General features: G+C 44.7%; 4 protein-coding genes and 1 pseudogene across 5 annotated transcripts in view; 2 read left to right on the top strand and 3 right to left on the bottom strand.

Annotated features, from left to right (window-relative positions):
* The window catches only part of esco2 (establishment of sister chromatid cohesion N-acetyltransferase 2), a 4,934-nt gene extending 2,368 nt beyond the window's left edge, over positions 1–2,566 (bottom strand). The window contains exons 1-4 of the mRNA XM_084699961.1: positions 2,424–2,566; positions 1,865–1,940; positions 782–1,775; positions 177–298 (exon numbers count right to left, since the gene is read on the bottom strand). Of these exons, the coding sequence (XP_084556087.1) occupies positions 177–298; positions 782–1,775; positions 1,865–1,920 (1,172 nt within the window). The 5' untranslated portion in view covers positions 1,921–1,940; positions 2,424–2,566. The remainder of the gene's footprint in view (positions 1–176; positions 299–781; positions 1,776–1,864; positions 1,941–2,423) is intronic.
* A 38-nt stretch (positions 2,567–2,604) lies between these two features.
* Positions 2,605–5,617, top strand: ccdc25 (coiled-coil domain containing 25). Its single transcript, XM_084699966.1, has 9 exons — positions 2,605–2,776; positions 3,133–3,180; positions 3,291–3,330; positions 3,543–3,594; positions 3,694–3,769; positions 4,159–4,262; positions 4,362–4,564; positions 4,767–4,812; positions 4,947–5,617. The coding sequence occupies exons 1-9, from the start codon at positions 2,752–2,754 to the stop codon at positions 4,974–4,976; spliced, it is 624 nt and encodes a 207-aa protein (XP_084556092.1). The 5' UTR covers positions 2,605–2,751; the 3' UTR covers positions 4,977–5,617.
* A 29,502-nt stretch (positions 5,618–35,119) lies between these two features.
* On the bottom strand, positions 35,120–35,925 carry LOC146286656 (uncharacterized; annotated as a pseudogene).
* A 15,831-nt stretch (positions 35,926–51,756) lies between these two features.
* scara3 (scavenger receptor class A, member 3) lies at positions 51,757–66,711 on the bottom strand. The gene is made up of 11 exons (XM_084700731.1): positions 66,471–66,711; positions 66,263–66,348; positions 61,253–61,288; positions 60,933–60,977; positions 59,039–59,158; positions 56,962–57,042; positions 55,997–56,115; positions 55,171–55,415; positions 54,761–55,069; positions 53,999–54,369; positions 51,757–53,686 (listed from the first exon to the last, which is right to left on the bottom strand). Exons 2-11 carry the CDS (start codon positions 66,267–66,269, stop codon positions 53,238–53,240), a joined length of 1,782 nt encoding a protein of 593 aa, XP_084556857.1. The 5' UTR covers positions 66,270–66,348; positions 66,471–66,711; the 3' UTR covers positions 51,757–53,237.
* Positions 66,712–70,454: 3,743 nt separating this feature from the next.
* Positions 70,455–71,778, top strand: part of clu (clusterin) — a 5,491-nt gene continuing 4,167 nt past the window's right edge. For both annotated transcript variants that reach the window (XM_084699702.1, XM_084699703.1), the window contains exon 1: positions 70,455–70,607. The gene's annotated coding sequence lies outside the window, so the exon portion shown is untranslated. The remainder of the gene's footprint in view (positions 70,608–71,778) is intronic.

Here is a 71,778-nt window from a genome sequence, read left to right as displayed (position 1 = left end):
AACCGTTTGGGCTCTTCCTCTGAAAACATCCCAACCCGCCAATGTGTGTATTCTTTAGGTTTGAGCAGACGCTTTTTATCCAAAGCGACGCGCAGTACAGCCTGCGACCTCTTGCAGTTAAATGCTGTGACCCCACGAGCAGAGCTTGCAGTGTGTGACCCGGAGAAGGCTCCCACCTCTTGGATGCCGAGCCAAAGATGGGGTAGACGGCAGAGAGAGACGAGGCTGGGCTGGCGGGGGAGCCGACGTCGCCCAGGTCGAACACTGCGTCGGAGCCAGCCTCTGTTAGGAAGTCCTCCTGGAAGGGAAACGCACCAATCAAGCACATTTATATGTATTACGCTTTTATCCTAAGTGACTTCCAAGAGAGCTTTACAAAGGGTGCATAGGTCAATGATCATAAGCAACGAGATAGCCCCAAAACATTGCGGGTAGCCAAAGCATGAGCATACATTGTGATAAGCAAATAAGTGCCAATGGGAAGAAATATAAGAGCACGTAGTTCAACTAATTGCAAGTGAAACAACAAGAACCTCAAAAGGGCAAGAGTGTACCTGTAGGAAAGCAAGCAACAATAATATACTTTACTACAAGTAGTTAACTCAGTTACAACTAACCAACAAGTAGCTGTTCATCAGGTCATTCCACCCATACTCATCCCAGACACAATCGGCCTAATCATCAATGCTCTCCCACATCAACCCCCATAACTGTACTCTACTTATGCTCGCTTTCTATCAACACAACCACTCTGTCTATCCCCCCACACACCGACTCCCACCTGTGTGTTGATGTCTGCGGCAGGGCTGAGGCTGGAGGGGGTCGGGGAGCGTTCCAGCAGGATCTTCACCTCCCTGGTCAGGCCGTAGCTCTTCGCCAGCCGGCTGGGGGACGGGGTGCCTGGGCAGGGCAGGCTCTGCTGCCGGGGACTGGAGCTCATATCCTCCTGGGGCTTGGGGCTGGAGGACACAGCCTCGCTGGAGCCCAGGTCTTCTCCCACTAGGTCTTCCAGGTGTGTGTGTGGCGCCGGAGGCTGTGGAACAACAGGCTCGTCCGGGGTCTTGTCCGAGACGCTGTGTCCAGCTGAGAAGCTCTTCTGGGTCTGGATCGTCTCTTGTTTTTTTCCGGGTGGAACGACAGAAGATTTGCTTTTCGCTGTTTTGGAGGCAGGCTCCTTGGTGGATCTGGGGGTTGATTTCTTGTACATGGAGGTGGGTTTCTTGCCCGTGCTGAAGAACGCGGCGCCTACGTAGATCTTTGGCTTCAGTTTGGACGTCAGGCTGCCGGTGAAGTTGAAAGTCGTGCCTTTCTTGGGCTGCTCCTGTTTGGTGCCGCTGGCTGCTTTTGTGTTGGAGGCAAACTGCTTTACGCCAGTCTTACCACCATGGAAGGCAGCCACCTTCCTGGCTTTGCCTCCCCCCCTTCCCTTCCTCTTCCTATCCGCAACCTTTGGCAGTTCGTAAGGGTCCGGAGTGACCTTAGATACAAGTTGCGGAGGTGGCTTGGTCTCCTTCAGCATCTTCCTCTCCAGGGGGGTTAGGTACAAGGCCTTCTTCTTGCCATAAAAGCAGCCTGTCACCACCGCTGGGTTGAACGGCGAGGCTACCTTCGGTACCTTCTGAGGGGACGGGGCTGGGGAGTCTCTGGGCCAGAGAGTGGAGGAGCGCTGTGGGGAAGTGTAGTTCTTCATCTGCCCCTTCTTTAATGGGGTCTGGGGCAGTTTGAGGGACGTCTTGAGGGGAGAGCCCTGGTCGACAGGTCTCTTGGCAGGAAGACTGGAACACAGGGGAAATACTCATATGCTATAACGGTTCAGCAAAAGGTGTTTTGTTCAGTTAAAGTGCCTGTGCCGGCTGGTTCTCACCTCTCAGAGTCCAGACATGAGCGCTTCCTCTTCACAGCCGTTAATTTGGGCAACATAATTTACCAAGTCTTCTGACCTGAGAAGTGGACAACATTTAGACGTCACGTAATTTTAGATCATTTGAATGCCAATTAAACGATTACTTTACGGTAGTCAATTTAGTCACTTAACTTTGTACAAAATACTAGGTAACCACTGTAAAGCTAGATCATGTTACTTGTTGTACGGATAATACTATTATTGGCGGGAGGGATTTCCCGGGAGTTCGCCTACATCGGGCGCTAAATACCTAGCAAATGGCTTGCACTTCCTAGTAATAAACACAAATTCTGGTTTGCATTGTGTGGCAATGTGGCAACATTACTGTGCTTTAGCGTTAAATGCTTTATGCGATTGTTTTAGAAAAGTTTACCAGAGTAACTAGAGCTAGCTATTTTGCTGTAACTAAGCGGAGTGTACACAGTAGAAGGATTAATCTAGGTAACAAACTAACTAGGCTCTTTAATTCAATGCTCCGCTGAATGAAATCGCTGTCCATTCATGCTAAACTATTACATACCGAATCTGCGATTATATTGTCCAAGTTTTCGAAGTTGAGCTTTATGTGACTGTCTTCTCTCGTGATGTGATCAGAATGTTTAGAACAAGATTTTGAACCGCGCGCGCCTCTCTGAAAAAAAGCGCGCTACGTCATGTAAGTGGTATGACCCGGAAGCAGTTAGACCACAATCAACAACTTCCTCCGTGAATAGTACACGCCGAAGTGCTTTATTTCTCTTTATCAGGCAATAACTAGGTTAGATATAGATTTAGACACTCTTGTAACATTCTCTGTGATTTAAATGTTGTTTTAGGATAGCTTCTTTTGTTACTCACATATATGCAGGATGGTGTTTTATTTTACGAGCGCTGGTAAGTTTAGTCTTGTCTCTTAAACCACTAGCTAGCTGGCCAACGTTGCTATCTTGCTATACTTGTAATAAAACAATGACGTCTTATTGTTCTAAACCATTTAGCTAGTTGTCAGTCATGTGCAGTACTAGCCAAATACAGTCCATGCCCTGATGGCCCATGATAGGAGCCAGCTTGTTTGCCTATATCATTAGGCAAATCGGTCTGAACCGACATCGGACTGACATCGTTACAATTCCATTGACAATAGTAGCCACACGTAATTGAGTGTCTTCAGACGTGTGTGTATATCTATTGCGTTGACCTGTCTACCAGTGTTCATGTTGACCAATGACAGTCTTTCTTTGTCATTTCAGTTGTGTCTCCGCCATACACAATCTACATGGGGAAGGATAAATACGAAAGTGCGTAGCTGGTCACTCATATCACTACATAAGAGTGCATAGTGGTATAGTAGAACAACATTTACACACAGATTGACAGGTGGACTTCAAACTGCTTTTTCTTTCCGCAGATGAAGACCTAATCAAGTACGGCTGGCCTGAAGACATCTGGTAAGATGCCATGTAGCTCATATTATAGAATGAGCACCGTGTTGTCTATAATTACTGAGTTGTCATGTACATTTCATTATCATACATCCACGGCGGGTGTACACATTGATCTGGCAGACACACCAAGCAGTATTGAGTTCATCCACAAGGTGGCACTAAACTCAAGCAGCACACCCACCTGTTGATGCTCAGACTGTTATGCACCCCCGCAGGTTTCACGTGGACAAACTGTCTTCGGCCCATGTCTACCTGAGAATGCCCACGGTAGGGAGATGTCATCGCTGCTGTCAGTGCTTTGATTTGGTGTGCAGCTGTATGTCTGGATTCCCACTGCTACTTTTATCCTCCATTTCTCCACTGAAGGGACTGACGATAGATGACATTCCCAAGGAAGTGCTGATTGACTGTGCTCAGCTAGTGAAGAACAACAGCATCCAGGGTAATGAACAAATCCATATTTATTATAGCATTATTATTATTGGGTGTCAGATGGCTAAGCGGTGAGGGAGTCGGGCTAGTATTCAGAAGGTAGCCGGATTGATTCCCCGCCGAGCCAAAATGATGTTGTGTCCTTGGGCAAGGCACTTCACCCTACTTGCCTTGGGGGGGAATGTCCCTGTACTACCTGTAAGTCGCTCTGGATAAGAGCGTCTGCTAAATGACTAAATGTATGAACATGTGACAGCAGTAATACATACCAAGACAAAGGGACACAGTAGCTTTATGAGTTGCACAATGCTGCATGTCACGCTCCTGTGCAACCAGATACTTGTTTTGAGTTTGAACGGAGGAATACCCCTAGTTCATTCAGAGGTGTGTTTTTCGCAGGCTGCAAGATGAACAACATCAACGTTGTGTACACGCCCTGGGCCAACCTGAAAAAGACAGGAGAAATGGACGTCGGACAGATAGGCTTCCACAGGCACAAGGAGGTCGGTGTTCTCACCCATGAGTCGAGAAACTTCTTTCCAACGAATAACGGCGTTGTGTTTGATGCGTCGGCGGCGTTCTGTAACCACTTTGTGCCCCAGGTGAAACTTGTGGCCGTGGAGAAGAAGGTGAATGAGATCGTCAACAGGCTGGAGAAGACCAAAGACGAGAGGTTCCCCGATCTGGCTGCAGACAAGGAGTCCCGAGACCGCGAGGAGAGGAACGAGAAGAAGGCCCAGATACAAGACCTGAAGAAGAAGGAGAAGGACGAGATGAAGAGGCGAAAAGAGATGGACGAGCTCAAGTGAGTCTGGGAAGTCGGCAGACGTGTCGCGGATCTCTGACGCCGCAGTCGGCTCTAGGGGTCTCTCTCAACTTGTCGAATCTTTCTCGCGAACACGATTAAACTAAAGTGGACTAAGTTAGATGCCGTCTTTCTCATTCAATGTCTACGCAGTAGGGGAGCATATAAGCTTGTTGTCATTTTGGATCCTGTCTTTCCCCAGGAGTTACTCCTCCCTCATGAACAGCGACAACATGACAACCAACGAGGTGAGTTTGAATAGCACTCAAACACGCCCATTCAGCAGTGGCTGAACGGCAGAGCGGTTCACTTCGTCAAGGGGTCAGGGACGAATGTCTATTCGTGTGATTCTGACAGCGTCTTTTCTTCTTTCTTTTTTTAGGATGGCAATGACTCGGATGACTTCATGTGAGAGGGGGGGGGTCATGTGTCATCCTAGAGACAGACGGCTTCATCCACTCACCGACGTTGCTGGGTACTCTTCCTGTTCTCTCAGACAGTGCGGCACTGACATTGTACATAGATGGATACACACTCTCCCCGCTATACACAGTAAATACACAGCAGCACTTGTGCCGACAGCAACTCGGGATGTGTGTGTGCGTGCGTGCGTGCGTGCTGCTTAACTCCCTATCAAACTTTCCTGAGCCTACCGCCAGGACATACAGTGATACGGTGAAGAAATCCAGGTCAAAGATTCCCTGCCCACAACAACGGGAAGCAAACGGTTCGGCTATGATCCTAGGAGTTAGACTGAGACCTATGCTACATATTCATCGCTCCACTCTTCAAGTCAACATGGTTGCGTGCCCGTTTATGAAACGCTACGAATGAATGTATATGATGGCCCTATGACCAGTATGTTCATCTATGGTCCCTACGTATGTACAGGAACACCCGTTGTTGTTGGTTTGTTATTGTTTGCCTGAGCGACGCTGCTGCCCTCTACCCCAGATCCCGGCTGCGTCTTGAAGCCCTGGAGTCGGGTTCACCCTCACCGTTTGATTTGATGTGATCATGTTCAAATTCCGAATAAAACGTTCCCTTGTTTAACATGTGGTTGTCTTTGACTCTGTATAGCTGTTTATGGAGACATGACATTATGATGGATGAAAGGGAACAGGCAAAGGGAATCCTGTCTTTCTTTCAGTGGTCTTCGGAGGGTCTTCCGCTGTCTGCCTTGACAGCCAAAAGTGTTAAGTGTGACATCTTGGTGCAAATACCGTAGGTTCAATCTTTGGTTGAACCATAATCGGGATGGCTTTGGCTCAGCGGGCCAAAGCAGTGTTGTGTCCTGCAAGAGGCTATTGGGGGCCTGTAAGTAAGTTACACGAGGAATGTGTTATATAGGAGGAGTTAGTGAGGGCATGCTTCTCTGACATCTGTATAAACATGGCTGCCATCAAGAGCCAAAACACAAAGGAGAGGCCTTTGCTTCCTCTGCATGAAATCTGCAACAAATAAAGCTGTTCTTCTCAGACTAGAGAAATCCTGTGATGTATTCGGTCGATGTAAACTGTTAAATATTCATTGTTTCTCTCATCCAAATATTTCAGTGAAGCGTGCAGAGAATGTGTGCAGAGAACCATAAATCCTTTCATGGTTTGGGCATTGAAATAAGATTTGCCATTGTATACCTAAAGTTAAAGTTTACAGTCAGGCTTACTCTTATGGATAATTGATTACGGCAAAATCAAGTTGGCAGCATAAACATTTAGCAGCATTTTATTTATTTGAACTTAGTTGAACTGAGATAGTGACACATTAGTTTGTTGTCTGTAAGACCCAATCTAACATTCTGCAGTTATGTAACATTCTCCCACATACAATCCCATGTAATTGGGTGTTAAAAGTTTAGCCAGACATGAATGCACACTTAATCATTATTTCTGGTGTTGACATGAGGAATTACTTTGTTATAATGAGATTTAGCTGTTAGCTAACACCAACTCAGCCAGTATTGCTGGAGACAGGCCGAGGAAAGGCAATTCAATTCCACAGTGTAAACTTTTGTTATACTGCAGGTACATTTACTCTTGCAAGGCATATTTCCTACATATGGTTCTTCTTTATTATGGCTGGTCTGTTAACCATAACCAGTTTCTCTGTGGTTCCAGGAATGATAATCACCTCCTTGCTTTCCTGTAATGGAGTAGACACAAGCTCTTGTTGATGGTGGTCCTTTGCTACAGCACAACAATCAAAAAGTGAGACTCTGGACTTCTATTGTGAACATTCAATGCAGGTCCCACTTTGACATATTAAACAAACAAAAAAGCTCAAGTGCCCATGTTCCCTCTGCACCACTAGATGGCGTCTTCTTATCTAGAATATGTGGTCTTTGTCGGGAGAAATGAATGAGATGACATTCACATTTTCTTTCACTCCGTCTCCATTCTTCTCCCAATCTGCTTTGACATCTCCGTCACATACATAAACAAACCCACTTTTGTTAGCTCCGAAAGTAACTCTGACATACACAATACATTCTACACACATTTCATGAAGGCTTGACAAGACCACATTGTTTTCCATTTTGCATTGAAGACGAATTGTTGTTTGTCTTAAATGTTCATTGAGTATGCTTGTATATGAAATGGGAAAATGAAAGCTAATGGGCGCCTGGTTTTCTCATTCTGACGCGTTTCCTTCTGTCTTGTTTTGGACTAAATAACGATGAACTCCACGCTGGCCAATTAGCAGCTGACTGGAGCCTGTATGTCACGGAAATGTTTTAGTGGAAGAAATTTAATTTGCGGGAAGGCTAAAGGTTACAGAGTACCCAGAATATGAGTCTGGCAGCGAGGCTGGGAGAGCTGAGACTCGTCAGGCTACAGCAGTCAGACGAGCTCGCCAGCCCTGTCATGACCAATTATCTTCATATTTACCAGAAGAAACCAGGCAAGGATATGTGTTCCTTTGTGATGGGTTAGAGGCCAGTCGAGAGGGCATAGCTCAGTAGCTAGAGCACTTGACTGTAATCAACAGGTTGCTGGTTCAAATCTACCCATGTACTAGACTTCTATTTGTATAACAGTGGCTATTTAGTTAATTAAACCAAAGTTGTGATTGGACTGGTGGCAACCATGTCTGTGCAGACTACACAAGGTTAAAACATGAAAGAGTGTGAGGAAAAAATACTTTATTCAGCCAAGGAGGGCGTTGGCCTCATTGGCAGGACATGCACACCCACTCACACAGGTGGAAATAATGACCCATGTCCGCCTAAGACAGTCCCCTGCTCTTTCCCTCCTCCTCGACTCCCCCACTCCCTCTTTCTGTTCTCCCTCTCTCCAAATCTGTTTCTCTTCTTCTCTTCTCCTCTATCCCTACCCGTACAGTTTGCTTTGGTGTTGTTTGGAAACATGCACTCTTGCCTCAGCCCCAGTCAGAGACTCAGCCCCAGCCAGGGACCAAGCCCCAACCTGGGACCGGGCCCCAGGCAAGGACCCACTCAGTCAGAGACAAGGCCTCATTCTGGGATACAGCCTGTGACCCATCCAGGGTTCCAACCATTCCAACCGTAGACCCAGGCCCGACCATACACCCACACACACACACATAGAGGGAAGTTCCCCAGCCATGCAGGGGAGTCTGTGGTAGCTCGTGTCAGCAGCTCTGCAGCTTGTTTGACATTCCTGACTCCAGTCACAATAACATTTCCCACCCATGGGGCGGTATGGTGGTCACACATCTGCCCCTGTGGTAGTCACGGAAACAACTGCCCCCTTGGTGATCGTGGTAACAACCGCCCCCGTGGTGGTCATGGTAACAACCAGTCCCTTAGTGGTCAAACTAACAACTGCTGGTGGTTGGAATGACAGAGGAAGAGGACCACACACACACACACACAGCCTCTGCGACAGTATCCTGAGGCTGAGTGAAGCTCCCCAACAACTCCTCAATTTCTTCCTCTCTTCCTCCTTCTTTCTCTCCCCCCCACCATCATCATCCCCTCATTAACATCGGAGATGTGCTGCTTCACTGTGGTCCCAACGTCAGGCCAGCTGGACTCTCCAACCAAAGCAAACAGGGCTGTTAAACGCAGCTGTGTGTGTATCCTATGTGTGTGTGTGTGTGTGTGTATGTGGGTGTGTGTAGCTCTCAGATGGTTCTATTCTCCAAGGGGCAGATATGTAGGCCAGGAGAGGAGATGGGGGGGGTTAGGGGGCGCTCTATTGCACACACGCACACACTCACACACAATGACACCTGTATGTTGACATCTCTTCCCCGGCTCTGGGACTCTTTCTGGCTGCTAGTGTTTGCAGTAGAGGAACAGGAAGGGGGGGGGGAGATGGAAACTTTCAGTGTCAGGTGAGAAGGGAAGGCAGTTGGTATTGGGTACCAGGTTGTCTCGTCTTCCTGTGTGTGTGGTTGTCTAAAGGGCAGTTTCATTCTACACAAAAAGCACAATTGAATACACTACCTAACATTTATTTTTATAAAGAAATCTATAAAGCTGTGTAATCTTACCTGAATATACAAAGAGTTAACACTATCAGACTTATACTTCGAAAGTCTGTGAGGTTTGCATTGACTGCAAACCTCTTCCTGGGCCTTGAGGTCTGGGAGTGAGGGGAGCGGATCTGCCAGGAGTCTCCACCGCCATGTCCTCCACAGGGTCTAGGTTCTCAGGGGCAGAGCAGGGACTCAGAATCTCTATGGTGTTTGAATGGAGACCCACATCTAGGTCTCCATACACAGCATGTTGCAGATGGTACTGCTGAGTGAAGCTGCTGAACTGGTTAAGTGAGGGATTGGACCAAGATTGGGGCTGATTGGAAATCAAGGGCCAGGCTTGTCTCTGATTGGATGTCATGGGACAGGCATGGCTCTGATTGGACAACATGGGCCATACTTGGTTCTGATTGGATGTCACGGGCGGCTTGTCTCTGATTGGATGTCATGGACCAGGCTTGAGTATGATTGGACATCATGGGCCAGTCTTGTCTCTGATTGGACGTCATGGGCCAGTCTTGGCTCTGATTGGATGTCATGGGCCACGCTAGGGTCGGATTGGATGTCATGGGCCAGGCTTGGGTCTGATTGGACGTCATGGCCCAGACTTGGGTCTTATTGGTCATCATGGGCCAGGCTTGGCTTTGATTGGCCCATTGGCTTGATTGCCATGCATTGTCATGATAGGCCGCCTAACAAGGATTATGAAAACGGACCACGGTCGTAAATGCTGTGTTCCAGGCGGTACAGGGAAGGCTAACACTCAGTCTTCCCAAGGAGCCAAACATTCGACAGTCATGGCTGCTGTTTGTCTATTAGAAGATCCGGGCGAAGTTCGACACTCAATCATTAATTTGATTGAACAGTATATCCCGATTTGTTCCAACTGTGTATGATTTATTGACACATGCCAGCCACATCAGTGCCTTGTGAGAGAGTGTTTTCAAAGGCTGGTGAGATTGTTAGTAAAAAAAGAAGTTGTTTGAGTTCCAGCACTGTGGAAAAATACTTTTCTTGAATAAAAATCTTTGAACCATCCCCAATTGACCAGTTCTGTAATCAACACCTTGCATTGTTTACACAAGCACATAGGCTACATCTAGTTTTTCCAGCCTTCAAATGTGTCCATCCCATTCCAAGTTGCAAAAGCATGTTCCCAAACCTGAGCCACTAGTCTAAATGATCAAATAATCATTTATTCATTTAGAATATACTTCCTCTAAGATGAGGTCACCAGGATTTGAACTCGCAAGACTTATCTGGCAGGCAGAGCTCTTACCACAAGGCTATACTGACAGTAACTGCATAGGTGAATATTGCTATAAGAACCAAAACTGAAATATTATTAATATAATATAGCAAAGACGTTACGTTGTTTATTTTACAACAAAATATATGATGACATATTTGTCACATAACCTTTATTTTCAAAGTTGTCAAAGACAATTGTGAGACTGACGTCTCGAGGACTTGACGTCACTTGATTCCATCCATTGCTCGATGCAGTCGTCATATCATAATTTGACCAGCAGATGTCCCAAGGAGAAAATGTATTGAATGCTTTGAAAAAGTATTGTGTCAAATAGCAAATTTTTTCGGAAAGCTTTGTTTCCCCCATCACTAATGGAAGTACAAGAGCAGTGCGCACCTAAACTAGTGTCTAACCAGAGGGCGGGTATGTACATTTTGGGGTGTGACAAAGTTGATGCTGCACGTTACAACTTGCATTGACCTCACAACTTGCACGGTTTCAAAAGCTAGCGTTTGCAAGTTGCAGTTTCAAAAACTGAAATTTTGATAGGAAAGAGGTTTCAATGGACTTTGAGGTTCACTGTAAGTCTATTTTACACACCAAACCATTGTGGTAAAATGGGTTTAGCAATCAATCGCCCCTTTAACAACTGACTATTAACCTTTAGAGGAGTGAGTTCTAAATATTACCACGCTGCCACCAGAGTGATTTATTTTTTCAAAACGAAAGCTAGCTAGCTTTAGTTCGCTTCTGTTACCTAGCAACCTAGCATAATACTCGTAGCACTACCTGCTACGAGTACTACCTGCTAGTGTTACTTGTTAGCCTCCTAATTGTTAATTTTGAAGCCATACTATAGCGTTTGTCATCTAGTTTTTGTCCATCGGAAAATAGTCGGTTGGAATGTTCAGAATCACATGTGTGACGGTACTCTGTTGGGCCCGCTTTCGAACGATCACATATACGTGATGCTACTAATTAACGGGTTAAATAAAAAACGTACAATTCAATTAGAATTGTTAATTAACCCGTTAATTAGTAGCGTCACGTATATGTGATCGTTCGAAAGCGGGCCCCACAGAGTACCGTCACACATATGTGATTCTGAACATTCCAACCGACTATTTTCCGATAGACAAAAAATATGACAAACACTATAGTATGGCTTCAAAATTTACAATTAGGAGGCTAACAAGTAACACTAGCAGGTAGTATCATTGCTACGAGTATTATGCTAGGTTGCTAGGTAACGGAAGCTAACTAAAAGCTAGCTAGCTTTCGTTTTGAAAAAATAATTTAGAACTCACTCCTCTAAAGGTTAAATAATATTTAAACAATGATTATTGTCAGTTTTCATATTGAACTTATTATTTGATCATTCAAATTCATTTAATTTGAATATTGAATTATAAATAATAAGTACTCAAGTACATGTTCTCATTTCAAGCTGTATTTAAAACAAAATAGGCCTACATAGAGATTTTGATTTTTTTAAATGTGCATCTTAAAATAAAGTGCTTACTTTTGGAAAATGCTTGTTTCCCATTTTCTATTTTGTTAACTCCATTTTACATTTTAAAAATCACGCTGAAAGAATATTTAGCTCTAAACTGGTCAATATACACATTTGGCCAAGGACCACCTTTGCCTTTAAACATTGATTCTGACTGTCAGAGACCTTTAAATAGCCTGACCGAGTGGGGTCATTTTGTCAGGCAAATGACGAATGAAACAGGCTCGCTTTGAGAAATCAGAGACCCTCGCTATCTTCAGCTAGCGTGGCTCTGCCCTCCTACCATTCAGTACGTAAGTCAGATTTTGCAGGTTGATTTGTAACCGGCCAATCAGCGAACAGAGAGAATGGCTGAGAACGATGATGTTGATGTCGTGAGCAAATTTCTGTTGTAGTTCCGTAATGGTGGCAGAGAAAGATGCAAGCAAAGCCATTCAGTTCGTTGTGGCAACGCTGCCAAATATCCAACAGCTAAAGCCAGAGCAAGAACAAGTTTTGCTGGTGGCCATGATATTGTGGCCCCCCTCCCCTCAATAATTGTAGTCACATAAATACTGTGGGGACCCCCGTGCCTAATGTTGCATGATGGCACTGCTGGAGGACGCCAATGGAAGAATCAGGAGAGAAAGAATATTCAGGGACCATAATGATTTACTGGCCCATGATGATGAGTGGCTAATAAGCCGATTTAGATTCTGTAGAGCTTTGCTCTTGGATCTATGTACTGAATTGGGTCCAGTACTAGAGAGGGCAACACGCCCAAACCATGCCATCCCAGTCCAAACCCAAGTCCTCACCACTCTGGGGTTCCTGGCAACTGGCTGTTTCCAGCGGGAATTGGCAGACAGGTAAGTGTTTCATATAATCCTCAACTCAATCACTAAGGCTTGTCTGGATATCGTCTAATTGTTAAATATCATCCTATAGGTCTGGTATATCGCAATTGCGCTACAACAAGGCGCACTCTCAGGTGCGCTCAGTTATTGAACGTGCTATCGGTCTCCTGAAATGCCGATAGCGCGCTTTGGATGCCTCAGGTGGCAGACTGCTGTACCACCCGGCAAAGGTGTGCACCATAATCAGGGCGTGTTGTGTTCTGCACAATGTGGCACTGAGGAACAGTATACCTCTCCCTCCTGACTTCCCTCCCCCCTAGCATTGTGACCTCGAACCACAGCCCCTGCCCGACAAGACGCACATCGGCATGGGGCAAGAATACGTGAGGTTGTCATGCGGCGTTTGTAAGAAAGACAATTATCAAGTTACATTTTACAACAACATCTTTTAATACTTGAGCAATATCTTCCATTACTTAACTCATCTGCTGTAGCTCATTTGACACGTTATTGATGGCGTTTATCGTGTCTTGCTGCAGCTGAAGGATGGCGTCAGTGAGCTCCCGACCACTTCCATGTGCATGAGATGCACCGCTGACTGGTGCCGAACGTTGGTCTTTTTTTCAATAACTGGCTCACTGGCCCCCTCATCCACACTTCACAAGGTCTACCCCATCATCATCGCCGCCCTCCTCTGGGGCCATGAATGGTCACGCCAATCCCCATCCACTCTGACAACACCGCTGTCGTCTCCTGGATCAACAAAGGCCGATCAGATTCCATCACCGCCATGCCCTTCATCCGCCGCCTCACCTGGCTTTCAGTCACCCATCAGTTCATCATCAGAGCTGCTCACATCCCCATTGCTGACTCTCTCTCGTCTCTCCCTGCAGAAATTCAAGTTCTTGGCCCCAGAGGCGGACCCCCTTACCACTCCGGTTCCTCCGTATTCCTCTACAACCTTCCCGTGAAGGTGACCCTTCCCGGGTGGTATTTTTCACTCGTAATCCAAGCTCCAATTTGCGAGCTAGAAAGTCTATCACGTTGTATCCATGCGTCGTTGCTAATGTGTGGTGACGTAGCTAGCACAGGTTACCCTTCGTCGACAAAAGGCACTTTGTCCCCACAAAAACGTTGTAACCTGCTAAAACTGTGCAACGGAACGTAAATCGAATACGAAATCAAGACCAAGACGAACATTTTGACACAGGCGTTGTCTATGTAGTCCAAATATTGACTGAGCCTTAGGGGGGGCAAAAATAAAAATAATAATAAATACATATATATGTGAGATAACAATGGTTTGTGCTGGCAAGCACACCCCAATGAGGAAGCTAACAAGTATCTCTAGCAGGTAGTAGCATTGCTACAAGTATCATGCTAGGTTGTTAGGTAACGGAAGTTAACTAAAGCTGGCTTGCTTCTGTTTCGGAAAAATAACTCACTTTGGTGAGAGTATCTGAAATATTTAGTACTCACGCATATAAGGGTTAAATTATGTTTAACCATACACCTTGCTGCAGGAAATAACAAGAACATTGGCAAGGAACGAAGTAGGTAAGTATAAATATTGCTATTGACGACATAAACAGCTACTCTGACAATTTTCTTTTCACAGGATGTCCGGTCAATATACAATAAAATACAATAAAACTCGACATGGAGTACAAAAGATCAAAAATTAATAAGTTGGAGTTACTAGTTTGGAGATATTGTCATTAAAATGTTTTAATGAATGTCTGAGGCAGACAACCACATGCTTTCCTTGTCCAGCCCACTCGTGATGGAAGCTGCTTTTTCTCATTGTGGCCAAAATGTTTGTGGAATGCTGAATGTGTTTCTCACACGCTAAGTGCTATATAAAAATAAAAAAAATGCAAAATGAGAAATGACAGAGCTCAAGTTGGCGTCGCCATGATAAGACCTGGAGGGTAGTGTTTACAGGGACAACTGGAAGGAGGTAGACCGGACTGACATCCAAGCGAACATGGGTCTCTTGATTTTGTCTTGTGTGTACAGATCTCGAAACACATCTACCTCCAGTTTATGGGATGCAGAGTCTGGTCGTGCCACTATGTCACTCCAGACATTCCACGTATTGTCACGGGTGATCTATTTGATGACAAGCCACGACTTCTCACCTTGCATTGAGGCAGGCTGTTCCTCTCGAGGACTGGCCTGTTCCTCGCCTTCTGGACGGGTTTTATGAGAAGGGCTGCACACCTTCGGTCGGGCTGTCTCACGAGGAGCTGTATCTCCATTTTTAGGACGTGCGTGAGGAGGAGCCGGCAGCTCCGGTTCCTCTCAAGACTCCAGGGAAGAGCAAGCAGGGTTCGGCCGCAGAAGCTGGTTTGGTTTCTCGGCAGGGGTCCTCGGCCTGCCCAGTCGTCTTGCAGCCGGATCCCATGCTGGCGGCTCTGGTCGACCTGTGGGAAATGCTGGCTTCGATGGATGCCCGCCTGCATCACCTCGAGGGAACCAGGCCTGAATCTCTTGAGATTCGTGTCTCTTGGAAGTGTGGTGACGTGGCCATGTTTCTGAGGGATCCTAGGCTAACCAAAATCCTGATGTTGGCTGAATTTGTGGTCCCATTTGGGGTATTCCGTGACGTCATGTGTGAGGGGTTCCCCGAGAGGTGCGTGGAACTGGATATGTATCTGACCATCATTGCTGACCTCACGCTGTCGTACAGGGGAGGCCTGTTCTACGAATATCACCGGGGCTTTTCTGCAAAAGTCGCCATGTACGTTCAGCGTTTCAACCAACGCCTGGACTGGTCCGTGCTGGAGTTGGTCAGCTGCACGTTCACTGGGCTTCGTTCTCTGTGTTGTTCTGTGTGCAGGTCCTTCAACCATTCTACCGGGCTTTGCCCTCACACGGTGGCTTCCAAGGTGGGTGGTAACGCGCCCGTTGTGCAAAATGGGTCTGGTGTTGTGGGGCGGCGTTCGCTCCTGTGTGTATGTATTTCAATGAGGGGTCATGGTCGTATCCTAATTGTAAATTTCTCCATGCTTGCAGTCAGTGCTCGGACAACCATCCGAGGTCAACCTGCCCTCGCCGGTTCCGGCCGGCGGGGACGGCCCAAAATGATTAAACACCCATCTACCCCCCGTTGACATTGGTCGTCTTTCCGGAGCCCTGAGTGGACACCCTGATCGCTGTTTTGTTAAATATCTCCTCACTTGGTTGCGGGAAGGTTTTATGGCTGGGGTTGGATGTTTGCCCACTGTCACATGTGTGAGTAGCAATTGTTGACACTTTGCTAACTAAAGAAACCGGTAAGGGTTATTTGTTGGGGCCGTTTGACGAGTCGCCTTTTCCCGCATATCGCATTAGTCCCATCGGCATGGCTACCCGCAAATATTCCTGTAAAAAGCGTCTGATCGTTGACCTGTCCACCCTGCATCATATCCATCAGTTCGGTGGTTGTTCAATTGACTGCGGAAGGAGCGACCACAAAGCAAGGATGGGCGACTCCCCAATGCCCTTCCTATATTGCACCACATAAGCACAGCTAGTTCAGGCAGGGCAATATGGCAGCGCGTGTCAGTCATCTGGGACGTAAGGCGTCTTACTCCACCTTCCTGTCCTCCGCCCACTACCATACCCATGTGAGCAGTGCATATCCATTGGGCCACTTCCAATAAGGCATCTTTAAAAGACGCGCAGACAAGCACACACTCCGGTTGTTGTATGATCAGTGCTGCTGCCGCCCTCCACCATCCCCTTCTCCCCCATGCTGTCTGTATGTTCTATCCACCAGGGGGATTATATCTCTATTGCTTCCTGCCTCATATGTCATGGATGTATGTGTTGCATCGAGGAGGCAGGGAGTGCTTCCCTTAGATCATCCACTCCGCCAAAGTAAATCTACATGTCCATGTCAAGTAACAATGAATGCTCAAATCTAATACGTGATTGTCTTGACTGAACTAGTGTAAACCTTGCAGGCAGGTTGCTTTAATGCACCCACAGATGTCATGTGGAAAGCTGTGTGTCTCATGGCTTATTATGGGTTTCTGCAGTGCGATGAATTCAAGTGTCGGATGAGCAAATATAGACTCGCGCATTCACACAGTGGTCCTCAAACAGTGTGTCAAAAGTGGTATTGGTACTCCTGGGGGGAATTAGTCGTAGCTCGCTAATCGGTTTAGCAAGCACATTTTCAGGCTAAGATAAAAAAAACGCCCCTCTTTTTAGTTCGTTGAAGCAACTTTCGATAAATCACCATAGTAACATCAATTAGCACTAACCTGCTCCAGAGCAGGCTAACGTAAGTGTAGCTGGATAACCTTACCACACTCCCGGAAAATGACATGGCAGCTCAGTTGACCAAGGAGCTATATTCTAGTTTGATTAGCTTTCCATAGCAATAGGGTTCTTTGCGATCGCCAAGATCCTTTATTTCACATGGATAAGTTATTGTTTAAGCGATATCGATTCAGCCGACAAGGACTCATTTTTTGCAAGACCTTCTCGGGCGTACATTGCAAATATCACACGCCGTAGCAAGCTTTATGCTTTATTATGAGCTTATGCTGCTGTATGTGGATATGTAACACTATGTTTTAGGAAATGTCTTACCTGTTGTGCCTGTGCTTTTTATGTTTCACTGTGGGAGAGTGGGAAACGCCATATTGATTCCTTTTTATGTCTTGACATGTGAAGAAATTGACAATAAAGCTAATTGAAACTTAAACTGTGCTTTAGACTCTCGGCATAGACTTGAGGTTTTTTGAGTCGGGTACATTATTATACAATGCAGGTGATGCAGAAAACATTGGCAAAGCCGCAGCATGCATTGCTGCTAACCAGCTGATTAATCAATTCATCATATTCCCTGGGAAAATGTGATCTGATTGATTGGGGTAATGTGGCACTTAAGATGAGCCTATACATTTAGCTTATTGGCAATTTATTGCCAAGCTGCCTGTCTTGCTCTGGCAGCGGTGGCGGTGTTTGACTTAGCCATGGTAATATGCATATAGTCTTCATAGAGACTCATTATAATAATTTGCTCGGATGGCGAGAATATCACCGCTCTCTCTTTTGTCTTTTCCGCTATCATACCGTTAGAAAATCACAGTTTTGGCGATCAACCTTTCCTGCCTTTTGAAGTGGGACGTGCACGTGCAATTTCCTAATAAGTTTAGCCTGATTCAAATTAACCACATGATTTGATGCGGATCAGCTGTTAACTGATATTTGCTGTTCTCAATCAACTCAATAATGTTAACGGGCTAAAGGGACAATTGATTAACTTAGCCTCAACCCATACGACAAACGGGGCCCTGTTGTGATGAGGACATTGATATTCGCCGCAGGGTGAGTCAAGGACATGCCTCAGTTGGGATATCGAGGCAGTGCCTCTGTGGTAATTGAAAAAGTTGATGAGCACTCTGCACAGAGATGCTGCTGTGATTGCCAGGGAGGACAAGAAGCCCAATGTTGTCCTGGATTACAACAAACCTTGATTAGGTATGTTACTTTTGATCTTTCAACTCTCATTTACTTTTATTTCTATTACCAGAACATTATAACTTGTATGTCATTAATATTGTATTTACTGATTGTGGCACTTTTGCAGGTTACAGGCATATACTCCTGCAAGAGGAGTTGGCCCTTGGTGGTATTCTTTAATAGCCTGGCTCTGCCCTCCTATGCACTTCCGCTAAATTTGGATTTTGCTTCTGTACTTGGTCTGGCCATTCGGTACGCAAGTCAGATTTTTCAGGTTGCTTTTTCAGGCTTCTAATCCTAAGGCTATGATAAGACCATGGAAATAATATTAATAATAAAACTGAATTTAGATTATAATATTTTGTAACTCTTATCTTTTCTCCTCAGCTGACCAAAGTCAGACCTGCGCCCACCACCGGCCGAGCCCCTTCCTGGAGCAACCCCTTGCTCGCCAACCTGCACCTGCCATCGACCTGCTCAAACCAATTCTTTGGTGCGAGCAGGTCTGGTCTCGGCAAAGTGGGGAGACATTTTAATGCCCCCAGTGATGGCAAACCACCAAGACCAGTGGCTACCAGTGGTGAGGAGGAAGCCACCACTTGGTGCTTGGGTCGTCACCAGCGACAAGTACCATGAGTTGCTGGTCCGACAGGAGGAAGAAGAGAAGAAGGAAGCTCGGCTTCGGTGGCAAGCAGAGGCAGAGGGAGGAAAAGGGCAGAGAAGGAGAGGCAGATGGTAGCAGTGGAGGAGCTTGGCTGACACTGAGCTGTCTGGCGTAGACTATCCCCTACCTAAGGTGAGGAGGATGCCATCCACAAGTGGGTCCAGTGCGAACTTTGTGAGCTCTGGTTCCACCTCACTTGTCTGGGGATTGCCAGTGTGCCAGCAGGGGACTGGTACTACCAGCGATCAATACAGCACGGTGCTCCGTTCTGCTGACCCCAGCTTGGCAAGGGACCTGTCAATTGGGGAGTTCCTAGTAGCTTTCGGGATCTTCCGGGATGTGGTGTGCTCCGTGTTTCCCCATAGACTGTAGGAACTAGACGTGTACATGGCTCTCATTGGGGACCTGAATCTGCGCTACAGGAAAAACCTGTTTTACCAGTACCACAAGGAGTTTTCGAGCAAGGCAGCTCGCTACGTTTCCCGTTTGAACGTGTTGCTGGACTGGTCCATGCTGGATACCGAGCTGCTGGTTATGCTGGTCGGGGGGTCCCAGGCCGTGTCTTGCGGCACGTGCGGAGGCCTGGGGCATTCTGCTCTTCTCTGTCCGCTGGTGCCGTTTCTCCCGGGGGAGCCCTGGCCCCAGCCTCGCGCTCGCCGGCTTCATGCTTCCAGTGGAAAGGCCAACGTGGACGTTCGTGGCCGCAAGGTACACGTTGCTTATAGGAGGGTTATCTATAACAATTTCAATGAGAGTGTGTGCTCCTATGGCAATTTTAATTTCCTTCAAGTTTGCAGCGGCTGTCAGGAAGCCCATCTGTGGTTGGTGTACCCACGTCGGGGGTTTCGTGGTGGTCCGAACTAACGGTCGAGCATCCATCATCTCCAATAAATGTTTCTGCACTGGCCTTCGAACTCTCGTTCCATCCCAATTCCGTGTTCGTCAATCATCTGCTCACTGGGTTGACTCAAGGGTTCAGGGTGGGGGTTTTATGTCCATTCTCATCTTCGCTGGTTTTAGGAAATCTCCGGTCAGCGCTGCCATTCAGAATAGGCGCTGCTACTTCCGCTGCCTTGCAAGGGGTGTCCACTGCGTCTCTGCAGCAGCTGGGCCGCTGGTCTTCATCAGCGTACTCGTCATACATTCGTCTTGATTCTGCTGCCATCATCATCGAGGCCCAAAGATTGCTACGGCCCTCGGTGAGTACTTGCAAACTGTTGGCGGTGTTTACAGGCTCGATGCAAACGTTTCCAGCGGATACAGCAACTCGGTTTGTTCGGTTAGTCACAAGGGCGTCGGTCCTCAACCAACAAAGGCTCAATTGCACCCCATTCGACAAAAGCTGCTCACACACTCAAGGGCTTCAGCCCGCTAGCCTACATAGGGTCATCCGTACGCAGAGACGATGGTCCCCCAGCCGGCATCACATAGACTTAAAGGCGTCAGCCCTATGGCACATCTAGACACGGGGACGCCGGTCCCCCAGCCAGTGCACAGGCTGTCACAGACTCAAGGGCAGCGACCCTCTAGCCTACATAGGTCATGTACGCAGGGACGTCGGTCCTCCAGCCCGCACAGGCTGTCAAAGACTCAAGGGCAGCGACCCTCTAGCCAACCGAAGCCGGCAAAGACTCACCGGCATACCTGAGGGCATCGGGCCTCAGCGAGCCTAGGCAAACACCGACAGCACGTGGGGACGTGGGGTTCGGCCCTCGAGCACATAACTCATTCATGCACTAGGGCATCGGTCTCTGGCCTGGAGGCTACATACACAATCATTGCTTCTCTTTCCCTTGGCATCGCTGTATAGAAACAGGTCTATGGATCTGTCCATGCCTTACCATCTCCTCATGTATGCTTTTAGCCTAGGTCTTTCTGTATAGCTATTCTCTTATCGCGGTCGTTCTGAATGGTGCTACCACCCATGTCGGTCGCTCTTCGTGTTGTGTTGCTTATTCCCCAGCGGTGTCATGGTTCTTTCTTATTGGTGAGTATGTTTTTGTTTGGTCTCTACCTTCCAAAATTTTTATTTTCGGGGATTCTTCTTGGGGGGTTGGGCAGGCGCCCGTTGAGTTATATATCTCAACGGGCGCCTGCCCAACCCCCCAAGAAGAATCCCCGAAAAAAAAAATGTAGGAAGGTAGAGACCAAACAAAAAACATACACGATTTAGCACACATTTTTATGGAGTGTACAGAAGCGCTCCACCTGTACGATCCAAGCAGCGCATCCGGCTTTTCAAGACCCCAAATGTTCGCTCAATCACCCCCCTCATCTGAATGTGTGGCCGGTTGTAATCTTTCTGAGCTGCTGTTGTTTTGTTGTGTAATGGGGTCCTTAGCCATGGTTGTTGGGCGTATGTCACGTGCATCAAAGTATATATTGAAGATAAATTAACGTGCGGTAGAAATGCATGGGCTGTTTGATAATAAGGCAATGCATGCAGATACTGTAGATGGCTAGATAAATAGATTTGATATCCAAGGAAAATGTTAGGTTTACTGCATGTGAAACGATAGCTTAGCTCTGCCCTCACATACTACCGCTCATTTTGATTTTGCTTCTGTACTGCATCTGGGCTTGAGGTACGCAAGTCAGATGTCTCCGGTTAACTTTCTACCTGTCCAATCAGCGAACACAGGGAGTGGCTGAGAACGATGACACTGATGTTGTGCGCTAGTTTGTGTTGTAGTCCCGTAATGGTGGCGGGGAAAGATTCAGGTGAAGCTATTTGGTCAATTGGGGCACCGCCGCCGAATATCCAGAAGTTAAAGCCAGAGCAAGAACAATCTTTGATGGGAGGAGTTGGCTAAGGCGAACGCTAGCGATTGGTTATGGCAGATCCAGAGTGGTTCTGGGCAGATCCAATTGTTTTAAACTTCAACAGAGTACCCGCCTTCAAGGAAGTTAACGCTTGTCAATGGAGCGAGACCAGACTCTCTGTACAAATGAAATGTACGAGAGTCTGGTTGGGACCAGGCTAATGAAACGTCCCCATACCAACAAATAAAATAAACAATACTTACCAAGTAGCCACATCTCTCCAACAGCCCAGTTGCACAGTTTTTGGTAGATGGCACTGTTGCGGAATATGAAGCTGTCATGGACAGAATTTGGCCACGTTTGTGATCATCATGTTTGCGTCACATACAACTTGCACGTTCATGAAATATACAGTGGTGGCCAAAATTACTAGAACACCTGAGCACAACAAATAACAGAGAATGTACAATGTCCAGTTTATTTTCCAACTCGCCCCAAATTTGCTCGATGGGGTTGAGGTCTGGACTTTGAAGGGGCCAGTCCATAATTTTCCAGCAGATTCCTTCTGTCGCATGTAGTTCCGGCAATAGTTAGAAGAATGTTTAGGGTCATTGTCCTATGACACAAGGCAGGATAGTGGACCCAAATGCAGACAGGAAGCGAGGTAGTTTGCAGTAGAACAGTTTATTCACAAGCAATTTCGTAGTCCAGGGCAAGCAAGGGTCGGCAACAGAGTAGCAAGGCAGTTACACTGGGGCAGGCAGGCTCGGTTGGTCGGGGGCCGAATGGCAGAGGTACACTGGGGGCAGGCAGGTCCGTGGCCTGGAGACTAAACAGGCAGCGATCAAAACCGAGAAGACAGAATGAACTAGGACGAGAACTGATCTTCGAATGCTGGAAACGGCCGTGTAGCACAAGACGATTTGGAAGCTGACAAAACAGAGGTTAAATACAGACGATAATAGGGAACACCTGGTGAGGGGTGGAGACGAACCAACAGATCAGGGTGTGACACTCTTGGAAAATAAAGCCAGGCCTAATAAAACGACTCCCAGATGATACTCCGTGCCTCACCATAATGTTGTGGTATAATTTCTTATCCATGATGCTGTCAATTTTAACCAAGTGACCTGTTCCTGAGGCTGAACTGGCTCCCCACACAATACTACCCCCTCCATGTTTAACAATTGGCAAGAGACACTCATTTTTATATCTTTCCCCCTACCTCCGTCGAACATACACTTTGCTTGTTGCCAAACTGTTCAAACTAGGAATTATCAGTCCACAATATTTCTTCCTTCGCCAGTTTCTTGTGTTCTTTTGCAAATTTCAGGCGTTTCACTCTATTGTTCTCTTTCAGTAATGGTTTCTTTGTTGCTATTTTGCCAACAAGTCCTTCTCCCAGTTTCTGTCGCACAGTTCTTGAAAGCACATTGCAACAAATTTTATGGGTATATGGGTGGTTCTGAAAAGAGCCTTTGTTTACCTTGGGAGACAACGTGTCTCAGGCCGACTATAACATTATCTCGACGCAAACGACCTTGGGCTTCTATCGGGATGCTCACTTCTGGCGAAGATGAGGCGGGATCTTCAGAGGATCCACTTGAATTTCCCAAGTTTATTCGGACTTCATCCAGCGTCGGGAATATCGTGCTCGTGTCCTGGCAATCAATGCACACGGCATTGATGGAGCATGGCGACTTGTGAACGACGGCGTTGCGGGATTCATGGACACAGTTGGCATCGTACACGCCCGTTGCTTGTTCTTATGACCTCCAATGCCAGATTTGACAGAATATAAAGGGTTGGATATGCAAATGAGGAAGCTTGTGTTCCATTTTTTTGAAAGGGGCATAGGTGCAAAAAATGCTACTGTACATTTGACCCCTCCCACTTATCACTAGCTAAAACATGGCCGCCTACATTATCTCTATTAGCCATTAGCTTACAGTAGCCTATATATCCATGCATGCAAACAAGGTATACATCATAGCCACATGTTAAAACCACTTTATGAGTGAATATTTGAAACCCTGAATAGCAATATATCCCAAATATGCAACAACCTGTTCAAATAAATACACGTTTCATTTTTACCACAGTAGCTTTTTCACTAGTATAGATTACGTCACGTCAGACACATCAGCTCAGTCGATTTCGCGCTCCTATGATTCAATGCTCATATGATTTGCACTCACATCCAGCACAGTCATACACAAATCAAGCAAGAAGAGAAGCAATGGCAAGTAATCAGAGAAAGCGACTAACGGGAAGATATTAGATAATTGTTTTTTCAATCGGACGACGAAGGGGATTTCGCCAAGGAAGTAAATTGTAGTAGTAGTGACAGTGAGGATGGAGAAGATATTCCCCTCAATCTTGTGGCTATTGCTAACCCTGAGCGTGATGGAGGCAGGGGTGACGTGGAGGCAGTTAGCTCTACCAGCTGCAGAGCTGCTAGCAACTTTAGTCCCTCTGGACCTGCTGTTTTTTTTTTTTATGACACTCAGTCTGGTGTCCGAACCCCCCCTGCATCTCGGCCATAGATTTAAAAGCCAGCAGTTCATGCAGCAAGTTTTCAGCTGTATCACTTTCTTCCTTGGCCTTTTTTACACAACTATTGCCTATTATTGTTGTCAGCATGGGTAATGTACTCCACCCCCCCCCCCCCCCCCCCAAAAAAAAATAAAAAAAAATAAAAACATGTTATTTCTGTGTAGACATTGGTCATGTTTATTGTTGATGTTGTCGTTCCTGTGTCCCCCCCCTCTCAAAAAAACACAAATGTTATTTCCGTGTAGACATTGTTCATTATGTCTGGTGTTGTTGTTGTCGTTCCTGTTGTGAGACAAGAGGCTCTACTACAGGGTGACTACTTTTTTGGAGCAAAGACGCAACACAGCCAAATATGCATCGTGAATTGTACATTTACATGACAATTTAAGGTTATTTATTCGAATGAAACAGTCATGAAAATGAAAGAACGTTAGCCCCATTGCCAATAAACTAAATCATCACACATTCTACCTATGCTAGATGCAGGACATGTTAACATTGCTAATAACTGTTAGCGACAAAATCATACTTAAAGTTCTGATGAGCATATGGTTGGAACAGCACCTCTTTTCAGCAACAGCTTCTTGACAAATCCTGCTTCAAGTTGTCCAAGGTTTTCAAAACTGTCTTTGGTGAAATGGTTCGAGTAAATGAATAATTGAGTGTCAAACTTTGTGTTTTTTCAATATAATTGAAAAACTTAAACGTTCTTCTTTGTAATTCCCCTGATAGTACACATGGCAGGGCGCAGCTATCTATGGGATGTCAAGAACCTTGAGATTGGCGCATGACAAAGATACAGACCAGAGCCATATGTGGCTTTTTTGAAACTGACCCGTTTTACAGCAGCAGTTTCACATGGTGAGATTTGCCTAGGAAAGAGATGTCAATGGACTTAAAGGTTCACTGTATGTCGATTTTACCCACGAACTGTCATTCGACTATGACAATGAAAACTAGGTTATACAGTCAATGACCGCTTTCAAATTTGAGCATGTTCATGTTAGTTATATGGTTGAACTATATGTTGCTACTTGGAATGGTATTAGTATGCTTAACTAATTTTCATTAAGTGACTTGATTAACAGACTGCCATTTACCGTTCATTCTATCAAATGTAGACGTCAGCACAAACGTCAACATTTAGCAGGGTTCTACTACACTTTGGTGGCATAAGCAGTTCACTTGACAGTAAATAAGGATCTTAATCTAGAGTCCATATTTTCTTTAAATACTACTTCTGTGCGACATCATTCAATATCATTGAGCAGACCCGAGAACGATCCATGCTTTCACGTTAGTCTTCAAAACACCAGCAAGTCTCCAACAACACCGGAAAAAGTAGTTAGATTTGTCGCTAGTTGCTTTTAACAACAAAAGTCGCCAGAAGAGTTTAGAAAGTCCTAAGTTGGCAACACTGGTAACAATCACATGAATGTACATGGGAGAAGAGTGACTACAGATGGGCCTTTACCTATTCTCTTATATCTAAAAAATGACAGCAGCTCAAACAAAAATAATTGCAACACGAACGATTGCGACCATTTACGATCAGTTTGGAGCATGTGGGGGGGGGGGGGGGGGGTGGAGTACTTTATCGCTCACTAATACCCTCCGCTGTGAATCGGGCCTAACAACACCCTGGAACCTGTACATTATTGACGATTAAGTACTGCCTCTCGTACCTTATTGCTTAAATATGTCATTTAAATGTCAAAAATTAAAAAGCAGCACAAATGATTGAGACAATTTAACGATGTTTTGCGTTGGGAGGGGGGCCAACTAAACACCTGTGGTTAACCATTCCCTCGTTTTCCCTTCGTCATCAATGCACCACTTGTTCGAAATGTAGGTTTCTCTTTTCTCAGCATTCTTTAACAAAAGTTGTCTAATCCATTACAAGGAATGTTTTAAGTCATAACAAATAAAAATATGTTTTACAACCCACCAACGTACTGTGGCTGATATCCGCCTGTTTCTCCAGCAACCAATGGGTGCTGACCTACTTCCGCTTTCCGGTTAAGTGTTTCCTGTTCAGCGGCTAACCTCTACTAGCGTACCGACAGAGAAGGCAAAATTATATTGATTAGAATAAGTTGTGTTTAATTAACTTTTGTTAACATGTGCTCAGGTTCAACTTGTGCCGTTGTTGGTTGCCAAAACAATTCAAGAAAATTGAAGATTTTGTTGGAAACATCTTGCTTCGCACATCAACAACTTCGAAGAAATTGTCCGTGTCCATCGCCCTATGCTTTGCACTCCATGCCAAGGAATGAAGAATGCAAAACAGCGTGGCCTGCAGCTCTGAAACTAAAACACCCTCCAAAGAAACTGTATGTTTGGTCTTTCCATTTCTTATTTTACAAAAGCCAACCGAACTGTATCCTGATCTGGAGCTTTATCTGGGCTATGCAATAATGGCATCATTATCAATATTGCTATTATTAATGGTTATGTAAATAGTAGGTGGATAAATAAAGACAGTTATCATGACCATATTAAATTGAGTGTAAAAGTACATGTTGTCAAGTGCTGTGCATATGTAGTATTATATTTTTACCTTCCACAGAATAGCTGCTGCATGGCTACATGACTTCCCTAACCTGGCAATGCAAGAGCAGCCGACTGTCTCAATGTATTGTAACTTTCTTTACTACATGCTATTATGGTTCTTCCCTTTGGCACTTATTTTGGTTGTCCACAATATTGTAATAATAAAGTGCTTCATGTTTTGGCTACCCGTAATGTTTTTGGGGCCATCTAGTTGTTATTATCAGTGACCTATGCACCTTGTAAAGCTGTCTTGGAAGTCGCTTTGGATAAAAGTGTCTGCTAAATGAGTAAATGTAAACGTAAATAACTCAACTTTCCCTCAACATTACCCATGCTGACCATAGGCTTCGAAATGTACTAATGAGGAGCCTAACAAGTAACATTAACAGTGCTACGAGTATTATGCTAGGTATCGGAAACTAACTATTGCTACCTCTTTTTTCAGCAAAATAACTTGCACTATGGGGACCGATAACTTGCGCGTCTACAGGTACATATTAGTTAATTCCCGAGTAATAGAAAACATACATTATGCACTTACTTTCGTTTGTGTGTTGAAACAGCATGCTGTATGATCGCCTATACTCGTGCATTGCTTGGTATCATTGGTCCCGTATTAAGTGTGGCATATCTTCCAGTGCGGTTTATACTCAGATTTACAAACGCTAAGCTCCCATTCTGGTTGGGTGCGGTTTATAAAAAATGTGGTTTATTCAATTTCACTCAATTAGTCTAAGAAAAAAAAAGTTATCCTGTAGAAAAATCAATTTAACCACTCTACCGTTTGAGAGCTGTGTACTGTCGACAAGACGTGCACATCCCTCTTGTAGTGAAGTTCAGCATTCCCTTTCTATTAGCCCTCACTGTCCCACAGGCTCCTGCTGCGAAAAGTACTAGAATAATGCTGGGCTACTGTACTAGTTGTCTAGGAAGGTATCCCTTTGCCAAGGTGAGGCTGCTGCAGGGTTGTGACCACAGAGCTAGAGACACCAAGGCCCCTCCACATGACTGAAGTCTGTTGTGGACCCAGTGTAGATGATAAGGTCCTGGAAATAGCCTGTCGGCACATCACACTGGGCAAACAACTTAATGCCGAACCTGTGGCGCTTTGAGGGTATGTACTGCCTGAAACCCAGCCTGCCCTTCCATAGCAGAAGTGACTCATCTATACACAAGTCCTTATGAGGTACAAACACTCTTCCAAATGCTGTGGTCAAGTATGTCAGTACATTATGGATCTTGTTGAGGGGATCAGCAAGATTTGCAATAGCTTAATTGTCTTAACAGGACAAGGAAGCGGTCCTGAGAGAATAATGTTGAGAAGAAGGGGGTCAGCATCATGAGATCATTGGACCAGTACTCCTTCAGAAGCAGTTCATTTCGCTCACAGATTTAGTGAACCATTTGGACAGCTTCCTTCTACATCAGATCCTCTGCGAAGCAGTTTGTCTCATGGAGTACTGTAGACTCAAGGTGTTCCTTACACTCTTGGACGTGTAGCGACTTTAAATGAGCCTGCAACAGTCCACCAAGCTCCTCCACTACAACCGTCTGCCTCTCCTTCTCTGCCCTTTTCCTCTCCTTTTCCTCCCTCTTCCTCTGGGCCTCTTCCTCTGCGCCATCTCCCTCTTTCTCTGCACTTCTGCCTGCCTCTGAAGCCAAGCTTCCTCCTTCTGACCAGAAGCAGCCTCCTTAAGGAGGAGGAAAAAGTAGTTTTTTTCCCCCCCAAAAAAACATCCCCCTCACCAGGCCAAGGTGGGCAGCATCCCGGTCAAAAATTATCTTCAGAGGACCAAACACCCCCACATCCAATGGCTGCATCACGTGAGTGGTGTGCGCAGGGAGGCACACAACCACCATCATGTTCTCCCTGCAGAACTGGATGGCTTCCCTGTTCTTGTGGGGTTCCGCCTGGTCCACCACAAGTAGCAGAGGCCTCTCTGGGGGGCATGTTTGATAAAGTGGCCTAGCCACTTCAGCCACAGGCCACTGTCCATATAGCCCTTTTCTGACCTGCCATAGATGGAACCAGGGGGGCCTTCCAGGGCATATGGAGCACTTGGGAGGCAGCCAGAGAAGATGACAAAAGGGGGGATGTCTGCCCCTGCAGCACTGATGCAGCAGTGAACAGTGATGTGCTCCCGGGTGGTGACTTGCTGCCTGTAAATGTGCTTTTTGCCTTTCGTCGCCGGCTCCCCTGTCTTATCGGCATTATAGACCAAGTGCGGTTTCATGTGGAAGCCGTGCTGGGTGAAGATAGGCTCGCAGAGATAGAAAAACCCATCTATGGCTTCCTCGGTGGCTGCAAACACCCTGGCCCTGTCAATGTGGCTGGGGATCCTGGTAGACAGCTCTGGGTGGTGAGCTCGGAAACGTGACCACCAGTTGTCACTCAGGCCCCTCTCCAGGTTCGCTAGAGATGCCCTCCCTGAGGCTCTGACCATCTCCAGTGCATAAACCTTTATGGTGGCCCGGCTCAATGGCCACCCATGGTCTGCCATCCACAGGGCATACTTAATGAGTTCCTCATCCGGAGTGATGGCCAGGTTGGTGTGGGGCCTATGCGTGTACTTACCAGTCACCCAATCCGGGAGGGTTTTGGCAGGCATACCACATTCCTTGGCCACTTCCCTCACCTCTGCCACCCTTACCTCCATCTCCTGAGGGATGTAAGTCCTCCTCCTCTTTGACTGTTTTGATGCTGTAGAAAGACAGATAACTTGCATTATCATTTGTGGCATAATAGATGACGTTCGAGTTCTTCAAGTTATTGTTTTTGCTGGTGCGCCACGGTTTGGCTACAATGCAGTATATTGATGATCATATATATTGATCATGCAAAGTCTACTAATAAAGGCAAAAGACACCACAGGGATTTATACCCCGTCCTAACAAAGCACCAGTGCCACCACTGGAGTCAAAGGGAGTGCCACACAGTATTACACCCTACTGTACCTGTTTTCTATTTCATAATATATTAAATAAGGTTGACTATAGCATCAGTAATAACTTTTCAGTAATTGTATTTGAAGTAAGAGAAATATCACATCCAAACAGTAGTGTTCAGTCTAATGATTTTATGTTGCGGCTACATAAGACGCAACGTGAAAGTTAAGGTTTCGAGATGGATAACATTGTTGGAGGACAAAAAGTAAAAACTCCCAAAATATGTCTCCAACAACACCGGAAAAGGCGATATCCTTCACTCTTTGAATTGCGCCCCGCTCCCGCGAGGGGGTGCCAATCCAGGGGGTCATGCATCGGGTGATACAACACCGGCACAATTTTTAAAGCCCATGATTCAACGATAAGCGGAGCTTCGCTACTTACTGTGCTCTTGTTGACAGCAGAAGTCCAACTGATGTCAATTTGATTTAGCTGGAAGCGGGAGAAACAGGGTTCCCACGGTACCGGAAAACATGGAATACATTTTTTCATTTTCCAGGTTTGGAAAAGTAATGGAAACTGAGCAAAAGTGAACACTTACATGGAAATTGAAACAGTTGTCGTAGAAAATGTTATTGGATGATGTGTAAAATAGTAATAAAATGAAACCATTGAGCACAGAATTAAGATGAGTTTATAAAACCCTTTACATGTGAACAGCATTAACTGTAAATATAAATGGATTATACCATGTTGTAGAGCATGTTCTTGGCATCCTATCTGGTATATTGGATGTTTTGGATTGGTGGATGTCGGGAATAATAACCGAGAAACGTTACTCGCGATCTCAGTAGAAGGGTCAAATACATGTATTTGCCAGCCAACACAGGAGCCTTGACACTTATATTGAAACCTCTTGTGCAAGTTTATCCTCAAATGTAAGTAGCTGCGTTTAACTGGTAAACCTGTGCAATCTTGCTAACTAGCTAGCTGCAACTTGCTAGCTAGCATTCAGCTAACATTTGGCTTGCTAACTAACTACCTAGTGTTGGCTAGCTTGCACTGCTAGCTAACTACCAATACATTTTAACATTAGGCTGTGACATTACGTCTATACTAGTTGACATGTCCTTCACGACATTCTTGACATTCATTGTTATATCTACTTTTAGCTTTATTGTGATTTTTATTTTATTTTTTCTTTAAAAAATGATATGCCCCTACTACTAAATAGGAACATTTGTGGGGGCAGAGGACCAAGTAAGGTGCCACCTGGCTATATTTTCTGTAGGAATGACAGTGATGGGAGAAGTTTCCACCAACAATATTTTCACAAGACATTAGTCAGCGGTAATAAGATGGCAAGAAGATGGCTTATTTATTCAACGAAGAACAACAGCCTCTTTTGTTTCTGCTGCAAATTGTTTTCTAAGAGGCAAATAAATTTAACAAGTACAGGAATGTCAAATTGGAAACATGCGAGCGAATACCTCACATCACACGAAAACAGCGCAGAACACCTCGATTCCATGAAAGCATGGAAGGAACTGTCAGTGAGGTTAAAAAGTGGGGAAACTATTGACAAACTGGAGATGGCACTTCTGGAGGCTGAGAGGATGAGATGGAGAGCAGTGCTGACACGTCTTGCTGCTATCGTGCAGTCACTGGCAGTTCGAAGTTTGGCTCAAAGGGGACACGCAGAAACACTGTTCACACAATCGAATGGGAATTTTCTCAAAGAGGTCGAACTTATGGCCAGGTTTCATCCCATTATGGAAGATCACCTTAACCGTGTCAAAAGAGGAACAGCAAGTCACAACAGCTACCTAGGCTATCATGTGCAGAATGAGCTAATTGATTTGTTGAGCGGCAAAATCACATCTGCTATAGTGGATGAAATCAACCAGGCAAAGTGTTTTTCTGTAATTCTGGACTGCACCCCAGATATAAGCCACACAGAACAGTTGTCGGTGGTCTTCAGAGTGGTGTCACTGATGGAGAAGCCTCATATCAGGGAACATTTTATGGGATTTTTGGAAGCAGAGGAGTCCACAGGCCAGCACTTGGCATCCAAGATCCTGTCAAGACTAGAGGAGTTGGGAATTCCTTTTGAAGGCTGCAGAGGACAGTCATATGACAACGGGGCAAACATGAAAGGAAAGAATAAGGGAGTTCAAGCCAGGCTCTTAGAAAAGAGTCCCCGAGCTCTGTTTGTGCCATGTGGGGCACATGCATTGAATTTAGTTGTGTGTGATGCTGCTAAAGGATCAGTTGATGCAATGGTTTACTTTGGTGTCCTGCAAAAGCTATACACATTATTTTCAGCCTCCACCCAAAGATGGGCCACACTGAGGAAGCATGTGAGCATCACCTTAACCCTTGTGTTCTCTTCGGGTCATTCTGACCCATCGTCATTGTGACCCACCGTCGTTTGCAACAACTTTACTGCATACAAAAACAAAATGAAGCATTTTCTTTTAACCGTTGGGCTGTCTCAGACCCCCCACATTGCGAAGGTTAAAAGAAAATTATTTTTATTTGCTTTTGTATTGGGTTAAATTGGGTAAACACAACGATGGTTCGTTATGAACCTTTTGGTCATGTGACCCGAAGGCAGCACAAGGGTTAAAGATGTGGGCAGAAACAAGGTGGGAGAGCAAGGTCAAGAGCGTCGAGCCCATGAGGTACCAGAGAGAGGCTTTATTTGAGGTGAGAGACCACACCAAAGGTAAAGTTTGAGGCCCAGTCTTTGTCTGAGGAGGTGGGATCGTACCGCTTCAGCACCTGCACGGTAGTTTGGTGTGACATGTTATCTGCAATACAGCATGCCAGCAAACTCATGCAGTCTCCTGATATGCATGTGGACCTAGCTGTGAGTCTTTTGAAAAAGACTGAGCGAAGTCTCCAGAGCTACAGGGCAAGTGGCTTTGTGACTGCACAGATGGCGGCCAAAGACATGTGTGAAGATATGAATGTGGAGGCTGCTTTGAAGCAAAAAAGGCTGAGGTCCACAAAGCGCCAGTTCTCATACGAATCACATGATGAGCCTTTCAGTGATGCACCAAGGAAGTTGGAGGTTGGATTCTTCAACGTTGTTGTTGATGCAGCCACGTCAGCCATCAAGGAGAGATTTTCTACATTGGAAAATTAGGGAAGGAAATTTGGGGTATTGACAAATTTACCAAGTCTTGCACGTGACGAGCTGACAGAGCAATGCGAAGCACTAGGCACAACACTGCACTTTACAGTTTTTCACAATTGCCAAAACACTAAAACCCATTGGCTGAACAAAGTTATCAGTTGCCTAAACTCATGTAGCTAATTATGCAGTCTGTTGTCAATACCTTAAACCATATCACATGGTAAAACACAATTTGTAAATCTCACATAGACTTTTCAGAAAAACTCTAAACACATTCTCATTCTCAAAACACATTCTGCACTCTAATGCACATGTCATCCATACTGGTAAACACAAGTGGCAAAAAATCAAATACAAATAGAGAACACATGTCATTGATTAAACACAACCACTCAAAATTTCACTTGATGTCAAATGATGTGACCAACCAATATAAGGCAGTTTTGAGAGCAAACAGGTTGTTGAAGGTGGGAAGGAGAAGGTCTGAGAATGGATGGAAGAAACAATGTGAGAGGACGAGTGCGTATTCGAGGTGGGCGACGAGGAGGAAGAGAAGGAGGGCAAGTAAGAGGAGGACAAAGAGGAAGAGGAAGACAAAGAGTGGAAATATCGGATGAAATTAGAGCAACAGATATCGACCATGTTATAGTCCATGGATTGACAATGAGGGAAGCAGGACTTAGAGTGCACCCCAATTTGAGCCGATTTTCTGTGTCCACCATAGTAAGGACATTCAGAGAAGAGAACAGGTACAGTACACTACTGTATTTTTGTAATTGCAGATTTAGTGTACTACACTATTGCAGCTGTTTCAATAGACATTTGTAAAGTTCATCACTGTATGTAATGTACTGCATGAATATTTTTTGTAACTGCCCATCTACTTTTTGTAGAACTACAAGGCTGCCACATGCAGTTCTCAGGGAGAAGTACATTTTTTATCTCAAAACAAATTTCATATTTATCCGTCATTGTCTTTGATGAACGAAAACATGTCCTCTTATAGTATAGTAGCTAAAAATGTAGCAGAAATGACTACTCTGCTTTGCTCATTTTTGTTGTTTTTTTCTCCTCCTTGTACCTCTATACAGTACGGTACCCTGCATCTCACTACTCACAACTCATTCTTGTTCTTTGTTGATATGAACCTGTAACCAGTCAAAATCTATTGAGCCGTCAGTACTGTTACTGTAACAAATAGAAAGTACAATGTTCAGGGCCATACAACTTGTTTATTGTACATTATACAGCCTACAATGCACTGTAGGCCTACTACAGTATGCGCTACTACAGTAAAAGTAAAAAGGGAAAAAAATCAAAGGAGTCATCATGTCATCACTGTGCTTCTTCTTGTCTTTGGGCTGGGTCAGGCCAGAGCACCTCGTCGACATCACAAGCAATATTTTCTCTCCTGAGGCAGCAGGGGAAGAAGCCTCTTGTGTGCCGTATCCAGCCCTGACATGATTCCTGACCTATGTCATCACAGGCTAATTCCATGGCTTGCAGCAGATTTACCCTGGTGTAGGGTTGTCTATCATACACTTTCCATCTCCATGAGGAGGAAAAACTCCTCAATCGCATTCAGGAAAGGCGAGTATGGAGGGAGGTACAAGGTCATAAACTGACCATTGATGTTGAACCATTCCCTTACCAGAGCAGCTCGGTGGAAACTGACATTGTCCAACACTATTACATAGGTGGGAATGTCGTTCTCATTTAGCTCTTGAACCCTGCTGCTCTTGAACCCGCTGCTCAAATAAAGTATCTCTTAGATTGGCAAGAAATCTGAGAAGATGCTGGGTGTTATATGGCCCGAGTGTAACATGGTGATGTAGAACACCATGGTTGCTGATAGCAGCACAGACTGTGACATTGCCACCTCGTTGACCAGGGACTTCGACAACGGCCCGCTGTCCAATCAAGTTTCGGCCTCTCCTTCTCCTCTTCGTTAGATTGAAGCCTGCTTCATCGACAAAGATGAACTCATGGGGTCTCTCCAAGGATTCCAAGTCAAATATTGTCTGTGTAGGAATACAAGTTCAATTAGGCCTACCGTATGCACTTCTGATTCACATACATTGTATGTACTGAAGAGTAATGTCATTCACATAGTATGTGGCAGTACTGTAGACAATCTGGATTACTGTAAATGTGTCTGAATGCACACTTACTTGCACATACTGAGCTCGCAATTCTTTCACCCTTTGTGAGTTGCGCTCAAAAGGTACTCGGTATACCCGTTTAATTCGTATGCTGTTACGATGGAGGACACAGTCAATTGTGGATATGCTCACACTGTCGATTCCCTGGAAGTGTGTGTTGTCTTGTATGACTCGTTCCTGGATTTCTCTGAGTCGTATCAAATTATTTTGAAGGACCATGCCCACTATAATGGGTGGTTCTGGAACCACTCGCGCACTTGAGCAGACCGGTGGAAGCTCACATTGTCCCAGAAGACAACAAGATTGATCAGCTGTGGGTCATGTATCTGGCCAGGTGGTACCAGCAGGCCATGCAGCAAGGCGATGAGACGGGCAGTGTTATAGGCCCCTAGGTGGGCATGACGGTGCAGGATCCCATGGTGGTTTATTGCAGCAAACAGTGATGTTCCCACCACGCTGGCCTGGGACCTCAACAATGGCGCGCTGGATACTGACATTTCTTCCCCGGCGCCTCCTCTTCACCAGGTTGAATCCAACTTCATCAAGACAGATGTATTCATACAGCTCATTGGCTGTGTCATGCTCCTGGATCTGCTGAAACAGACAGCATGAGAATGCAAGTTACTGTATGGACACAGAGGTCAACACAGTGGGCCACAGTGAGACACTGTAGAAAAGGAACAATGTTGGATTACAGGTACAATACATGCATGTGTCAGTGCTGAATGTATGGGACTTACAAGCACAAACTCGCCGTAACTCCTTGATGCGGTCTGTGTTCCGGTCAAATGGGACCCTCTACACCTATTTCATCCTCATTGTTTTCCTTCGGAGAACACGGTCCAGAGTGGAGAGACTGACGGTCTGGATGTCTCTGATGGTGGCATGGTCAGCCAGTATCCTGGTTTGGATCTGTCGGAGTGTGATAAGGTTGTTTTCGCGAACCTTATTGACAATTTCAGTCTCCTGTTCAGCTGTTAAAGTGCAGGTTCTTCCTCCACGGTGTGGTTCTCTTTCAGTCCTGCAAAATACAAATATTGTGAGCACACTGTATTCTATTGATATCCAGTATTTCAGTACAGAAGGCAAATAGATGTCATATCTGTTCTCCATTCTAAAGGTTCTTATTATGGCAGCAACTGTGAAGCAGCTGAGATGAAGTTATAGCCAAGTCAAGGAAAACGGATAACTAGGTGACGTGATGAAAGTTTTGGTTAGCCGTTAGCTAACTAAATTGTCTGAATGTTGAAAGTTGTTGTTGAATTTAACATGAAAATAGGAAGCATGTCGATTGTACTGCATGCTGTTCAGACATTAATGCAGGCGCTGGCCCTAGCACATTAGCCTGGCTCTGCCCTCTTACGAACTTCCGCTCAATTTGGATTTTGCTTCTGTACTAGGTCTGGGAGTTTGACTTTGAAGTCGGTTTTCAGAAGCAATTTTTTTGTAGGTCCAATCAGCGAACAGAGGGAGTGGCTGAGAACGATGACGTTAATGTCGTGCACTAGTTTGAGTAGTTCAGTAATGGCGGTGGAGAAAGATGCAAGTTATTCTGTGGTTGTGGCAATGCTGCCGATTATCCATAAGTTGAGCCGCAGCAAGAACATTCCTTGCTGAGTTTTGTAGGTGGCCATGATGTTGTAGCCCTCCTCCCCACAGGGTTAGGGAAAAGTTTGATTTTCCAGCTACGGCAGCTAGCTCCGTTACAGTAGTGGTGAAGGAGTTGGCCAAGACGAACGCTTGCGATTGGTTATGGCAGATCAGAGTGGCTCTGGGCAGATCCAATAGTTTAAAACTTCAACAGAGGACCCACCTTCAAGGAAGTTAACGCTTGTCAATGGGGCGATCCCAGACCCTCTGTACAAATGAAATGTACGACGGTCTGGTTAGGACCAGGCTACTAGCACATGGCACATACAGGAAATGAGAGAGAAAAATATCTATATATTAGTGGTGGGCATAGATTCATTTTTTAAATCTAGATTAATCTCTCTGTAATCTTGGAATTCATCTAGACTAAAATGGCTCATTTGAATTCCACCGAAAGCATTCAAAATATGTGTGCTACCCAAATAATGACTAAAAGTCTTCGAGAACGTGTTTCTCAAGCCAGGTGAGCGAGGAGATGAGTTAGCTTGGCTGATAGAGCTGTGCTGACGGGCTTGCCTCGGTGGCACTCAAACATAGTAGTTTGACGACAACTCTTCCCCTGCACTACATCAGTGCTTGGCCCAGCATCTTCCGCACTAGCTAAGGGATGCTTTGCGTTTAGGTGGTATTTGAGAATGGAAGAACTCCTTCAGTAAACTAATTCTGCATCGCGCAAGGTGCAGCAACAACCTTAGTCTTGTCGAGGTTTCCATTGGGAAGCTTCTTGAAAAAATACATTTTCCCTGAAGCAAACCCGGCAGCTTCATAGCTGCATCGATGTTAGCACATCACGATTGTTTTGGTAAATTCATACACAAGGCATACACACAGATTGGAAGACTCGTTCTCACCCCGTACAGTGCAATTCGGCTAGGTATACATCCGCGCTAAAATATCAAGGGGAAAGTCATCATAGCTTGCGTAGTATAGACCCAGCTCCCAACCCAACTTTAAGAATAGATTAACGGCGATATTTTTTTTATCGCCCCATAAGAGTCTCAAGTTAACGCCAATAATGGCCCACCACTAATATATATATAGATTTGAATCGACTCCTTTAATGTTAGTTTTTTTTAACCAAATAAGTCAGTTTGACTCCGGCTAATCTTTATTAAAACATGTTTCAACCAAAATAAAATATGAATAATTTGGTGAGATGATGCCATATAATTTATCTCATTACAAAACACACGCGTCTCACACGTTTTCTTTACAGCATTATGACGACCCGAAAGTAGGCGTGGCCAATTTATACTTACCATATCACTGTGTGCATTACCAGCAGTGAACTACAGGGGGGCGCCACACGACACATTTACATTTACTCATTTAGTAGACGCCTTTATCCAAACTGACTTCGAAGAGAGAGCTACAAAAGTGCACCCCAAACACACATACACTGACTGGTTGACATGACCTTTGAGCCAAAGATAAAAACCACATAGGCACCTTCAGAATCACTCCTGTATTCATTTAAAATGATTATGGGGACCTGCTTGTTGGTCCCCACAAGGTTAGAGGTCCCCATGAGGTAACTGTGTAAACAGACTGATGTCTCCACAAAGATAGGATTACCAGAACACACACACAGGAAGAAGACACAACATGGTACTCAATACCAACTGCTTGCCCTTCTGACTAGACAGTCAAAGTTTCCATCTCCCCTCTCTCTTCCTGTTCCTCCACAACATGGTAGAGGTTTCATTGTGTGTGTGTTTGTGTGTCCAAAGGGGTGTTTCATTCTACACAAAGACGCACGATTGAACACACTACCAAACTTGTATTTTCATTAAGAAATCTATAAAGACGTGTAATTTATATCTTACCTAATCTTAGAGTTAACACTGTATCAAACGTATACTATTAAAGTTTGTAAAGTTTGCAATTACTGCATTTAAGATAGTCTGTTTTTGCTTTTGATTAGCTGACTTGAGGGCAGGGTTAATCCATACCTTGTTATGGTAGTTTTGTTGTTTCTGGCCACTGGCTCATTGGTTTATGAGGCTTAGACAGGAGTTGGTCTGTACTCGTGTCTGATTGGTGGATTATCTTAATTGTATAACAGAAGACTGTTGTTTCTTATTATCCAATGTATTTAAGTGGCTCTTAAACCCCTTTTCCACCAACGCATTTTGGGTGCCCGTTCGGAGCCGGTGCTTAATTGCGAACCAGTTATTTCTCTTTCAAAAGACTGAGAACTGGAAAAGTAGTTTGTAAGTGGTTCGTAAGTGGTTCGCAAATAGCACCACTTCGGAGCTGGGCTAGATTGGGAACCAAGTAAGAACTGCTTGGGGCGGGGTTACCATGACAAACAAGATGAACAGAATCCTTTGACCGCCATTGCTCTAAGTTTTTACAATTCATATTTCAGGAAAACGGTACTTGTAAATCAACATCTGAATTAAAATGTAATGAGAAGTGGACAGTGTAGTTGCTGAAATTATGCTTATTCTATTGATGAAACTGCTAATTTGTAAATTTGTTCTGACTTTTCGATAACCTAGCTAGCATTGCAGTGCAGTGCAGACACTAGTTGCGGCGTTTTATCATAATCCTATCAAATGAGTGAAATGACAAACACAAATGTTATGAGCTATTGAGCCTATATTTAACACAAATGTCATACACAAGCACTATACAGCAAAATTGTATGTATGTTGGACAGTGAAACAAAAGTTTTAAGTTGAAAGTTAGTCAAAACTGAAAATACTTTAAATACAAGAATTGCATGTCAAGAATAAATGTATTCCGCAATATGCTACCTATACTGTTTTGCATAGGTTCATGTATGCAAGTTAAGACTAATAAATAAATACTGTATGTATACTGCCAAATGCTAGCTTTAACAGTAAAGTGGGAAAATGAAACACACACACACTCACAGGAGACATGAGGAGGAGGTCTCTCCTTTTACTGTGTAGTACCTGAGGCTCAGACATTGGGTGATATGACTGTTTGTGTCCTTGGAGAAATCTCCATCTGATGTAAGAACATTTGGCTTGCACTTGGGATTGATTGAATATTTCCTGTCTGGAAGAGAAGATGAAGAGAGGAGAGGGGAGGGAGAGATCAGAGATAGTACCCTGACACTAAGTTGGACTGTGTTGCTCCTTGAATGGGTTTGTGAACTAGCAAGAGGACTGACAGAGGGGTCAGCACCCAAAAGAGTCCTGTGTGTTTATGTGTGGTCAATGTGTATGTCTCTGCATGTGATGGAATTGAGACAGAGTTTAGGGCTTAACTCTTCTTGCTTCTGTGAGGTCGTTTTAAGATCCATTCAGGCGCCACGGTGCTCCAAGGTAGTTTAGGGGTTAGAAGGATCTGCTGTGAGGTTGTTCACTTCAGAAGGTAACTTAGGTGTGCTGCTGTAAGGTTGTTTGGAGGTTAACTCTAGAAACATCTGCAGTAGTCCCTGGGCCTGGTTCCAAAGATAGAATGATGGCCTGAATTTGCTGGAGCAGAAATGAGAGCAATGCAGTCATGTTCAGAGCTAAGGAGAAAGCTCTATTATAAGTCTTCTTATCTATCTTTAAATATTAGGAACACGTATGATTTCTGCATTTGTATTTGGAAAGTTATTGAATCATATTTAGGAGATTCATATAATAAACTGTATTGAGTGTTTTGGTAAAAATCAGTACCAACCTTTTGTCAGGATAGATGGATAGAGAGGCTGGCCTTTTAAGATCTTCCTCTGTACGTTATTATGGTCTTAACAAGTTCTATACTAGTTAGCTTCCATGGTCAGTTCTGAAGCTTGGCTCTGGAGAGGGGGAGTAAACACCGCAGCTGTGACCTGGTTCAGGCAGGAGGACTCAGAATAGTATTTACTTGATTTCACGGTACAACACATGATTGTAATACTTGGATTTGGCATCATGGTTCTGCTCGCAGCGCACACCCAACGGAGACACCGTCTCGACCTCCGAGCAGAGAGCAGCGACGCATTCCCCCTACGAAAGGAACACAGAACCAAGGGTGGAGGCCGGGGAGGCGGAGGCAGCAGATTAAACAGAGCATCCTGTGTCGCACTAAGCAATGCAGAGTGCAGCGGTATCCTGATTAAATAGCCTGCCCCGCTAGGAAGGTGTGCCCCGACTGCATGATATGACGAGTTGCTAGTGACGCGCTATGTCTCGCGTCTCCTCCATGAAACAGCTCCGCTTGATTGTCCTCCATACAGATCAATAACAAGGAGACTGGTCCTGCTAATCAGACAACATAGATGCCTGACAGAACCAAGCACGCTGTTACAATCCAGTAGTGACATGATCTTCCCTGAAACATATTAAAGGCTCTGAGGACAAACATTTTTTTCTACTTCTTATTTCATGTTGTCAAACACTAATGATCTCTTTCATGGGTCCTCTGGAGAACCACTCAGACAGACTGAGTCATTCCTGCACACATCTTCACTTCAGAGCACTTAAATCACATTTTATTTGTTTAGCTTTTTTTACAAGCACTGTCACAAAGGGCTTCACAGTTGCCCTCAGACGTTACATGACAAACCAGAACTTGTGAAGCATCACAAATGGGGTCGCTGCTCCACATCAAAGCATGGTCTGTGGTGAGGCACGTTCATCCACACATGCAGAGGTTTCAGGTCACAGAAAATCGTTCTTAACAGAGCAGAGGAATAAACTCTGTCTCCCCCCCAAGGCCCTGTGGAGGATTTTCAACAGTGTTTAGTTTGGATGGCTGGGGAATACGGACACAGCATCTGGCCCAGCAGTGAGCTGATTCTGCAGGAATCTACTATAAACCCTTTTCTTTGAGATGCACCTCTGCTTCTTTCCATCTCCACCCATCATCGTGCCAATGCTGTGTGTGTGTGCGTGTGAGTAGTCTGGGCATGCACCAGAACTTTTTTGGAACCACACTTTGACTAGTTTCTGGAATGCACTTTCACTCAAAGCCTCAATGAACTTTAAAATGCTTTAAAATGTACCCGTCCAGAGACAAATCATCTGGAAGTTAAAGAGTTTGGGTCTCACAGACAGCATACCAAGAGCTCCCTCAAGGGACATACAAGCATACCAGAGAAGAGACTCAGACTTTGTTGTTTTGGCCTGTTCCACACAATGACACTATAAATAAAGATTTTATTATATTAGAAGGCCTGGGGCCCCCGAGGCCCCAACCAGGAACCGGCTGTAACCAGAGAGAGATGTATCTGTGGTAAAGATGATTGTTAATCTCCACTCTCTGGGAATAATTACCTCTATCTGTGTTAGATGATTTACTACTGTGATCTGTTGTGTCATTTTAATAGTTCTTATGGTGACCCTGAGTTGGGAAAGTTTGACACCAAGTGTATTAACATTAACCAAATAATGCCAATACCAATTGAATTACAGTTATTTGACTCTGGGTTAAATCAGAGCAAGAATGGTCAAAGTAAGGTCAAATAAAATAATCATTTATTTATATTGCAAATGAATGAAATCAATTACAAATGAAGGTTAACTCTTATCTTCTCTACCATGATAATTGTAAACCAGAGATAGAAAGCAAGCAGTAAGGAAAGAGGAGTAGGACAAGCCAGAGCTGAGGAGAAGGTCTCAGGAGATCAAGAATCCACAGAACAATGCATCACAATTCCTTTTATACCCAAGAACAACCAATCACACCACAATCTTAAACCTTAACAACATATGACTAGCAATGCTACAGTAAGTTACACAATGAGGTGTGAGAGCCATCAAGTCGAGACTCCATCCAGTAACTCCAGATGTTACCATATGAGAGGTGGGGGCAGGTTGACACTTACAAGATCAGCCTTTATTCTTCTGCCCTATGTACACCATCTCTTGGTCAAAACAGAAATTCAGCAAATAGAAATTCAACTATGAGTATTTATATAGGCTATTGTTCCTACAATTAACATCACCTGTGACCATGCACCCTCCTGTTAGCCTGACGTTGTCATACTCATAATTCTAGTCAGAAAATTAGTCTGATAATTCTCTGTTGGGCTGTGAGTTTTGGGCATGTTTCAACCAAACTCGTTAAACAAACGCCTCTTCGCTCAATTGGATAGACCTACAACCAATCATAGCAACATAATATGTTGTTTGTTGAAAACAAATTCAACCCTTTCGTGACGTTGTTGATTACTTACTGTTGATCATCTGTCCATCATCGTATAAAGCCCGCCCTGGCAATTTCATTGGTCCGCCCAGCTCCTGGTTTTATATAGTTTGTCCCCAATACGAGCCCCTCCAGACCAAACTTCCTGACCAAATTTTTGATGTAGGCGGGGCTAAGTTGGGCTGGAAGCCAGGCTACCCTCCTGTAACTAGTGTTCCAGCAAATCTATTTCAAGATTAGCCTTTATTTTCTGCCCTAAATAGGCCTACACCATCTCTTGGTCAGTTTTTGGCACTTCATGAGATGCAGTATAGACAACTCATTTACTTGTAGCTGGGAATACATGATTACATTAAATTCCACAGTTCCTCCTGCAAGATTGACCTGCCATTAAATTAACATCTCACTATAAACAGCATCCATGCTCTGTTCAAGAGGATCAGCAGGGAGTCAGATGGCTAAGCGGTTAGGGAATCGGGCTATTAATCAGAGGGTTGCCGGGTCGATTCTGGCTTTGCAAAATGACTGTGTCCTTAGGGAAGGCATTTCACCCTACTTGCCTCTCGGGGGGAATGTCCCTGTACTTACTGTATAAGTAAGTATATATATGTAAGAGCGTCTGCTAAATGACTAAATGTAAATGTAAGATTACTATAAGGGTAACATTTTGAAGGGTGAAAGGTGCTTTTAATTAATCTTGTTTACACTATTATCACAATCTGAGTTCTAGTGTTCAACAAAGCAGTGAGATTTTTTACTCCAGTGCCAATGAGTGGAAAGTACAAATATCCTTTGGACTACCCTGGAATACTTTTTTGTTTAGCATTAGATGTTTCTAGAATTCTGTGCAGATGGTCTGTGGTTTCCAACCCACATTTAGCACTTACTCTGCAAATTTCACGTTGAAGAAGTGAAAGGCGAACATTACTGTAGTAAACGTTTAAATGCTGACAGGTCCTAAGTACAAGCAGAGCATCTCCCAGGTCAACCACACGTTGAAGCAGAATTAAACATTCCTGTTGTTAGACTTTGCTGCTTCTGTTCCCACAGTCCTCCCACAATCCTCCACTGGTCAACCACTACTTTAGTCAATCACTGATGAGCCACTGGTCAACCACTACTGTTGTCAACCTATGGTCAACCACTATTTCAGTCAACCACTGATGACCACCTCTCAACTATCCTGGTCAACACCCAAATGACTTCTTAAACCTTTCTCTTAGACCAGTAGCAGTACATCAGGTCCTTCACTAAGAGAATGCAAGCATTGTGGGGATAATACTGCCTTTCTCAACAGACTGTAGGCTAAGCTTTTGTGAGCATGGCTTGCAAGTTGATGCAGGGAACTGAGTCAGGGAAGCAGGAAAACAGAAGGCCTGCGTGGAACAGTAGCAGTAAGAATGGAACCTGCTGAAAGAAAGAAATGAGGGAAATTGGCATTGTCAGCTCTGCGTCAATTTCCACGCAACTCTCACACGCTTCACATACGTCAAGCTGTTACCAGCACCATCGCTAACCCTGACCACTGGTCAATGGAGCAAAGGAGCAAGAGAAGAAAGAAACAAATCACAGAGATTCCATCAATTCAAAACTATTGTGATGAGGAAACAGCCCCACCAGCTAAACTGAATGGGCCTGACACAGATGGTTAAGATCACTGCAGATAAACTGGGTTAATGAATGGTTGTCTGTGTTGAAGATTTTCACACAGTCATCAGTCCCTCTTTCTTTGTTTTTTTTTTACAAACTTTCACAACAATAAGTAATTAAGTTTCCACCTTTTCTCATGTCCCAAGGAGCCAAACTGCCTCCTCTCGTTCTCCCCTCTCTCTCTCCATCTCTCCCTCTCTACGTACCTCTATCAACCCCCTTCCTGCCTGATCTGGCCATGGTAACTCTCTCTCCTTCTCTCTTCTGCCCACCTCTAACCTCCCCCTTCCTGACTGGCCAGGGTATCATCTGGTTAGTGTTAGCCTGCTTTTTGCCAGCCATCCTGTCCCTTCCTCCTTCTTCAGTTCTTCAGTTCACCTCCCTCTCCTCTTCCCCTCTTTCCAATCCCCCACTCCTTCAACTTCCCTCCACTTATTCCCCTCTTTTCTACCCTTCTGACCCCCCCCCCACTTCCATCCTCACTGCGTTCCCTTTTACTCTCCTCCTGCCCCCCCCCCCCCCGCCACACACACAGACCCCCCCACCCCCACACACCCTTACCCTAACCACAGATGGTGAGCTCAGCAGAAACCAAATGCCTGAGGGGGGGAGAGTGTAAGAGGGAGAGCAGAAAGAGGAGGAGAGGGGCTCAGTAGGGGAGAAGTGAGGGAAACCGAGTCCAGGCTTAGAGGGAGGAGAGGTGGAGGGGAGAATTGGAGGGAGTAGTGTAGAAAAGAGGAGACGAGGAGGAGAGGAAGGGAGGGGAAAAGAAAGGGCCAGACCCCATAACAATAATTATAAGACCCCAACGCCCAATCCCACAATCCCATGCTTCCCTTGACTGTTATGGGCAGTCCTCCACTGCAGAGTTCCCACAGTTGTAGGGTTACTAGCATGTCCAAGCTCAACGATAGAACCACCAGAACATCACAGAAAACCTAGCAGCTGTGGCTACACTGCAGTTCAGCCTACCCTCACAACATGTTCTTTCAGCCTTCCGAGTTAAAACCGTCTCAGGAAGGTATACTACCTTTCAACCACCACTCAGAACAGTGGTGTGGAGATGGCCTTGTGTCCATCCTGTAAACCACTTTAACTGTGGACCCCGTTAACGTGAGGCTCAGAGTTTGTTTACATCCATGTTGGTTCTGAGGAGCACAGGCTCTCTGCAGAACAAGCAGACAGAGCTCCGGGGCCGTGCAGAGCAAGGCAGCAGGACAGACGTTGTTTTTGTTGAAACAAGGAAATGAAGAAGCAATTTAACGGTGCCTCTACTGTCATGGTGGCTAGCGGATTTTAAGGCCAGCTTAGGAAGAAAAGTGCATGCTGCTTTGTTTCAGTCTTCACAACTCAACAATGACGAAAACATATCAATAACAGAGCAGTGTAGGCTACAACTAAACATTGCAATAAAACGACTAGAGAAGTAAAAACAGGGCGTGTTTGCACTTTGGGGAATTTGCCAACAAACTGCTGGCTAACTCACGTTACCTCAAATGTTGCCAAAAAGATGATGAGGTGGGAACTTATCATTAAATCTCGACACATATCTAAGGTTTCCAGTAAATGTTTTTCTGAAAATGACAAACAAGGAAAATGAAATGAACGCCAGCAATTCCTTTTAAAACCGCAGAATTGAAAACCACTTTTCAAGTTTTGAGGTTTTTCTGGAACCGTTCCCAACGGAAAACCGTTCGAAATGTACTGCCGAGGAAGTATTCTGTGACCCCTGTTACTTCTTGAACATTTGGTCCCCTCGATGCTCTGATCCATGGGACTGCATAATTAGTTCCATCATTCCATCCCGCTCAGCATTCCATCTGTCTGATCTCTCCCTTCTGATCCTAAGAAGGGATCTTGTGATTTTGTTTATTGATGTGAGTTATTTAATCCTACCTGGCTCTTTCCTGTCTGCATACCTTTCACTATAAATCCTTTGGATGCAACTCTACATTTCCAGGCTATGATTAATATAATCAGGAAAGTATTGACACTGTCAAGAATGGAAGTAGAGGTCTCAGCCATGCTAGCTATGCTGGATATTCAGTCGATCTGGAATATCTAATATGTCTCTGTGTAAATGCAGGACTTATTTTCTTGTATATAGATAATAGGTGTAAGAAAATGTAGGCATAATCTACAGCGACAACAAGTGTTCAACCTTCTACAGTTGTTTTTAAAGGGAAGTTGGGAACGGTAACATGTGAGAGCAGGTTTAGGTTAGGAGTAGTGGTCCAAAGAAAATGTTGTAGCAGAACTTCAGAGTGTGGTCAGGTTTACCCTCATGTGCACCAGAGCTGATGTCAGCCATGTGGCTCTGACGTTTGACCAGAGTGGAAAACTGCAGACCTCCATCAAAGACCACCTGTCAAGATAAAACAGTTTGCCACAACAATCTGTCACAACTGAGTGTCCAGCTGTGCTCTGTTCCCAGGTCACACACAGGCAAACCTAAGTGTTACTATCAGGGCAATAATGCTACATGCTATCTGAGGGGAACAGGGTTCTAACTATCCCATCTACCTCTAATACATATATATTACAGTTGGTTGTTTATAATTTGATGTTTGACTAAGACAATGAGTAGGTTTCTCTATTTGCTAAGTTCATATACAAAATGTATACTGTTTCAAAGGATACAATGACAGAACTACCCTTCATGAAATACAGGACTATGCATATCATTGATTAAAACGAAAACAGAAATTTGGGGTTTGACTTCAACTCAAAAGAAAGGAATGGAAATTAAAAGGACATTGTGACGTGTTAACTGACTCACTGGTATCGGCATCCACGGCAAATCCCAGAGATGTTAGAGTTACTGGGTTGTTTGGAGCAAAAATCGAGCTCGCTCAAATGCTAATTGTGTCTATGATTGCTAAGATTTGTAATCGTTTTCACCCCACCTCCAAGCCTACCATTCGTGGAAAGGCGGCCTTTGGCACAGTGCCTTTGCACACTTACTTACTCCTCTGTCGCTCCCACTAAAATAACTTTAGGCGTGTAATTGTGGGCGGATGTTTTGGAAAATACTGTTCTGAATTCTGAATGTGCTCTTCTATTCAGTAATTCATGTCAATACCAGATCATGAATCTCTTGCATAATATTCTATTGTTTGGTTCAATCAACACAACACAAACGGACAATTCAAAAACAAGTCTCTCTGGATAATCCCTGGGGCCAAAGTACAATATTTGAGGCAAGGCCCTCAAAATACAGAGAAAAAAAACATATCTCTGCTATACGCTGAGCACAACCAGGGGAGTGGAAACTGACCAGTCTGAAATGGGAGTGAGTCCAGGCCCATTGCCAGACATGTGGTTTATATAATGACGAAAATCTGCATTGTTCCCTCTGTCGGTGAAAGCAAACAAACAGATAATACTTTAATTTAGCCTCAAATTATATATTTCATTACAGGATTGGAATAACAGGACTGTCAGGGAACACTTTCAGATCTCTGGGGAGGGTTAACAGCCTTTCTGCTGAAGGGAAAATCTGGATCAGCCGCCGTGAGGCTGTTTGGAATTCAAACTGCCCTAATCTGATTGTGGTTTCAGTCAGTTAACATGAAACGAGATGTCTGTGCATTTACGTGGACTGCAGTGAGAGGGGTGTGGGAAAGATTTGCATCCGTCCGAGCGTTCTGCTTGTGATTCTGAATAGGTGATCTGCAGCAAGAGATTCTCATAAGCTTCCACATGGGTCTCTCCTCCTAGCCCAGTGGAAGAATGACTAAGGTCTAGATACACTGCTGACCCCCCCTATACAAACTCTACACAGCGAAGAAAAGTACACTGAAACTGCTGACTCTACATCCTACCTTTACACCATGAGGAAGCTGCTGACTCACTATCCTAAGCTTTTACTTGCAGACAAGTGCAGCCTGTGTTTATATATCACAAGTATAATAATAAGCATCTGGTCACCTTGAGCAAGTCTGAAAACAGCCTGTTTGAACAGCTGTACCTGTAATGGTCTAGAATGGTGTTGTCAGGGGTAGGGTTAGGTAACGTCTCCCAGGATGTGTGTTAACGTGTGTGTGTAAATATGTGTATGTGCGCATGTTTGTGTGTGTGTGTGTGTGTGTGTGTGTGCGTGTCTGCATGTGTGTGTCTGTCTATATGTGTGTTTGGAGTTAGGTAACGTCTCCTACATTGGGTCACCTGGAAAAAGACTGAGTTAACTGATCTACGCAAACTATCCACCCTGAAATCTCAGTGACGGAAGACTTGCAAAAACAATCAATACATCACACTGAGCTGAATCAGCGTGACAGAGAGGGAATATTTAAACAAAAAAGACAGAGACAGACAGAGAGGGATGATTAAAGAACCCAGGCCTGAAAGATGGAGGAGAGAGCAGACAGGGGAAAGGAACAGGAGGTGTGACCGATGGCTAGTCAACCTCGGCTACAGGTGTCACAAAGTACTCTTTTTCTCATAAACAGCACTCCAGTAGTTAAGATGCACTATACAGTAACTGTTGGCACCTATTCAATCCATCTCTCAAGTGGCCATGACCCCTATTCCCTGCTGTATGGGGCTGAGTGATGACATTTGGAAAATATGGCGGGTTTAGAGGTGAGCTTTCCTACCTTAGCCTGGCCAGCTGTTATGGGGAGCACAGGAGGGAGAAAATGGACGTGTGAAATGTGTTCCACCTGGGGACTAGGAGAGCTGGATGCTGGCTGCCCACCAGGAGGAACATCTGGCGCCGTTGATTCTGGCGTGGTGGCTGTTTCAGTCAAAACACCAACGCCCTCCGGCGTCCACCTGACTTTGTCCATTTTCTTTTCTTTTTGAACAATTTGGAATAAGGCGATTTCTCATCCAGCGGCTTTCCTCTGTATAGAAGTGGTCAGTCTCTGTGCTTAATGATACAGTCTGAATGAGGATTTTAACCTTATGGGAGGTAGTGTTGGTAACCTAAATGTAGATTATGAACCAGAATGTCCTCTTGGCCTTGTAAAGGGTCTTCTCTATTGGAGCAGATATAGGGTTTGACAAGTCTTCCTCTATATAAACGGATATAGGTGTTGGGAAAATTGAAGATGTAACACATTTATCCTGTATAAGAATGATTCTGTGTTCAGCATTCCTTGTGTGTGTAGAGAGGCCTACCCCCAAATCTGAACTTTGGGGAACACGAGGCATATGTAAACAAGGTGACCTGGGCTGACCACTCTCTCTTACTGGAGAGGCCATAAAAGATGTCTGGCCTTATCTGTGTTGGGTGAATCATGTGGTCAAGCTTACAGGGGTCAAAAGGCACACACACTCAAACACGCACGCACACACGCCTGCGCCCGGTCTTTGCAAGGAGCCAATAAAGAAGAGCAATGGAACATTTGCATGCCTTTGTCTTAACCAATGACTGTAAAGAGCGGTTCTGCTTAAATAGATTGCTAGCACAACATGCTAGCGGACAAACTTTGTAGCACAATGGCGTGTGATGTTTTTGTCTCCTTGTGGGCCGGCCGCAAGCAATAAACTTTCTTAAACTTGTTCACCGACTGACTGTGCAATGCTTGATAGATTAATAATTCTGACAATAGGATTGGACTAATCTTCTTTTATATAAACAGATATAGGATCTTCTATATTCTGTTAGTCCAAGCACTTGTCTTCTCCAAGTTGGAATACTACAACTCGCTTCTCACCGGTCTCCCAGCATGCGCAACCTGCCCTCTCCGAAGGATTCAGATCTTCAACCTAGCCGGACGCTCCCATGTTACCCTGCTCTTTATTTCACTCCTCTGGCTACCAATCATGGCCCGCATCAGATTCAAGACCCTGGTACTAACCTTCCGAGTGGTGAACGGGACTGCACCTGACTACGTCCAGTCTCTCCTCCAGCCTTACACCCCCACCCGCCACCTACAATCTTCTTCTGACAACCGTCTGGTGGTCCCACCTCTCAAGAACGCCCGCTCCCAACCCAAGCTCTTCTCCTGTCTGGCCCCCCAATGATGGAATCATATCCCCACCTCCATCAGAGACACTGACTGTATCCCTGCCTTCAAGAAAAGGCTAAAGGCGAACCTCATCCGGGAGTAAAGGTATTTAAGAAATGCTTTGTTGGATCAGATGTTAGTTTATTTCCTCCAGGAACACAATGACACTTATTCAGGGACTTGTTGCACTTGTTGGTTAGTTGTAACTGATTTAACTACTTGTACTCGCTGTGAATTGTATTATTGTTGCTCGCTTTGCTCTAGGTACACTCTAGCACTTTCGAGGATCATGTTGTTTAATTGTAATTTGTTTAACTCCATGCTTTTCTGGTTCTACCCATTGGCACTTATTTGCTTTTCACAATGTATGCTTCATGTTTTGGCTACCCGCAATGTTTTTGGGGCTATCTCGTTTATGATCATTGACCTGTGCACTTTTTGTAAAGCTCGTTCTTGGATAGTCACTTGGATAAAAGCGTCTGCTAAATGAATACATGTAAATGTGTAACAGATATAGGGTTGGACTAGTCTTCCTCTATGGAAGCAGAGTGCATCTGAGGTTCAGCTGTGTGTCTATGTGTGTATCTGCTGCAGATGACTCCAGCTCTGGCAGCTACAAATGCTAGAGCCTCAGGATAACAGCTGGCACTCCAGAACGTCTATACATTTTATTCAGCCATGCATTGTAAACCCATATAAAAAATCGAATTGAAATACAACATGTCTGAGGGAGTGCTTAATGTTAGTCTAAACCCCAGTTGTGGTCGCTAATGCAACACGAACAGTGGAAACTGGATCTAAGTAACATTGCATCAGGTAGTGGTTATTGTGAAACCAAACCACAATTGGAGCAGGAACCATGAACTGGCTGTTACAGGGATAGTCATCGCCGTCAAGGCGGAGCTTCGCTAACTCTGGTATAGCACAGGCTCCCCAGGGACTGGACAGACAACTGGAGAGAGCTTTGTTGTTGTGTTTCAGCCTGAAATGTGCCGTCTGTAATGATGCGTCCAGAGAAGGTCTGTCCCAATTCTCTGCCACTGTGTGGTGATTTATGGTCCAACATGTGGTAATGGTTTAGACAAGCTGCTGGAGGTCAGCTAGCTAGCAGCTCTAAGACAGTTTGCACACCACCATGTGTGAAACGAGGAGACGAGAGAGAGAGGGGCGCGAAAGAGGGGAGAGAGAGAGCGAAAGAGAGAGACATGAACCGAAACTGTATTTTAAGACAACCCAAGCATTCAACTCAGACACACCTCAACTTGATCTTTGTACCCTTTGAAGGACAAGAATGAATACGTATTTCACACAGTATCTCAAGGAAATCTATGCCTCTGTAATGTTTCTGAGATGTGAATAGAAAGTTAACCATTTTGACTTTTTGCAATCATTAACTACCGTGACTGACAGACTTTATATGACGTTTTCGGGAGTTTTGTGTCCTTCAGATCTCTGGAGAAGGGAAACCAGTAGAGACCACAACTGTCACCACATCATCCCACAGCAAGGACAGTCAGTGGATTATAGCCCACAGAGCCACAACTTGGACTGTAGTAAAAACAACAATGAATAAAACTGTGTTTGAGTTCTAGGATTAAAAGTACGCCGTACAATGAAGGCATTTATTTCACACTGATGCAAGCCAGTCGCATTTTTTTATACAGACACAAAGGTTAGCAAAAGAAATGTCCAGTTGCTTTTCAAGATGTTTTAGTTGCTGTTAGAAATAAGCAAAACATTATTATTGTTTATAATGTGCATAGATTAATATGGATTTAACAATCTAATATCTGATTGATTTCATAGTTGTTAAACTGACTGGTACAACGGTTCGATCAAAACTATAAACAAACACATTAAACTAGTAAGTACAATTATATACAATGTAAAAAAACAACCTCTAAACCATTTAAATTCGAGATTTGAAAAATGCTGACTAAAACAAATATATGTGATCTGTGATATGTAAGCCAGTGAAATACAATTTAAGCTGATGACTAACTAAATGTTTATTCATGTGCCTCGTTAAAGCGCATCAGTTTTAAGTCTATAATACCATTCATCCACACAAAACAGAGCCATAACTACACCACAACAATTTGAAACTTTGAGATCAGTATTCAGAGTGCCTGCTCTGAAACGTTACACATGTAAAACACTAACACTTTTAAAACTGCCTCCTTCATAAATTCTACACTTTATAAAACTGGTAAAGTGCTATCATAAAGAGAATGGAAATTAATGAGTGAATGCTGTAGCCTGACGTTGTCATACTCATAATTCTAGTCAGAATATGCACAAATTCAACCCAAGGGCTCTTTCGTGACGTTGTTGATTACGTTACTGTTGATCATCTGTCCATCATCGTATAAAGCCCGCCCTGGCAATTTCATTGGTCTGTCCAGATCCTGGTTTTATGTAGTTGTTCCTAATACGAGACCCTCCAGACCCAACTTCCCGACCGAATTTTTTTGTGGGCGGGGAGAAGTTGGGCTAGCAGCCAGGCTATGAATGCTGCACAAACTATATATAAATGTGACTAGATTGTTAAAAAATAAATTCTGAGACCCCATGAAAGTGCATGGTCATGTAAACCTAGACTGTACATCGCTCTCACTTGGACTTGGAAGTTCTTCGAATGTGTGAATCCAACCATCCATCCATTTCAACCATTCCTCTTGTATACTACATTCAATTGTATGTACTAATGTGACTTAGCCTTTGTACGTCAGTCTAAAAGCAGTCTTTTAAACTCTCAGATGAGATTTAATAGTTTCTTACTTGTGTGAAGAAATAACTGGACTGAGTCACAGGAGAGATTAGGTATGGTACGGCAAATCCATTATTTTGTTTCTTTTCGAACTGTCTCAGTTCTTGAAATCCCCTGTCTGCCAGTTCATCATCTTCACCAGTCCCACAGGAGTGCGTATAGGTATCAAAGATATGCCAAGCCAAAAGAAAAAAGTTGGTACCAGGGTAAGGCAAAGCCAAGTGTACCTTCAAAGGCACCAAACTGTACGTCTGTAGCGTGTCCTGTTAAGTCTACAGGTGATAGGTAGCAAGGTCCTTGTTCCCTCAGGAGACTGTGGGGAACGCATGGGCTGGTAGTCCTGGAGGTCCAGGGGTTCCCGGGGGACCTGGGGGCCCAACAGGCCCAGGCTTCCCTCTGGGTCCTGGTATACCGTGGATCCCTGGCAGACCAGACTGGCCCTGGATCCCTGCAGGTCCCTTGGGTCCTGAACTCCCGTCTTTGCCCATGGCTCCCATGTCACCCTTCTGTCCAATCTCCCCGCGGGGGCCAGGTGGACCCAAGGCACCTTTAGCTCCTTTAATGCCCACCGCGCCCTTGCCCCCAGTAGGCCCCACCTCACCCTGTGCTCCCTTCGATCCAATGATGCCCTTCTCACCCAGCGGGCCACGGTTCCCTCCTAGGCCCCTGTCCCCCTTATTACCAGTCAGGCCGACAGGACCCTTGGCCCCTGTCTCCCCTCTGTTACCCTTCGGACCGGGAGGACCAGGAATTCCTGTAGAGTGAGGGGAGCCAAACAGGTAAACATGGAAATATTTTTATGAGTCATGACTCACAATGTAACTTACACAATAACTTGACAGTGAAAAATGTGTCAAATGATCATTGCACGTGGACTGCACTCATATGGGACGTTTTCTACCTAAATGGTTCTCGAAACGCTGTACATTTTGCCTCTCATTTACACAAACACCACTGGCGGCAGAGCCGCCATGTCTTGCTCGACAACCAATCCCCTCTCCCTCCCCACCGCATCCGCCCCTTAACATTGTATGCACGTCTGCGTGTCCTACTGCATTTGCCCTACCTTTCACTATGGTGAAGTTTTGTATCAGCTGCCCATGGTGTGAATCCACCAGCTTCATCTCCTCCATCACCATGGACAGGTTCCGAACGTCCAGGTCCAACCTCACCCTGAGCATCAGGTCTTCTTGCCTTAGAACGTCAGCCATGTGCAGCAGCAGATCCACGGTGCGGTTGAGGTTCTGCAGGTCCTCGGTGTGGCTGGAGAGCCGAGATTGGCAGGAGGAGCTCTCCATGTTGATGTACTTGTACATGCTCTGGACGTGGCTGACCGTGGCATTGATGCTGGAGGAGATGGTGTCGATCTCCATCTCAATGGAGATCATTCTGGCATCCAACGTGGTGAAGCGCTCTCCTGTGCGGTTCTCGTAGTATCTGCAGGGGGTCAGAACAGGACCAAAGGGGTCATGGTTAAAGGTTTGTTAAAATCTTGAGCAGGTTGAAGAAGTGGAGGTTTTTGCTTGTGTGTTTTGAATGTACTATCCCTTAAGGTAAAGTCTGGTACTTTCAAACTCAAGCGCCTGGTATGTGCCTGCTCTTGAAACATATTTCTAGAGAATTCTGCCAATCAGGTTTGGCTTTCTCTCATAGCAAACAACATACAATCTTTAATTCAGACACCAAGCCAATTCACCCACTCTGAAGTGATAGTGCGCGTCCAGTCAGGGTCCAGAATGTTCCTGGATGCTGTGCATGTTGTTCTCCTGTCTATGTATAGCTGTTTTAAACACATTCACGATGCCAGGGTGGGTGGTCAATATCAAACCTGGAGTGGTAGTGGAGGTCGTGCATGTTCTCCTCGTGTTCATCCATGAAGGAGGTAAGGTTGTCCAGCTGCATCTGGAGGTTCATGACCTGCAGGGTGAGGTCGTGGACCATCTCGGAGCTCATGCTGATGCGCTGGTGGGTGGCGGAGATGCCGCTCTGGATGCTCCTCACCGTCTGGGTGGTGGCGCTGGAGTTGGACTTGAGGCCGCTCAGGACCCGGCTGTAGTTCTGCCAGTCGGCCGTCATCTTCTGGAGGACTAGGGTCTCCTCATCCGTCTTCCTCTGAAGGGTGTCCATCCACAGAGCGCTGGGTCGGGAAAGAGCGTCCAATATTAAACAACGTTTTTGTCTTTGAAAAGTTAAAGAGCTAGCATGTTTTGGTTCAGAGTTATGGAGGTCAGCTCCTACCTGAGGGCCACCGTGGTGTTGACCTGCTGGACGGTGGCCTTGAGGTCGTACTGGTCCTGGGATAACGTCTTCATGCTCTCATCGGTCTCTGTGATCACCGCCTTCCAGCCATCCACCTGGTCCAGGTACCTCTCAAGTGATTGGTTGATGAGTTTGATTGACATGGAGTAGTTCTGCATGTCACGAGTCATCCTGTTACTCGCTGTCTTCAGGGTCTGCTGGGTCTGAGATGCCTGGTCCAATACCTGAAGAGGTAAGTGGACTCATTCAACATTTCAACCAATAGCAGTGTTTGTGTGATTGGTTGTTTGAGGGACAATTGGTAATAAAATGAATAACATATTTCCTTTCATTCCTGTTGCAGATTGATGAAAAAAAAAGTTAAGAATATTTTCTAAAATACAGTACCAGTCAAAAGTTTGGACACATTTTCCCATGTGTCCAAACTTTTGACTGGTACTGTACACACACACATACACACACACACACACACACACACAGATACACACGCACACATACAGATATACACACACACAGATACACATATAGATACACACACAGATACAGATACACACGCACATTCACACACACACACACACACACAGATACACATACAGATACACACACACACACACACAGATACACATACAGATACACATGCACACACACACAAGCAAAACACAGGTTGGCAAAGTATCATGTTGTTCACATCACGTACAGTACCAGTCAAAAGTTTGGACACATTTTCCCATTCAAAGTGTCCAAACGTTTGACTGGTACTGTATATCGTATTATTTTCTGTTCTCTGCTATATTATTCTACTGACCTGCTCCTGCCCCAAGATCATCTTCTGCAACTCTTCAAACTCTCTCTTGAGTCGAGCCACCTCCATCCCATAGTGGGCCAGATCCAGACAGCCAGAACAATTACTGGTGCTGCTCAGATCTGGGGAATGAGGGATGAACCAATGTTATACAGTGATCTGTTGATGATGAACCCACAACCTACATACACCACTAACACCATGCTCCAATCGCCTATGCTATCAGGGGAAGGTCTATAGCTCCAAACATCCTATTAGTGTAGAAACGTGTAATTCAATTCCACACAACCAGTGTTCAGGGTTGTGTGGCATCAGGGTTCAGTTCAGGGTTCCAAAACTCCTTAGGGTCAATGGAACAGAACAAAGATTCTATCCCAGCAGAGGTAACCAGAGGTAACTGAGAAGTATGGATCCTAGAGCGAGCTCAGAGATTCATGTCTCCCCAGGGTCTCCCCATCTCAGGAGGCCAGGTCATGGGGCTAGAGAAACTTCTCCCCCCTCCATCAAGAGACACCCTTACATGCTCCCTCCTGGCCCAAGGTTCCATATTCCATGACCCACATCTCTGTACTCTTCGGATGACCTACTTTGGACACTGAGATGTGTCTCTTTTTGACGGGGGGGGGGGGTGACTTCTGCTCGGAAGGCCTCTGCAGGAAGTCTTGGTATGCTCCACTAATCTTTGTTTACCACTCTTCACCTCTCTGGGAATGAATGAACTGCCGAGGCCTGCTGACACAGCTAATATGGGCTTATTGTCTAGTGTGGCTGAGTTAGGTATGATTGCTGGTCATGTAGTATGGTGCTGGTCATGTCTACAGGTCCTGGGTTCAAGTCCCTAAAGGTTCATATCCATACTGTAAGTTTGCCATACTTGTGCTGGAGTGCTGTAAGTACAGTGAATAGCTACACTTCTCAGCTACAGTATGCTTGTCCATTATGCAGAATACAGTTAGAATGTCTTGTACCTTCAATACTCCCCTGAACTTTGGTAATCTTCATGTGAAAGTGTGATTCCTCCTCCGATAAGAAGTCAACTTTCCGGAAAACTGAGAAGGCACGAAAAAATTGTTAGTTAGCAAAGCTGGCTTCATGAGGAATGAAGAGAAATCCACCAGTATGAGTAGTTGTTTTCTGCCTCAACTGAGCTTAATTACTTGGTCATTTCTGGGACCTTTCTTTCATAATGTTCGAGTTTGCGATGTAGAGATTTACAGTATGTGTTGACAGGAGGCAGTAGTTATATGGGCTGGTTCCCAATACAACACACAACTTACAGGGCACAACTACAGGAAATGACTTAGCCAGCTGCTCGTTTCCTCGTGGACTACAGCTCCCAAAGGACCCACAGTCGTGTTTAAACACACGCTGGAGGAGGCCGTGCTGCGTATTATAACGTTCTAATCCCAGAGCCTAGGGATTAATAACGGCAGAGCTGGAGTCTGTTTATCCTCACAAATGCTTCCATGTGTCGTCCACATACCACCTGTTTAACTGCATTAGGATCGTGGGGTACTGAGTTTGAACATGACTTATTGGGGACTAGAGGTGTTGTTGGTTCTATAGTCTAGGTAGGAGGGTTTATCAACATGCATTGTGATTCACTGTCCATGGAGCTTTTTGCATGTTTGAAAACAGTCAGAATGCTTATAGGAGCATACACTATTGTCTCCAATCCTTTCTGCTAGATGTCGTAAGCAGATGGCTAAAGTTTACAGAACTGAAGGGAGGTTTGGAAAAGAAAGAGGCTTCTCGGTAAAAACATACACTTTGTAAACACTGCTGAGAAAAGGCAGGCTGGAGCACTGCCTGAGCCAGAAACATGAGATACACTCAGAAACTAAGACCCGCTATGTTTCTTTAGTTATCTGAAAATCCCTTTGGGTTTTGTTCTCTCGATAATTTAATCTAGTGAATACTCAAGCAACAAGCAGTGTTAACAAGAGTTTCAAACAAAAGTGGTTTGTCAAATGATGCGCTTAAAATCTTCAAGACTTGATCTTGGTCTAAAACGTGGACTTTAACATTTTGTAAAGGTCACACAAATGTGACACTGATAGCGAACACTTGTTATATAATGAAGTATCTGGGAATTTCACCAATATGAAACAGATGTGGGAGTAAGTGGACGTAATATGGAAACCTCAACATATCACCGCTTCATGTTCTCCCTTTCGCACCCGTTGTTTGGACCGGTTCAGCCAAGCACAATGTTAGAGTTTCTCCATGATAAAGTTTACAATTCTTTGTTCTTATTTGGTTTCACGGCTGACTGGGTGTGGGTTCGTTGACATAAACTGTGAGTGGACCCTCCAGGGCTAGGCTTTGCCACTGCCGTGAGGAGACCTCAGCTCCACTTTAACCTTCTCACAGTTACAACCAGAAATCTCCAAGGGAGTACTGAGGTATTGTAAAAAAAAAAAAAGATTTACGGCCTCCCCTCTCAATCCCAAAGACCTCCTGATGCATCTAGCATCTGCTATTACTGTAATATTTGTCATGTATGACACAATAAACCTGCTATGAAACGTAGGTTCATATGATCCGGGGAAACCAGTGACCCCTATTGTTTTACACAGAACTCTTGAAGGCCTCTACCACAATCCTGCTTCTCCCTTGTTACGGCTCATAGAGGAGCACTGTGGTTAGTCAAGCATGACTAAGGGACCAGGTTCTGCTTTGCCAGGGACACCAGATGACGAGGAGTTTGGAGACGGTATTGGACGCATGATACCTGCTGGAAGGCTAAGCTCTGGGCAAAAATGACTCACTCAACAATCCCGAGTCAATCTGGATTCAATTTTGGTTGAGTTCATTGTAGTCTGTAGCTTGGGTGCAGTGAATTGAGCCAAAAGTGGATGGAGTGTCAGTGGAATACTTAAGCCCAAAGCGAGACTGAGCCCAACCAACCAGTAGGTCTCCTTCAAAGGTCCAAACTCAAGCTATTGGGGCGAATAGTTACAAACCAATCGAAACTTCATTTTGATGGCAGTCAATTGCCAGCTAACTTTTCACTCTGTAATATCATAGTATGATGCCACCTACCCAGTGATGCCAGGACTGCCACAGCAATGATGAGGAAGGCAAAAAAGCCATAGAGGACCTTGACAGCCAGCTGGAGGGATCGGGTCTGTTGGCACTTAACACACCCACCCCGGGTCCTGCCTGAGGGCACACACACACACACACGGAATCATCTGGATGAGTCTGGATGAGTCTGGACTGAGTTATAGATGCAGTGTTGTGTTAACCTAAGATTTAAGACTTTCACTGGCATGGAGGGGAAGAAGGGAGTGGAGACCCCATAGACTACTTAGAGAGCAACCAAAATAAATATGACAATCTTTTCTGTCATATCTATATCTAACCTTGCTGTAACAATGTGGGGAAACTGGCCACTGACTGGTCATAATCACATGGAGTAGAAGTGTTTGTGTGCGTGCATTTGTGTGTGTCTGTGTGTGTGACTGATTGCGTGCCTCTGAGTCGAACTATGTAAACCAGATGTAACAAGCACGCACAAAAACAAAGCTGTGATTGCAGGCGTGTGGAGACACGCGCAGACACGCATGCACACCACGACAAGCTGAGGATAAATTCCCTACACGGCTTCCTGTTTACACAAAATGGCTGCTCCGATGTTACTCATCTGTGTCACTGTTTAGGGAATGTCTTCAGGACAATCAACATTGCACTGGGACATGGAACATGCATTGGGAACAAAGCACATTAACAGTTATTTTGAATGCTTGAAAACAGCCCAATAGTCCTGTATTTTGGGGAAAATAAGACACATTTTCTATAAACCCCACCCCACCAGTATGGGAGCTTTGTGTTTGTATATCTGAGTATATACCGCACTGGAATATATGCCGCACTTGATACAGGAACAATGATACCAAGCAATGCACGAGTACAGGCGATCTTACAGCATTCCATTGTGTAACACACTTCAAAAACGAAAGCAAGTAAGTGTGAAATGTATTATATATTGCCCGGGAATTAACTAATATTTAAATAGCATTTATGAAAAAAGTATTTCTACTGTTATTTTGTTATAAAAACGTGCTATAAGCCGCATCAAAATATAACCTCCACAAGAATTTTTTTATGTCAGGATATAAACCGCGGCTTTAATTCCGAAAAATACGGTACATTAGCCTGACGTTGTCATACTCATAATTCTAGTCAGAATATGAGTCTGATACTGCTCCGTTGGGCTGAGAATATGGGGCGTGTTTCAACCGAACCCGGAAAAAAAGCCTTTTCGCTCAATTGAATAGACCTACAACCATCAGACCAACTTAGTATGTTGTTTGTCTGTAACAACCCAAGCGCTCCTTGGTGACATGGTTGATTATGTTACAGTTGATCATCTGTCCATCATCGTATAAAGCCCGCCCTGACAATTTGATTGGTCCGAACAGCTCTTGTTCTGACATAGTTTTTCCCCAACCGAGAGACCCTAGACCCAACTTCCTGACCAAATGTTTGTGGGCAGGGCTAAGTTAGGCTGGCACCCAGGCTAACGGTACACATGTACTGGAACTCCTTTTTAGGAAATATCCAGTAACAAAAAGGGTAAGTTATAAGTTGGGGATCTATGGTCAGTGGTTAGGAGGATAGACAGATGGAGTATATGTTGTTAAGATAATTTTTCAAGTAATGCACAGAGTCATCGGATTCAAAGAAAGTACCATGGTTTAATACTTGCTGGCAAGGAGACAACATCTGATCGTAATACAAAGTTTGTCATATTCTAGTCTTAACAAATGCTCACCCTTCCCCCAGGGTGATAAAAAAGCCTAAAGTTTAGTTTGGGGGGGCTCTGTTATCTGCTGACAAAGAATGCTAGGCATCTGTATTATTCAGTATAAAACTTAATTTCTCTGACATATGTATGCGGTTGATGTATGTGGGTTAATACAATGTTCCTCACCTCTGAAGGAAGGCATCTCCTCCTCCTCTCCTGTAAGGTCCTCCTCTGGAAGACACACACACACACACACACACACACACACACACACACACAGGATAAGTGTCTCTTCTAGCGATCATCAGCTTCACAATTGCTCAAGTAAAATATCTTCAATATCCTCATTGGAAAACTTGACCTCAGACTTTGACCTCTTCTTCATGCAACGACAGGAAAAAGTTAGAAGATGATGGAAGTACTATCTGTTGACAACGGCTGCTTTTCCAAAAACCTAATCAATTCGAGGCTCAGCTGAAAGCATTTTAGCTTTCAGTATTACTTACCTTTAAAGAGCTGGTTCTCGTATCCACAATAGCTATCTGCCAAACAGAGAGAAAGACACATGAAAATTGCAATCACACTTGACACTGTCATGGGGAGCAACTTGTTTATAACACACTCATAACATATAATACACTCATAAAATCTCACTCATAAAATCTCCGGATAGGGATTGTGAAGTCTAAAACACAGAGCACCTAACTGGGGCTGGCTATGGACATGAGGTCATAGTTGGCGTGCATCTTAAAATGAGATGCCTTGAACAGAAATGTTTTGGTGCTGTTGAATCTGCGTCTCTGACCAATATATCACATACTTCCTGTAGAGGACTGTGGCTGGCATAGAAATGTATGAGCTGTCAAACACATGCAGGGCCCCAATGCAACATTACAGAAACTACCAAAGAGGGAGCGATTTTCTCTGTGTGTGTGTGTGTGTGAATGTGTTTGCATGTTCACGTTGTTGGTTTATTATAGTGCCGTCATTTCTTTCTTTTTCAATTGGTCGACAGGAGAAGGCAGAGGGGGTGGAGGCTAAATGATGACTGAGACAGAGGCAATCTGAACATATGCCTAGACAGCTACATACTCACATAAATAACTGCGGAAACCTTATTAAACTGCAGTTCATGCTTCATAGAGACAGATGCTGAATAATGTCCAGAATGTGATTTATTCTGTGTGGGCATATTATCTAACTGAGATATGTAGACATTTAGGAGTAGACTATGCTGTCAAGGTGCATAACTTTGGATCAGAAACATATGAATGCTACAAATGTGTTGCATATGAGACCATAAAACAAACTGTAACACCATTTATTTATTTGACTAAATAACCTATTGCTGTTTGGTGGAGGTCGACACAAATCCCCTTCAACACAAATATAAGGCTGCTGTGGGCATCGACCATAACACATTCTATTCTGAAATGATCCCAAGTCTGTCTATGAGTAGTGTCCTTCTGGAAAAAACAAAAAAACAAGAATCATGGTTGTCAACTTGATTTGCTCAAACCTTAAAATATAGAGCTTAGACACAGGCTATCCATCTTGATCCAGTAACGACATTACCAGACATAAGGTTCCTACATTGGGATAGGAAATGACTCAGCATAAAGGTGTAAACAACGAAAGAGAGCACGTTCACAAAGCACAGAGGGGAGAAATCCTACTGGATGTGAGAGAGGGGAGAGAGGGAGTGAGAGATGAGGCTGGGGCATAGAGAACTGAAAGTGTGTTTATGTGACCTGGTGGAACAGCTGAAGTCAGGTCTGGTGAGGGCCCAGAGAAAGAGCAAGAGTGAATTGTCTCAGACTTTACGTTCCTCAGTAAGTCTCGCAGGTGTTTCAGTTGACTCACACAGCATAACAAACCGAAACACGCAGAACTCTAAAAGTCAGACCTACTCTGCCTTAGAGGCCTCGGATGGAAAAACAAGTCTACTGCGTCAATCTGTAACTCTACATTTAACGTACACACACACACACACCTCGGAGGTATAACATCAGATGTGTTTCTAAGATGAAATCAGCACGAGCCAGACAGGTGTGGGGAGACTGGCTGCTTGCCTGAATTTGAAATTAGGCTGTGATTGGAAAAACTGAGTTGGAAAATACCCAGCGTGTTAAAATATGAACAAATATACTGAACAAATATGAGCACAGGTGGCTGAAGAGGAAAATATAGGAAAAACGACATTCAACAAAACCTAAAAAATTCACAACTTTCAAAGTTGGAGTTAGGGAGAACATTCTCCTCTAAAATAGCGTTCATAGTCAAATCATGCACAATATGCCATGTAATACAAAACTATCAATTAGGTCTAGTAGTTTAAAGGAACTAAAAGCATCCATAAAATAATATTATTTTCAATTTTTTAAACGTCCTCAAGGCTAATGCTATTAAGGGGGATCTGCTTTTCCTGAGTTCTCAGACATTCTGGGCTCTCCTGACCACAGTGGTCAAAAAGAAAGGTAGGCTACAGTTCCATGCAGCAAGGTTAGGCCTGCTTTATAAAAGGTTACAGCCCATAACGCTATCATTAACTCTCATAAGTATGCATGTTTGATTGCACGCTGTCTGCTTTAGTGATGGACTCCGGTACACTTAAGGTTAGAGTTAGCTGCAGCTAAGAATACCTCCTTTACTGCGATACTTAAGTTATGGTAACATGCCAATTGTGTAGCATAGTAACCATGGAATTCTTATTGTCGTGTCAAGTGGCATGGTGACACTATGCCAACTCATATTAAGTGCTGTGTTTTATTCCTGCATGGGGAAATGTTAAGTGCTTAAGTGGGTATCTCTGGGAATCGTGCTAGCATGGTAATCATGCTAGTTGTGTAGCATGCTAACAGTAAGGGTATAGCACATTTACATTTAGTCATTTAGCAGACGTTCTTATCCAGAGCGACTTACAATGAGTACAGGGACATTCCCCCTGAGGCAAGTAGGGTGAAGTGCCTTGCCCAAGGACACAACGTCATTTTGCACGGGCGGGAATCTAACCGGCAACCTTCTGATTACTGGCCCGATTCCCTAACCGCTCAGCCACCTGACTCCCTATGTACAGTAGCGGATGTAGCAGAATAGAGGTGAGAGCACTGATAGTGTGATTGTGCTACACAGAGAGGATTAGCCCTGTGAAAACTTGGTAATGTTTCAGGTAGCTCGTATGAAAGAAAGGCAGCACAGATCATTTGTCTGCTAGCTTGTCCAGATGTTGTACAGTGCATACCCAGCAGCCACCTATGAAAACATGGGTACAGTTATACTAAAACACAAGTGCAGGAACATTAGCACTGCAGATGACCTTACACAGTACCTCTATTCCAAAGATTGTCCGATCGTCTTAAACCAGCACCATGTGCACACCTGTGTAGGTGAAAGGTAAGAGTAGACAGAATTTCTGCCATTATCTGTTTTGTTGTACCTGTCCAGGTGGTTTGGAACCTTGCCATAGACTACTATGTGATTTCTGGGTCTGAGGGCAACATCTGGGCTTTAGTCTTGTCATGAGACCTTGGTTCTTCACTTCCATATTTATGCTGTGTCGTTCTCAGTGTGGAGTCTTCACAACTATATTCTCTTCCTCCAACCACCATTGTTGTTATGTCAGCACACACTGGGAACTCCGACCACAGAACTCCCTGTTTGGGTTCTACTGATTTTGGTTCCAATAACAAGGTTCTGTAAACGAGTAAAAAGGAACATACAAGATCATTTTTTCTAGCAGAACCATTTAACACAAGACTGAAGACCATTTCTGCAGTCTGGAAACCTACTGACCGGTCCCACTGTTTGGACCTGAGAAGTCTGACTTCATTTCTGCAGACCCACCAGGGAATATGACACTGTTGATAGGAATAAACTCCTGAATCTGAGACCCTTTTCATGTTTAGAGCAAGCAGCACTGTCTTAACACTGTGTTGTGTCCACAATCCTCATGACCCTCTAGCTCACTACGTCATACTTGCCTTTCTCTCACCTCTGATCCATCATTCCAAAACACTACACAGACAAAGCATACTGATTTACTATTTTAAGTGTTCACCTCTTTTGACGAGGGCCCGACTACAAGTTTTTGACCAAAACCTCAACCTCAAGTGGAAACACAGACAAAAAAGGGGAGGTTTTCCCAACCAGCAGGGGGTCGTAACCACAACCCATAAAGACAAGTGTCTCCTGAAACTCCTGCTGACACCCTTCCGATTCTGACTTTCCCAGATGGGGCAGAGTGGTTGTCCTCTGGGCCATGAAATGATTGGAATGTGTTGATGTAAACTGCTTAGCCTTGAAGGAAAGAACACAAAAACGGCCTTGATGTGGTTTTTGGGGTAGCAGTCAAAAGATGAGAGTTGGAGCTGCGAACAGGCAAATGTTTTCTCGCATTAAAACAGTACATAAAAGACAAAAGGAGGGAAAGAAAGGAGGAAGACAGAGAGAAACGACATCAAAAACAATCCTCCCTCTAAACCCTTCAGCAGACCATACCAGGTTCATCCTTCTTCTCTGTGATTCTGGAGTTTTCTTTTGACTGTTCCTTAGCCTTGTAGAGTTTTCCAACACCTCTCCGTGTGCCAGCTACACACCTGCTGCCCCCTTCCTCCCCTCCTTCTTCTATGGTGCTTCTTTCTTGTTCCTCAGCAGGAATGTGTAGACCTGCATGTTCGGGGACTGCAAACTGCCCCGCTTCAGTGAAGCAAACCCCAAACAAGACTCAGACAGACCTCCTACCTGGACCCAAGGGCACTGACCTGTGCCCAGCAGTTACTTGTCCTGGTCCAAACCTTTTCCCAGCAGGAGAATAGTCTAGAACTGACCCCGAAGCAGTATACAAGCGGTGTACCCATCATGCATTGCCTGTAAACCCACTTTACTACACTTTCCAGAGGTTTATGACACCTCCTACATATCCATTACCGTGTGATTCGTCCCCTTCTTCCCATTATGGAAAAGGAGCCCTCTCACTTCACAACCTTTAATACCCCTTAGAGGGTTCTTCCGTCAAAACACACCAACATGATTTTACCTGTACTTATATAGTGGTTGTTCCCCCTAGAGAGTTTTCTAAGCTCTGTGCTAAACCAATCCTTTAAGGCTCCCATTTCATGTGTTTCAACGTTGACAAAAGCTTAGAATGTAACATTAACCTTTCAGTATGGTTCGTGTAAGATACCCCATAAAAAGTATCATAGGCAGATCCGAGGACTGTGAGTCCACACAGCCTCAAAGAAATATGAGGCCGCTCAGTGTTCAAAGCCGAGCCCAAGTCTCGCGTCCAAGAACAACACAGACGCGCTCGCTCAGAATCCTGCCTAGCGCGGTCGAAAAACTGGTCTGTCTGCACATTTGGGTGCTGGTGCACTTTCAAGTCCCCCACATGATCTACCACCAGCCCGAATCCCACCCTCTACTGTGGCACAACACCGGTTTGCTGTCGAACGCTGACGCAGAAACCAAGGGCAACATTGGGGGCTGCAGGTTTCCACACAGACGTGGTATTCTCTTACCTTTCATGGTGACTTCTTTAGGATGCCTCGGATCAGGATGTGAACAGATTCCAAGAAAACTGTCCTCTTCACTTAGTCTTGGTGTCCTGAAGGAGAAGCAAGAGAGGAACTAATTCAGACAGTGCACACATGTCCATGTAAGGTCAGTCGTTTCCCCTCACAAAATGTAACTCAGGAGGTGATGCTGTGTGGTCATAATAAGACTTACTTGTTGCTTCCACAACAGCTATCCAGCCCGGCTTATATCTATACAACTTGAATAAGACTTCCTCATCAAGCCCATGGACTCTGTCTCTCTCACAGACACTGAAGACAGGAGCAGGAGAGGCAGGCTGTAAGTCCACTAGCACATGCAAAGACTGAGTATCTACCGAACACACCAAGGTTCCCAGGCTGCATGCTATGTTGGCTTCACTACAGGCTGCAGCTTTTCAACATCCTGCCTTTCTCCACCATGGCCAGAAGAAACTGATACCTTGCACAGAAACCATGTGCAGTTTAGACAGGAGGGAGGGAGGGAGGGAGAAAGACACAGAGAGAGAGAGAGAGAGAGAGATGGGAGGGGTTGAGAAACAAGGAAAATTAAAGAGCGTAGAGGGTAAAGGAGGGATGGGAGGAGAAAAGAGAGAGGGAGAGAGAAAAGAGAAGAGGAAAGGAAGGCGGGTGGGTGGGTCCACATGTCATAGAGTCAGGTTCGTCTGGTCCAGCCTAATTGCTAACAAATGTTTGAACATTGAAGAATGGCCACCTTAAAAGTCTGTGGTTTGAATATGAAACGGTTTCCTCCAATCCTCCTTCCCTACATATCAGACATATTCCACATTCAAATGAAAGGAGGGGTAGCTAGCTCCTGTCAGAGTGCAGTATGTCTTCAGTGGAAGGTTACAGACCACATCTAACATCTGTGTAATTGACTTACTACAAAGTACATCCACCATCTATTTGTCATGCTGTAGGATTATATGTCAGAAAGACTTATTAGAGCACACTGGATGTTCATTTCCACTCCCAGTTCACCTTAAACATCATGGAACATTCTTAAAAGACAGATCATGCTAAATTCCCTTTCCTAAATTCTGCACACCCGGTATGAGGTGGAAATAGGGCTACCTGCTAATTACCATGCTAACCATTTCTCTTTGATCCCTAAATACCATGCCTACCATAACACTATTCTTTTGATCAGAATCATAGTTCCTTCCAGACACCACTAGATCCACTAGGATCTGTTTTCCATCAGCAGAGTTTAGATCATGCCAGTATTCATTAACCATGGGGAGAAGACCAGCCCTTCAGGACAGTGAGGTCAGGGAGAGGAAGAGACCTAGTACACTGGGTTTACAATATTTTTTTGGTGGAAACTGATCATCTACATCAATCAATCTCAGTAATCTCTTAAGTATGCAGGTAATCTAATTTCTTAAATATGTTAGTCATACACATTTTAATCAATCTACAATTGTACAATCTACAATTATTAGATTGTATACAAATGTACTTTTCTTGAAGAAAATGCTTTGATTTCTTTTCACTATCACTAGTTTAAGGTAATAACATTTTCCATAAAAGTTTTATGTACTCTGAATTAAGGTTTACAGTGTACTGTATAACAAGGAGACCTAGCATTGGAGCACAAAGAAGGTTCTAGAATCAAGATCAGCAAAGGAAGGCGACCCAGGACCAGAGGACAGGAAGAGGAGGGGCCCCAGTCTTTCAGGGCAGGAAGGAGAGGAGCCCTATTACTAGGGAACAGGTGGGAGGTTTTGTCCACACCAACACAGCCTCCGGATGGGTTAGTGTAGCTGAGGTGGTTTGGTGACACCTGAGGATGTACCTCAGTCAATCGCCTAGCCCTGAACCCTGATTTCCCATAGGAAACAAACTAATCAGCAAGTTTTCTCATTGCAAAATTACCTTTGCTACCTCTGCTGTCTCCAACTGCTGAAACCTGAGCCTCCCTCACCTTCATATGAACTGATGCTTGACAGTGTCTCTCGACCTCAAGGGCCCTGTTCTATCCAGTCTAATGGTCTCGCTCCTCTGTTTTGAAATCCAGTCCCAAGACTCCTATGATAAAGTCCACCAGAACCAGAGAAACAACAGGAACCGGTTCCATCCCATCCAGCTGCTCGTTCCTTGTCACAGTTGGGCGATGACGTCACTTTCTGCTCATCATGATCCAACCACGGAGGCGGCGACCTTGGACCGGAGAGAAGACCGACTCGGGTCGTAAATGAACGGACTGACAAACACGGCCGGACGCTCCAGGAGTCCATCTGCCCTCTGGAACGGCTTCTGACAGCAATTTGTTTTGCGAAGACACGGAGCCCAGCTTGGTTCAATTTGAAGAGCCATTTCTTCAGAATGCAAGCTGAGAGAGATTTCCAAAATAGACAAAGGGAGAGATGGGGGAGGGGTGGGGGGGGGGGGGGAGGGAGATAGATTCTCAGGCTTTCTTGATTATCTTGATATCCAAAATAGACAAAGAGAGAGAGCGAGAAAGAGAGAGCAGAAACAAACAGTGACATCTGTTCACGATGTGAGATGAGTAAACGCTGGATGATCAGTTCAAACACAAGTGACCTGGACACATGAACAGTGTCATTGATTCTCCTTCCTGTTGTCATCATTACGTGTGCCCTGATTCAACAGATTCCTTTAACAAACACAGAGCTCCGCAGGCTTGTCCATGATTACTGGGAGCTGATGACTGCTGTGGCCACTGATGAGCGTGCACTAAGGCTTGGCTCGAGTTCTAAAGAGGCTAATTTTAAACTCAAATTGTTCTCTTTAACAAAACAGGTCTTGCCCGAGGGACGGTAAGAAACTAGGACAATGAGGGGGACTCGGTGTCTGCCTCCTAGTGGAGAGTAACAGTTGTAGCTGTGTTGTTGCTGGTGAGGGTTGAAGGAACCCCGTTTCAAAGTAGAGCATGTAACCAGCTGTCGGCCCGGGAGGGGGGGGGGAGGGGTGCTCGGACAGCCTGTGTGTGTGTGTGTGTTTATGTGTGCTACAGACTGCGGATTTCAGTGTTCCAGAGAAAGTGATAATGAAACTGGCTGCGGCTGAAGTTGACCTTGGCTAGACATACACACGAATGGTCAGTGAGGCAGGTTTATGTCTACTATGAGCTATGCAACCCTGTGGGGGAATGAAAAGACGACTGCTTTCACGATACATCGTCACAGCATAATGTGCTATCAATCACTGCAGACAAGTGCAGAGTTGGGGACATCAGACCAAGCCAGCACAATTTGTACAGGACAGTTCAAGTTGACAATAGGAATGGCATTTGTGTACATACACAACACAGGGTCTGTCTTGAATGGAAGACATCCCAAACACTCAAGTTGCCTACAGCAACAGTGTAGCCAATCGGGAGTGCACGCAAGCTGCAATCTCTCTCATTGGTTAGTTCAGCATGACCTCTAACCTTTAGGCGTATTGGAAAACAATCTGTCTTCCTGTCACAGACTGATGACTCAGCCCTTAGTTCTGGTATGGTTTGACATGGTTGTCCAGAAACCCTGATTGAGCTTATGTAATAATCTTACATCACAGTGTAACAAAGCACAGAGCACACTGTTTCAGGCATCTCCTAACAGCTAGTAGAACTACTGGTCCAAATTGGACACATGCAGCTGGCTGGCTGGCTGGCAGACTGGCAGACTGGGACTTGGCAGCGTGGGTTTACAAGGGTAAAGAAAATGGTTTTAACTGCTGCGCTTATTAACAGTAATGTTTCAAAACTTGTCAGGTTCAGCAGGGTTTCACATGTACACCCATTCCTCAACATTCCCCGACGTGTGCATGATTCTGGTCACTTGTTTGGGCAGGGCTAATAAGGCCTACTCAAGGTCAACTTTTAACCATAGGGATCTAGTTTAAGGTAAAGGTTTAAAATGATAGGTAGCTGTTGATGGTCCACCACTAATAATTGTCTACAACCTGCATAATGGCATGATGTTTGGGACAATGTTGTAATGTTGAAGTTTCTCATTGTTGTGTATAGACTGGCAGATCCACCATACCACCTTTAAAACCATGTTCCCAGAGTGTTTACAAACCTTTAAATGTCTCTGACCCTCCCCTCTGTTTACTCAGACAGACAGATAGACAAAGAGATATGTCACTGACAATCCAACACTGCCTCCTTATGGCATGTTCACCACACAGCCCTAGGCGCTGACGAGAAATTACACAATTTCTCGAAAGGTCTGTAGCTACGGCATTCTCTGCGCGTGAATGACAGAGTCAACATCGTTCCCAGCAGCTGTATAAATACCTAGCGGAGGGCGGCGAAACTGCGGTTCATCCCTACTGAAGATACAGGATCCGCAGAAAGGTGAGTGGTCCTGCGGATTTCTTTTGCCTCAGAGCGAAGTTTATCTTGTGCGTTTCGTATTTCAGGGTAGTTTATTTCTGGGTTACGGTTAGGGACAATCGGAAACTGACCAGGATTTGATTAATGTTACTTGTCATTAAGTTTTGGGTTTCTCATTAGAAATATAGTTGGTTTGATTCGTAAGAATCTGGCAACAAATTAGTTGAGTCGCATCCCATGCCGTACCGTTATTCTACAAGAATGCTTACTCATGAGTGACCTTCGACAGAACCGTTTATTTTGTCAGCTGCGTGTTTGGGAGACAACAACGGCCTATCATTTCATGTTATTATCACAAGCTGCTGCAAAACATGCAACATTATTGTAACTTTAAGCTATACGATTATTTAGTTCCGAATTTTAAGACACAATTGTCTAGCACATTATCAAAGTAGGAGTTTGACTGCAGTTTGCCAATAATACTAACAGCTGCCTACTTGGTGATGTACTAACCAGCAGAGAATTAACAACAAAAAATCCCCTTCAATGCAGGACTCAGTATGTCGCATGGTCTAGCTAGCAGGATTGTGTTTTGAATCTCTATTGCTTTCAAACAAAATGATTGGTGTTCAGTGAATCATAAAAAATAGCCAGCAGATACCAGACCACAGTCCCATTAAACATTCAGAGTAACTGCAGTAATTCCTATCCTATGATACAACTTGGATTCATTGCAGTATAGTTTGGCTAAGAGTTTGAACCTCCATCCAGTCTCTGTTTGCTCTCTCAGCCTAACCCCTTTCTAATTGAGTCACTCTGTCCCTTCTCCGAGTGTGAACAATTTGACAAAGACTACCCCAGTCATGGACACAAATGTCTCATCATGTACATATATGTTGGCACACTTTGTTGCTGCTATCACTGTTTATGTGATCAAGGTTTTGTTAAATCTGTGAGACACAGAACCAACCTTTTACAAACAGAAAGGAGGGATTAGCATTGGGAGACTGAGGGATTTATCAACAGAGAGATTAGTCTGGGAGAAAGAGATGGATGGATGGATAAAAAGAGAGCGCAGGAGACAAAAAGTAAGATAAAAAGATATCTATTATTCATCATCTAATGTTGTTTGGGGTAAATAGAATACCACTGATCAGATTAATCACACGGATCCCCTAATTATCAAATTAGA

This window comes from Hypomesus nipponensis, chromosome 6 (genome assembly GCF_054491055.1).
Source record: "Hypomesus nipponensis isolate SF chromosome 6, ASM5449105v1, whole genome shotgun sequence".
Classification (NCBI taxonomy): Eukaryota; Metazoa; Chordata; class Actinopteri; order Osmeriformes; family Osmeridae; genus Hypomesus; species Hypomesus nipponensis.
Note: the sequence above shows the minus strand (reverse complement) of the source record. Positions and strands in the feature narration are given on the sequence as shown.

What these genes read in the sequence shown, in the direction of transcription:
- ccdc25 (XM_084699966.1), top strand. Translation starts at nt 2,752, where the DNA reads ATGGTGTTTTATTTTACGAGCGCTG. An exon ending in TCTACCTGAGAATGCCCACG is followed by an intron (nt 3,595 to 3,693) that starts GTAGGGAGATGT and finishes TCTCCACTGAAG; the next exon opens with GGACTGACGATAGATGACAT. An exon ending in GCTTCCACAGGCACAAGGAG is followed by an intron (nt 4,263 to 4,361) that starts GTCGGTGTTCTC and finishes TTTGTGCCCCAG; the next exon opens with GTGAAACTTGTGGCCGTGGA.
- scara3 (XM_084700731.1), bottom strand. An exon ending in AACACCACGGTGGCCCTCAG is followed by an intron (nt 55,070 to 55,170) that starts GTAGGAGCTGAC and finishes TTCCCGACCCAG; the next exon opens with CGCTCTGTGGATGGACACCC. An exon ending in AAACTTCACCATAGTGAAAG is followed by an intron (nt 53,687 to 53,998) that starts GTAGGGCAAATG and finishes CTCACTCTACAG; the next exon opens with GAATTCCTGGTCCTCCCGGT.